The sequence below is a fragment of the Syngnathus floridae genome, chromosome 9, assembly GCF_059516105.1.
Source record: "Syngnathus floridae isolate MCC-2025c chromosome 9, RoL_Sflo_1.0, whole genome shotgun sequence".
Classification (NCBI taxonomy): Eukaryota; Metazoa; Chordata; class Actinopteri; order Syngnathiformes; family Syngnathidae; genus Syngnathus; species Syngnathus floridae.
The window spans coordinates 16,505,388-16,573,850 of record NC_142421.1 but is presented as its reverse complement, the minus strand read 5'-3'; the positions used below and the strand labels follow the sequence as shown (position 1 = coordinate 16,573,850).

At 47.5% G+C, this 68,463-nt stretch overlaps 3 protein-coding genes and 5 long non-coding RNA genes across 13 annotated transcripts; all 8 read right to left on the bottom strand.

Annotated features, from left to right (window-relative positions):
• Positions 1-11,549: 11,549 nt before the first annotated feature.
• On the bottom strand, positions 11,550-13,748 carry LOC148393693 (janus kinase and microtubule-interacting protein 3-like). 2 transcript variants are annotated; one of them, XM_088385250.1, is made up of 8 exons: positions 13,599-13,748; positions 13,414-13,512; positions 13,095-13,328; positions 12,909-12,974; positions 12,779-12,847; positions 12,625-12,702; positions 12,335-12,568; positions 11,550-12,255 (listed from the first exon to the last, which is right to left on the bottom strand). In XM_088385250.1, the coding sequence occupies exons 2-8, from the start codon at positions 13,501-13,503 to the stop codon at positions 12,139-12,141; spliced, it is 888 nt and encodes a 295-aa protein (XP_088241376.1). In that variant the 5' UTR covers positions 13,504-13,512; positions 13,599-13,748; the 3' UTR covers positions 11,550-12,138. The 2 variants fall into 2 exon arrangements, with proteins under 2 accessions (XP_088241376.1, XP_088241377.1); XM_088385251.1 differs by having other exon boundaries at positions 13,414-13,748.
• Positions 13,749-13,797: 49 nt separating this feature from the next.
• Positions 13,798-16,511, bottom strand: LOC148393692 (uncharacterized). 2 transcript variants are annotated; one of them, XR_015860383.1, is made up of 5 exons: positions 16,323-16,511; positions 16,085-16,198; positions 14,737-15,853; positions 14,582-14,652; positions 13,798-14,445 (listed from the first exon to the last, which is right to left on the bottom strand). It is a non-coding gene; the product is annotated as an uncharacterized LOC148393692 (long non-coding RNA). The 2 variants fall into 2 exon arrangements; XR_015860382.1 differs by having other exon boundaries at positions 14,737-16,198.
• A 15,062-nt stretch (positions 16,512-31,573) lies between these two features.
• LOC148393691 (janus kinase and microtubule-interacting protein 3-like) lies at positions 31,574-32,735 on the bottom strand. Its single transcript, XM_088385743.1, has 2 exons — positions 32,332-32,735; positions 31,574-32,252 (listed from the first exon to the last, which is right to left on the bottom strand). Exons 1-2 carry the CDS (start codon positions 32,542-32,544, stop codon positions 32,136-32,138), a joined length of 330 nt encoding a protein of 109 aa, XP_088241869.1. The 5' UTR covers positions 32,545-32,735; the 3' UTR covers positions 31,574-32,135.
• A 1,060-nt stretch (positions 32,736-33,795) lies between these two features.
• Positions 33,796-36,509, bottom strand: LOC148393690 (uncharacterized). Of its 2 annotated transcripts, XR_015860375.1 has the most exons (4): positions 36,321-36,509; positions 34,735-36,196; positions 34,580-34,650; positions 33,796-34,443 (listed from the first exon to the last, which is right to left on the bottom strand). It is a non-coding gene; the product is annotated as an uncharacterized LOC148393690 (long non-coding RNA). The 2 variants fall into 2 exon arrangements; XR_015860374.1 differs by having other exon boundaries at positions 34,580-36,196.
• Positions 36,510-40,377: 3,868 nt separating this feature from the next.
• LOC148393689 (uncharacterized) lies at positions 40,378-47,450 on the bottom strand. The gene is made up of 4 exons (XR_015860601.1): positions 47,339-47,450; positions 40,927-41,012; positions 40,569-40,736; positions 40,378-40,456 (listed from the first exon to the last, which is right to left on the bottom strand). It is a non-coding gene; the product is annotated as an uncharacterized LOC148393689 (long non-coding RNA).
• A 5,499-nt stretch (positions 47,451-52,949) lies between these two features.
• LOC148393688 (janus kinase and microtubule-interacting protein 3-like) lies at positions 52,950-55,121 on the bottom strand. Of its 2 annotated transcripts, XM_088385281.1 has the most exons (6): positions 54,972-55,121; positions 54,787-54,885; positions 54,468-54,701; positions 54,152-54,347; positions 53,708-54,075; positions 52,950-53,628 (listed from the first exon to the last, which is right to left on the bottom strand). In XM_088385281.1, exons 2-4 carry the CDS (start codon positions 54,874-54,876, stop codon positions 54,162-54,164), a joined length of 510 nt encoding a protein of 169 aa, XP_088241407.1. In that variant the 5' UTR covers positions 54,877-54,885; positions 54,972-55,121; the 3' UTR covers positions 52,950-53,628; positions 53,708-54,075; positions 54,152-54,161. The 2 variants fall into 2 exon arrangements, with proteins under 2 accessions (XP_088241407.1, XP_088241408.1); XM_088385282.1 differs by having other exon boundaries at positions 54,787-55,121.
• A 46-nt stretch (positions 55,122-55,167) lies between these two features.
• On the bottom strand, positions 55,168-57,881 carry LOC148393687 (uncharacterized). 2 transcript variants are annotated; one of them, XR_015860373.1, is made up of 4 exons: positions 57,693-57,881; positions 56,107-57,568; positions 55,952-56,022; positions 55,168-55,815 (listed from the first exon to the last, which is right to left on the bottom strand). It is a non-coding gene; the product is annotated as an uncharacterized LOC148393687 (long non-coding RNA). The 2 variants fall into 2 exon arrangements; XR_015860372.1 differs by having other exon boundaries at positions 55,952-57,568.
• Positions 57,882-61,751: 3,870 nt separating this feature from the next.
• Positions 61,752-68,004, bottom strand: LOC148393686 (uncharacterized). Its single transcript, XR_015860619.1, has 4 exons — positions 67,893-68,004; positions 62,301-62,386; positions 61,943-62,110; positions 61,752-61,830 (listed from the first exon to the last, which is right to left on the bottom strand). It is a non-coding gene; the product is annotated as an uncharacterized LOC148393686 (long non-coding RNA).
• Positions 68,005-68,463: the final 459 nt, after the last annotated feature.

The following is a 68,463-nucleotide window of genomic DNA, read 5'->3' as shown; positions in this document are numbered from 1 at the left end:
GCGGTATCGTGTTGTTCAGTGCAGTATCGTTGTGTTGTTCGTATTGTGTTTAACACTTAGCCTCTAACACTTAGCCTCTAACACTTAGCCTCTAGCATCTAGAAGGTAAATAAATAGGAAGGAAGGACTCACCGGTGACGTCTTCGCCCACGTCCAAGCGTTGTACTTTGTATTTTCATCCTTCTGACAGTGGAAAACATAGCCAACAAACACCGTGGAACCTAAACGAATGAAAGAAAACTATCATTTGGCCACAACCAACATTCACAGATACAACACAATGTGACGTGCGGGGTTGAGGTTAAAGGTTGAGTGAAGGGCCCTCGTTTTAAACTACTTTTTTGAAAAGGATTGGGAACAAGTAAGACGTATTTAATTTATTTAATGGGAAGTAGTAAGAGCTATTGAATTTAATCTATGTATTATATTCTATTGTATTGTATTCTGTTGTATTCTTTTGGATTGTATTCACACTAACCCCACTAAAACTTCAGCCCACAAAAACTCGCCTCTGGCGCCTAGCCTCTGGCACTTAGCCTCTAACACTTAGCCTTTAACACTTAGCCTTTAACACTTAGCCTTTAACACTTAGCCTAGAAGGTGAATAAATAGGGTTAAAGGTTGAGTGAAGGGACCTCGTTTTAAACTACTTTTTTGTAAAGGAGTGGGAACAAGTAAGACGTATTTAATTTATTTAATGGGAAGTAGTAAGACTTATTAAATTTATTTAATCTACTTTTCTTCCCAGGCAAAATTTGATGTGCTGCAATTCCAAATTTCCAAAGTGAATGAAGGAATGAAGTCCTTTAAATTATGATTTTGTATAAATACTAGGCATTAACACAAAATCGACGGCACAAAATGGGCAGACTTTACTTGTTTGAAAAGGACTGGTTACAAGACAGACTTTTTTAATTTATTTAATGGGAAGAAGACTTATTTAGTTTAATTGATCTATTTTTGTTCCCTGGCAAAATTCGATTTGCTGCAATTCCAAATTTCCAAAGTGAATGAAGGAAAGAAGTCGTTTAAATTATGATTTTGTTTAAATACTAGGCATAGACACAAAATCTACGGCACAAAATGGGCAGACTTTACTTGTTTGAAGAGGACTGGTTACAAGACAGACTTTTCTGATTTATTTAATGGGAAGAAGACTTATTTAGTTTATTTAATCTATTTTTGTTCCCTGGCAAAATTGGATTTGCTGAAATTGTATTTTGCCAAATCTTGCCTTGAGACCTGATAGGAAGTATTAAACGCTTAGTTAAATCAATACAAGTTGGTAATAAGAGCGAGTAATGTTGGTTGAACCGATGAATGAAGGTTGAAAGCAATTTAAATTATGACTTTGTATAAATACTAGATATTAACAGAACATCTACTGCGCGAAATGGGCAGAGTTTACTTGTTTGAGAAGGAGTGGCTTATTCAAAACTAAGATTTATTTAATCTGTTTGTTCCCAGGCAAAATTGGATGTGATGCAATTCCAAATTTCACCACATGATGGTGCCCAATTTTGACTTCATAGGACATATTAAACACTTAGCTTGTTATTATGTTCAAGGTAATCAGATTTGTTTATTATTCTAATGGCCTCTTCAAAACTATTCTGGATTACTACTTTGGATCTATTCTACATTACTTGGCAACAACATACTCTGTAACAGATTAGGCAGTATAATCATATCTGTTAACTTGAGAGTGCCCACACTCAATCTACTTATCGTGATGTGTTAAATCAATTACTGTTAGACATTATTTGTCTGATAATCTACCAAATCTTTGAATTGAAGAATTTGTGATTTAATTAATAGCTTGTTGTTATGTTAAGGGTAATCAGACTTGTATATAATTCTAATGGCCTTCTTTTGAAAACTATTCTGAATTACAACTTTGGATCTTATATTACTTTGCAACAATCTACTCCGTGACAGATTAGGCAGTATAATCACATATGTTAACTTCAGTGCCCACACTGTATTTATTTATGGTTATTTGTTAAATCAAGTACTGTTAGACATGAAATAGGAAGTGTTTAACATAAATGTTATGGCTACTCACCATTGTAGCTCGCTCCTGGTCAATGATACGAGCCTCTTCTTGCAGTGGAAAACTTGCAGCCAACAAACACCGTGGAACCTAAAGGAATGAAATTAAACATTAACATTTCGCCTCGACCAATTTTCACACGTACAACGCAACGCGGCTACACTTCTGCTATTACAAACGTAAATCTCCTTAAACACTTAGCTTGTTATTATGTTCAAGGTAATCAGATTTGTTTATTATTCTAATGGCCTCTTCAAAACTATTCTGGATTACTACTTTGGATCTATTCTACATTACTTGGCAACAACATACTCTGTAACAGATTAGGCAGTATAATCATATCTGTTAACTTGAGAGTGCCCACACTCAATCTACTTATCGTGATGTGTTAAATCAATTACTGTTAGACATTATTTGTCTGATAATCTACCAAATCTTTGAATTGAAGAATTTGTGATTTAATTAATAGCTTGTTGTTATGTTAAGGGTAATCAGACTTGTATATAATTCTAATGGCCTTCTTTTGAAAACTATTCTGAATTACAACTTTGGATCTTATATTACTTTGCAACAATCTACTCCGTGACAGATTAGGCAGTATAATCACATATGTTAACTTCAGTGCCCACACTGTATTTATTTATGGTTATTTGTTAAACCAAGTACTGTTAGACATGAAATAGGAAGTGTTTAACATAAATGTTATGGCTACTCACCATTGTAGCTCGCTCCTGGTCAATGATACGAGCCTCTTCTTGCAGTGGAAAACTTGCAGCCAACAAACACCGTGGAACCTAAAGGAATGAAATTAAACATTAACATTTCGCCTCGACCAATTTTCACACGTACAACGCAACGCGGCTACACTTCTGCTATTACAAACGTAAATCTCCTTAAACACAATGAGTGTTACTTACCGTGTACGCTCTAGACGGTCCAGTTGCAAGCAGAAAATAAAGATATTTCTGTTGATAATCGTCGCTGCTCAGTGGCTCACGGCCATCGCGCCAACAGATTTGAATTTTGGCGGAGGTTCGGGCAATTACGTCATATCCACGGCACATGACTGCGACGTAATACCCGCTTATCTGAAACGGCAGTTAAAAGTAGAGTTACATCAAGTTTTCTTGGAACCTAAACGAATGAAAGAAAACTATCATTTGGCCACAACCAACATTCACAGATACAACACAACGTGCGGGGTTGGGGTTAAAGATTGAGTGAAGGGCCCTCGTTTTAAACTACTGTTTTGAAAAGGAGTGGGAACAAGTAAGACGTATTTAATTTATTTAATGGGAAGTAGTAAGACTTCCATCCATCCATCCATCCATCTTCTTCCGCTTATCCGGGGTCGGGTCGCGGGGGGAGCAGCTTTAGGAGGGACTCCCAGACTTCCCTCTCCCCAGCCACTTCATCCAGCTCATCCCGGGGGATCCCAAGGCGTTCCCAGGCCAGCTGAGAGACATAGTCTCTCCAGCGCGTCCTGGGTCGTCCACGGGGTCTCCTACCGGTGGGACATGCCCGGAACACCTCCCCAGGGAGGCGTCCAGGAGGCATCCTGATAAGATGCCCGAGCCACCTCATCTGGCTCCTCTCAACGTGGAGGAGTAGCGACTCTACTCCGAGTCTCTCCCGGATGACCGAGCTTCTCACCCTATCTCTAAGGGAGAGCCCGGACATCCTGCGGAGAAAACTCATTTCGGCCGCTTGTATCCGAGATCTCGTTCTTTCGGTCACGACCCATAGCTCGTGACCATAGGTGAGGGTAGGAGCGTAAATCGACCGGTAAATTGAGAGCTTTGCCTTTTGGCTCAGCTCTCTCTTCACCACAACGGACCGGTACAGGGTCCGCATTACTGCCGACGCTGCACCGATCCGCCTGTCGATCTCACGCTCCATCCTCCCCTCACTCGTGAACAAGACTCCAAGATACTTGAACTCCTCCACTTGGGGCAGGATCTCATCCCCGATCCGGAGAGGGCATTCCACCCTTTTCCGATCGAGGACCATGGACTCGGATTTGGAGGTGCTGACCCTCATCCCGACCGCTTCACACTCGGCTGCGAATCGTTCCAGCGAGAGCTGGAGATCACGGCCTGAAGAAGCCAACAGCACCACGTCATCTGCAAAAAGCAGAGACGCGATGCTGAGGTCCCCAAACCGGACCCCCTCAACGCCTCGGCTGCGCCTAGAAATTCTGTCCATAAAAATTATGAACAGAATCGGTGACAAAGGGCAGCCTTGGCGGAGTCCAACCCTCACTGGGAACGAATCCGTCTTACTGCCGGAAATGCGGACCAGACTCTGGCATCGGTGATACAGGGACCGAACCGCCCTTATCAGTTGGCTCGGCACCCCGTACTCCCGAAGCACCCTCCACAGAACCTCCCGAGGGACACGGTCGAACGCCTTCTCCAAGTCCACAAAACACATGTGGACTGGTTGGGCGAACTCCCATGCACCCTCGAGGATCCTGTCGAGGGTGTAGAGCTGGTCCACTGTTCCACGGCCAGGACGAAAGCCACACTGCTCCTCCTGAATCCGAGGTTCGACCTCCCGACGGACCCTCCTCTCCAGCACCCCTGAATAGACCTTACCAGGGAGGCTGAGGAGTGTGATTCCCCTGTAATTGGAACACACCCTCCGGTCCCCCTTCTTAAAGAGGGGAACCACCACCCCAGTCTGCCAATCCAGAGGCACTGTCCCCGATGTCCACGCAACGTTGTAGAGGCGTGTCAGCCATGACAGCCCCACAACATCCAGAGCCTTTAAGAACTCCGGGCGGATCTCATCCACCCCCGGGGCCTTGCCACCGAGGAGTTTTTTGACTACCTCAGTGACTTCGGCCCCAGAGATTGGAGAATCCGCCTCAGAGTCTCCAGGCCCTGCTTCCTCAATGGAAGGCGTGTAGGTGGAATTGAGGAGGTCTTCGAAGTATTCTCCCCACCGACTCACGACGTCCCGAGTCGAGGTCAGCAGCACGCCATCCCCACTGTAAACAGTGTTGACGTTGCACTGCTTCCCCCTCCTGAGACGCCGGATGGTGGACCAGAATTTCCTCGAAGCCGTCCGAAAGTCATTCTCCATGGCCTCACCGAACTCCTCCCACGCCCGGGTTTTTGCCTCAGCAACCGCCGAAGCCGCGTTCCGCTTGGCCATCCGGTACCTGTCAGCTGCCTCCGGAGTCCCGCAGGCCAAAACGGCCCGATAGGACTCCTTCTTCAGCTTGACGGCATCCCTTACCGCCGGTGTCCACCAGCGGGTTCGGGGATTGCCGCCACGACAGGCACCAACGACCTTACGGCCACAGCTCCGGTCGGCCGCCTCAACAATGGAGGCGCGGAACATGGTCCACTCAGACTCAATGTCCCCCGCCTCCCCCGGGACGTGGGAAAAGCTCTGCCGGAGGTGGGAGTTGAAGCTCTTCCTGACAGGAGATTCTGCCAGACGTTCCCAGCAGACCCTCACAGAGCGTTTGGGTCTGCCAGGTCGGACCGGCATCTTCCCCCACCATCGGAGCCAACCCACCACCAGGTGGTGATCAGTTGACAGCTCCGCCCCTCTCTTCACCCAAGTGTCCAAAACATGCGGCCGCAAATCCGATGACACGACTACAAAGTCGATCATCGAACTGCGGCCTAGGGTGTTCTGGTGCCAAGTGCACACATGGACACCCTTATGTTTGAACATGGTGTTCATTATTGAAAATCCGTGTCGAGCACAGAAGTCCAACAATAGAACACCGCTCGGGTTCAGATCAGGGGGGCCGTTCCTCCCAATCACGCCCTTCCAGGTCTCACTGTCATTGCCCACGTGAGCATTGAAGTCACCCAGTAGAACGATGGAGTCCCCAGAAGGAGCGCTCTCCAGCACTTCTTCCAGGGACCCCAAGAAGGGTGGGTACTCTGAGCTGCTGTTTGGTGCATAGACACAAACAACAGTCAGGACCCGTCCCCCCACCCGAAGGCGGAGGGAGGCTACCCTCTCGTTCACCGGGGTGAACCCCAATGTGCAGGCGCCCAGCCGGGGGGCAATAAGTATACCCACACCTGCTCGACGCCTCTCACCGTGGGCAACTCCAGAGTGGAAGAGAGTCCAGCCCCTCTCGAGAGGGCTTGTACCGGAACCCAAACTGTGTGTGGAGGCTAGTCCGACTATATCTAGTCGGAATCTTTCTGCCTCGCACACCAGCTCGGGCTCCTTTCCAGCCAGAGAGGTGACATTCCATGTCCCAAGAGCCAGCTTCTGCAGCCGGGGATCAGACCGCCAAGGTCCCTGCCTTTGGCTGCCGCCCAGCTCACATTGCACCCGACCCCTTCGGCCCCTCCCACAGGTGGTGAGCCCATGGGAAGGGGGACCCACGTTTCCATTTCGGGCTATGCCCGGCCGGGCCCCATGGGCGAAGACCCGGCCACCAGACGCTCGCCTTCGAGCCCCGCCTCCAGGCCTGGCTCCAGAGGGGGGCCCCGGTGACCCGCGTCCGGGCGAGGGAAAACAAAGTAGTAAGACTTATTAAATTTATTTAATCTACTTTTCTTCCCAGGCAAAATTTGATGTGCTGCAATTCCAAATTTCCAAAGTGAATGAAGGAATGAAGTCCTTTAAATTATGATTTTGTATAAATACTAGGCATTAACACAAAATCGACGGCACAAAATGGGCAGACTTTACTTGTTTGAAAAGGACTGGTTACAAGACAGACTTTTTTAATTTATTTAATGGGAAGAAGACTTATTTAGTTTAATTGATCTATTTTTGTTCCCTGCCAAAATTCGATTTGCTGCAATTCCAAATTTCCAAAGTGAATGAAGGAAAGAAGTCGTTTAAATTATGATTTTGTTTAAATACTAGGCATAGACACAAAATCTACGGCACAAAATGGGCAGACTTTACTTGTTTGAAGAGGACTGGTTACAAGACAGACTTTTCTGATTTATTTAATGGGAAGAGGACTTATTTAGTTTATTTAATCTATTTTTGTTCCCTGGCAAAATTGGATTTGCTGAAATTGTATTTTGCCAAATCTCGATTTGAGACCTGATAGGAAGTATTAAACGCTTAGTTAAATCAATACAAGTTGGTAATAAGAGCGAGTAATGTTGGTTGAACCGATGAATGAAGGTTGAAAGCAATTTAAATTATGACTTTGTATAAATACTAGATATTAACAGAACATCTACTGCGCAAAATGGGCAGAGTTTACTTGTTTGAGAAGGAGTGGCTTATTCAAAACTAAGATTTATGTAATCTGTTTGTTCCCAGGCAAAATTGGATGTGATGCAATTCCAAATTTCACCACATGATGGTGCCCAATTTTGACTTCATAGGACATATTAAACACTTAGCTTGTTATTATGTTCAAGGTAATCAGATTTGTTTATCATTCTAATGGCCTCTTCAAAACTATTCTGGATTACTACTTTGGATCTATTCTACATTACTTGGCAACAACATACTCTGTAACAGATTAGGCAGTATAATCACATATGTTAACTTGAGAGTGCCCACACTCAATCTACTTATCGTGATGTGTTAAATCAATTACTGTTAGACATTATTTGTCTGATAATCTACCAAATCTTTGAATTGAAGAATTTGTGATTTAATTAATAGCTTGTTCAGGGTAATCAGACTTGTATATAATTCTAATGGCCTTCTTTTGAAAACTATTCTGAATTACAACTTTGGATCTTATATTACTTTGCAACAATCTACTCCGTGACAGATTAGGCAGTATAATCACATATGTTAACTTCAGTGCCCACACTGTATTTATTTATGGTTATTTGTTAAATCAAGTACTGTTAGACATGAAATAGGAAGTGTTTAACATAAATGTTATGGCTACTCACCATTGTAGCTCGCTCCTGGTCAATGATACGAGCCTCTTCTTGCAGTGGAAAACTTGCAGCCAACAAACACCGTGGAACCTAAAGGAATGAAATTAAACATTAACATTTCGCCTCGACCAATTTTCACACGTACAACGCAACGCGGCTACACTTCTGCTATTACAAACGTAAATCTCCTTAAACACAATGAGTGTTACTTACCGTGTACGCTCTAGACGGTCCAGTTGCAAGCAGAAAATAAAGATATTTCTGTTGATAATCGTCGCTGCTCAGTGGCTCACGGCCATCGCGCCAACAGATTTGAATTTTGGCGGAGGTTCGGGCAATTACGTCATATCCACGGCACATGACTGCGACGTAATACCCGCTTATCTGAAACGGCAGTTAAAAGTAGAGTTACATCAAGTTTTCTTGGAACCTAAACGAATGAAAGAAAACTATCATTTGGCCACAACCAACATTCACAGATACAACACAACGTGCGGGGTTGGGGTTAAAGATTGAGTGAAGGGCCCTCGTTTTAAACTACTGTTTTGAAAAGGAGTGGGAACAAGTAAGACGTATTTAATTTATTTAATGGGAAGTAGTAAGACTTATTAAATTTATTTAATCTACTTTTCTTCCCAGGCAAAATTTGATGTGCTGCAATTCCAAATTTCCAAAGTGAATGAAGGAATGAAGTCCTTTAAATTATGATTTTGTATAAATACTAGGCATTAACACAAAATCGACGGCACAAAATGGGCAGACTTTACTTGTTTGAAAAGGACTGGTTACAAGACAGACTTTTTTAATTTATTTAATGGGAAGAAGACTTATTTAGTTTAATTGATCTATTTTTGTTCCCTGCCAAAATTCGATTTGCTGCAATTCCAAATTTCCAAAGTGAATGAAGGAAAGAAGTCGTTTAAATTATGATTTTGTTTAAATACTAGGCATAGACACAAAATCTACGGCACAAAATGGGCAGACTTTACTTGTTTGAAGAGGACTGGTTACAAGACAGACTTTTCTGATTTATTTAATGGGAAGAGGACTTATTTAGTTTATTTAATCTATTTTTGTTCCCTGGCAAAATTGGATTTGCTGAAATTGTATTTTGCCAAATCTCGATTTGAGACCTGATAGGAAGTATTAAACGCTTAGTTAAATCAATACAAGTTGGTAATAAGAGCGAGTAATGTTGGTTGAACCGATGAATGAAGGTTGAAAGCAATTTAAATTATGACTTTGTATAAATACTAGATATTAACAGAACATCTACTGCGCAAAATGGGCAGAGTTTACTTGTTTGAGAAGGAGTGGCTTATTCAAAACTAAGATTTATGTAATCTGTTTGTTCCCAGGCAAAATTGGATGTGATGCAATTCCAAATTTCACCACATGATGGTGCCCAATTTTGACTTCATAGGACATATTAAACACTTAGCTTGTTATTATGTTCAAGGTAATCAGATTTGTTTATCATTCTAATGGCCTCTTCAAAACTATTCTGGATTACTACTTTGGATCTATTCTACATTACTTGGCAACAACATACTCTGTAACAGATTAGGCAGTATAATCACATATGTTAACTTGAGAGTGCCCACACTCAATCTACTTATCGTGATGTGTTAAATCAATTACTGTTAGACATTATTTGTCTGATAATCTACCAAATCTTTGAATTGAAGAATTTGTGATTTAATTAATAGCTTGTTCAGGGTAATCAGACTTGTATATAATTCTAATGGCCTTCTTTTGAAAACTATTCTGAATTACAACTTTGGATCTTATATTACTTTGCAACAATCTACTCGGTGACAGATTAGGCAGTATAATCACATATGTTAACTTCAGTGCCCACACTGTATTTATTTATGGTTATTTGTTAAATCAAGTACTGTTAGACATGAAATAGGAAGTGTTTAACATAAATGTTATGGCTACTCACCATTGTAGCTCGCTCCTGGTCAATGATATGAGCCTCTTCTTGCAGTGGAAAACTTGCAGCCAACAAACACCGTGGAACCTAAAGGAATGAAATTAAACATTAACATTTCGCCCGGACCAACATTCACACGTACAACGCAACGCGGCTACACTTCTGCTATTACAAACGTAAATCTCCTTAAACACAACGAGTGTTACTTACCGTGTACGCTCTAGGCAAAATTGGATGTGATGCAATTCCAAATCTATCTGAAACGGCAGTTAAAAGTAGAGTTACATCAAGTTTTCTTTTTTAATCAACACAATCATTTACAACCGTTGACCAGAAAGAATCGTCGAAATTCGACGTCCCCCACAAACGCCACGCTCACTCGCTTTTCAGGGCAACAAAAGTACTTCTTTTTAAAAACGATGAGTTGTACTTACCGTGTACGCTCTGGACGGTCCAGTTGCAAGCAGAAAATAAAAATATTTCTCTTGTTAGTCGTATGTTACCATCCGCTGTGTCTTTGTCAACATCGCCGCCATTTTCCTACTTCCTGCTGCGAGCCACGCCCACGGATTTAAATTTGGGCGGAAGCTCTTTCCATTGGCGTCGTTTTCGCGTATAGCAAATCCGATTGGTTGGGAAGGGGGCACGGTTATGCAGCCGAGGAGTCCTGTGATCGGTGGGATGTAAAGTAGGCGTCGACGTCACGTCCGCGTCACGTGACCACGACGTGGCAGACGTCAAATAGCAACCGCTGTTTTGTTTAGTAGACTTACAGTTGTTATGCATTGACATAATGGCGCACACACCAAATAGATTTAAATAAATTAAATAATTCTTCTGCCCACTCTCTTTTAAACAAGTTAACTCTCCCCGCGGATTTGAATTCCGGCGAAAGTTACGCCCATCGACGTCACGTATGTCACGTGACCACGACGTGGCAGATGTCATATAGCAACCGCTGTTTTGTTTAGTAGATTTACAGTTGTTATGCATTGGCATAATGGTGTGCACTCAAAATAGATTCAAATAAATTAAATATTTCTTCTGCCTACTCCCTTTTAAACAAGTTAACTCTGCCCACGTCCATTGACGTCTTGTCTGCGTCACGTGACCACGACGTAGCGACGTCATATAGTAACCGCTGTTTTGACCAGTAGACTTAGTTATTATGCGTTGACATAATGGCGCACTGGTTAGCATGGCCACCTCTTAAGCATGATGATGCGGGTTCGACGCCTGATCAATGTTAGCATGGAGTGAGCTGAAGTGCATGGCGCTGAAGATTTGAATCTTTGAAATGCGCTGAGGTCTGACATATCAGGCAGAATGGTTTGCCATCACGTTCAACAAAAAATAGAAACTTTCCCACTCTGATTAAAACGTCCTGTGTTCATCTACGTATTTTCGTTTTGCTGTGCATCTTTTCCCTGCCATTTCGAGAGCCCAATTGACACTCATAGTTTAAAGAAATGTGTTTGCCCATCCTACTTTGTGGAATTTCACCACATGCGCTTTTGACCAAAATACCAAATTGAACTCAAGTGAAGCCAACACGCACAACCCCCCCCCCCCCCACACACACACACACACAAATGTTGATATGAACATAAAAGAGCCGCATGCGGTTCGGGAGTTGCGGCTTGGCCAAACCTGTACTATACAACTTTATTTGTATAAAATTTTCACAACAGCTGTCACACAAACAAAGCGGGAAAAACCGAAGACGTGCGTGTTCCGCCCACGCTGGATTTATTTGCACCTTTGAAAAGACACCGTATTGCCGCAGATGTGGCAAAGAGTACTTTTGGGCATCTGAGACGGAAGGATGTCCAAAGCATCACGTCACCTGCTCTGGTAGGCATGGTGGTGGGACGTTGAGGTCAACCGCTTTGGGGTTGGCTGACTCTTTGATCGCAGGATGCCACACACTTGAAGACAGAAGCAGAAAAGCAGAGCTAAATGCAAAATGTACTCACCGGTGACTCCAATTTTTTTCCCCCCTGAAGAAACAGCTGGACGGGTGGCCCCGGCTGGCCAGTGGGACTCTTGTTATTCTGACCCTTTTTAGTGCGCGTTTGGGGCAACAACCGTTTTTTGTGGCGCTCTCTTCTGGTTCAAAAGTGCCCTGCATGTGAATTTGCTTTTCCTGCCTTCTGATTGGATGAGCGCCGGTGTGACGCGGTGCCTCTGTCACCGTGGCGGGGGGTATACGTTGGCATCGGAGCGTCTGCCAACGTCTGAGACCGGCTGGCAGTGTATCGGAGGTGTCGAGTGCGGTGCCGCTGGAGCTCACTCACCAGCTGGTGTTAGGGCCACAGAATGAAGGCCAAGGAGAAGAATAGAAAGAGAAACAGAAACTTCTCCTCCAATTGTTTGATTTGTCTCTTCTGAGCTTCGATGAATTCTTTCAGCTCTTTGTTCCTCTAGGACGGACAAATGGAAAGTGGCATTCAAAAGCCAGTAAGCGTGCAAGTAAGTGCCGGGCTGGCTTTGGGCCCTTACCTGTTGCGCGCTGTGCAGCAGATCCATTCTCTCTTGGAGGATGCAAGCGTCGCGCTCCCTCAACTCGCACATCAGGGCTCGCTTCCATTGGTCCACGGCGCTCCTAAGCTCTTCTCTCTGATCCGCCGTCAGCACGTCATTCACGCCAGCGTGGCTGGCTTTTTCGCCGTCCGTGGCGGGGCAGTCCCGCTGCGGTAGCGCCTCGTACAACATGGCCTCCAGCTCCAGGATCCTCTGGGCCGCAATCCTCGTCCATCAGTGGTCCGGCGGGAGATTTGAGGGCGGCTTACCTTATGAGCCTGGTCCATGGAACACTTCCTGAAATCCAACTCTTCATCCAGGTAGCCCTTCTGCTTGCAGAACATATCCTAGCACAGCTCAAGGTCAGAATTGTTGGGGCACATTGCCGGAGTTCCCCTTGGCTGATGTCGCGTGTCTGTCTACCTTCTCACTTTCAATGTCCAACATCTTCTGTTGAAGTGCTGACTTGGTCACTTTGATGTATTCTAACCACTGAGGAAAGGCTGCTGTCACATAAGCAGAATGCGAGAGCGTGCGTGGACGTGCGCGTTACCTTCTCGGCTAGGGTGAGAAGGGTCCTGGCGTGAATCACGACCACCTGCTCCTCGTTGGTGAGATTCTGCAAGAGCCCAAAGGCACAGCGTCAACAAGCTTCTTTCAGCGCAAAGCCTTCCAAAAGTCACATTTGAGCCGCCGAGTCTCGTGGAGTGCGAACATAAGGAGTTCGACATACACTTACGGCGTTATAGCCCAGGATGTCCAGCTTCTTCATCAGATCACTGATGACGATGTCCGGGGGAAAGGCGCAAGGAGCAATGTAAGGTGTTCTGGGACCTCGGGTTAAGGTTAGGGTTGCGAGGGACGCCTTACGTACGCTCACGCCCTCGGCCTCGCAGTAGATCTGCAAAGGGCTGAGGCCGTCTGGGAAACGGACTTGCAGAAACTTCAAGACGGGGGAGCGCCACTCCCTCTCCTGAAAGGCAGAGGCATGCATCCGTCCGTCCGTCCGTCCGTCCGTCACATCTCTGGCCTCAACACGCTTGTGCGAGTCTTCCCACCTCCAGCTCCAGGATGCGGAACTCAAGCAGTTCGTTTTGGTCTCGGATATCCTGGATGTGCTCTTTCAGACGCGCTTCTTCCGCCTCCATCCGCCTGACCTGAAAAGACAGTCAGACCTCATCTGCGGGGCTTCCCGACAGGTGTGACGCCAAGCGACTCCGCCCAGCGCCTTTCTTTCCGTCACCTTTTCGGCCAACTGCTGATTGCTCTGACGCAGCAGCTGCTTCTCCTCCACCCACTTGACATTCTAGAAGAGACAAACGCGTGGACAGCTTTGGAATGTTGTGTCATTTTCATCCACAAATTCTTTGGTTGACTGGAAAATGACATTTGCTTTTCTCCGCATTTTCCCAGCCACGTTCGGGGGGGGGGGGGGGGGGGGGGGTTGGTCCAGTAATGCCAGACGGATGAGTGACTGAAGAATGTAGCTATTTTGTCTGAGAAAAAGGTGTGCTCATTGATGAGCTTACCTGTCCTTGTTGCTTCAGCGCTGACTCCAGATCTGCTACTCTGCTTTGATAGTGACCCATTTCTACCATCAGCTTTTCTCTGGTCTGAAAGGAGGAGGAGGGAGGCTCCTCCTCCTCCTTTCAGACCAGAGAACACCCGAGGCTGGGTGAGAACGGGGAGGCTGGGACCCGGCCGGGGGTTGCGGGAAGGGGCGCCACCTTGATCTCCTTCTCGGCGTCGTAGTCCCCTTTCGCTGGTCTGGGCTAGCAGAGCGTAGGCTCGTTGCAGCGCTTGATATTCTTGCGTCAGCTGGCGGTAGCGAAGCTCCGCCTCTTCATGCACACACCAATGCAACACAGCACTAGTACCAGAATCAGTCAGACCGGCGACAAAGCACCCGCGACGCAAAGACGAGTCCGATTCCAGGCTGAAGAGGAATGTTTGGTGCCAATACGCTGGCAGAAATGGCGGGCTACCTCTTCGGGTTCCGTGTCGGGGGTTCTGTCGGTGTGAAAAGACAAGGACGATCCGTCCGAGTCCACCAACACGTCTTCGTCGTAGCCGTAAAATGTTTCGATGACCTGCGGGCGCGGAAGCAAACATCTCTCTGAACAAACTGAAGCGACACCTCACGATGAATCGACGAGAGGAACGATAGCGAGAAAAAGGCCATTTCATCTTGCGCAACACCAAGCAGCCGCAAACAAACAGACTCACCTTGCAGGACCTCACGCTTTGTTCCTCCTCAGAGATTCTCGACGTCGGTATCGTAGCAGCAAATCTCTCTCCTGTCGACACAAATAATCCGCCTTTGAGATTCTTTGGATGCATAGGGAACGAACGGCTCCGGCGCAGAAACAAACGCGACTCACAATGACATTTCTGACATGAGCTCCTGTCTCCAGAGCCTGAAAAACACGTCACCAGCGATGATTGGAGGGACGCTCGTCTTTTCCAAAAGTGACAACTACAGGGTGTGTCAGGGTTTTCCAGATTATCTTTATCGTATCATTGTGTTGCTTTGACTTTGACTGCGACCTGTAATAAATAATATTATTTATCCCTTATTTATCCCTATCGCTTATCCCTTCCTACACAAAGTCGTAAAACACCCCTTGCTATGTTTTGACTAGAGGTCAAGGGCTTCCTCTATTCAATCCACTCTTACACCCACCCTGTTTCTCTTAATTAAAATGCTCGTGCAGGAGCCGAGAGTCAGACTTCATTCGTACAACGGATGGACTCTCCACCTGCAGGTGTCCAAAAGAACTTACTTGTCTCCCGTGTGGTTCTTGCAAAATAAGTTGGAGCGAGCGCAACTCTAACAGGGTGCATTTTGCCACTAGCTGCCTACGGACAATGACGTCGCGCTCGCGGCTCATGGTTGACGGGCTGAGCAGCCGGGCAAGTCCGTCGTTTTCAGCGCACAGCGAGTGGCAAAGGCGCTGACAAAACGGGAGCTTTGAGCTGCTGAAAACGGCAAAACAAGTCTAAAGCGTGTTCAAACGCGTGCGCACAATGCTCCTGCTTGAAAGGTCGGAATTTAAGGGGCCAATTTTTTGGATGGCGGCCGCCGGCCAAGCTTTGGACGGAAAAGGTTTCCTGGCGACAGCGAGCGAGCGCGGCGCTGCCGTACGTGCACCGAGTCGCCTGCCTGAAGACCTTGGACAAGTCGTCGATGATGTGCCGCTGCTCCACAACTTGAAGGAACGCCATTTCACCGTCCTGCTGGCCGCAACCGCGGTCCAGGTCATTGAGCGAACTAGGCCTTCTCTGTGGAACACAAATGCAGTGGACTCTGTTGGCACGCCGCCGTTGTCCGCGTCGACTTACCAAGCTTGCCATCTCCTCGTTCTCCTGGGTGACAAAGCGCACTTTGTTTTCAAGGCGACACAGCACCAGCGAGAGTTCTTCATTCTTCCTGCTCAGGCGTTTGTTTTTGTACAGGAGTGGCAGAAACTGGCTTTCTGTTTCTCTCAGTCGCTTTAGCTGCAAGCATGAAGTGCGGGATGTGAAAGACGCACAACACGCGGGCCAGAACGTATCCATTCCTTTTGCATCGGTTTGAACGGAATCGTGGCTTTGGCTCCCAATAAAAGACATCTACCAGGCAACCGACTCGCCGCGCCGCTCAACTAATAAGCAAGCGCAATGGGTGCCTCGCTGGATGGCGCGCATCAAACGTAGCGCAAACCTTCAAGCGTGCCGTCAATAAATTACCAGTTCATTGCGCTCTTCAGAAAGCAGGGCGTTTCGATCCTCCAGTTTCCTGATGACTGCGCTGAGCTCAGCGATTTTCAGATGAAACCGTCGCGTGTCCCGATCCTCCTGAGACTGAAAACGCCCCGCAACACACACACACAAGCACTCGTTCAAAGTTCAAAACTGTTTTTGTGCTACCTTCCTCCAGCAACGAACTAAGTCATGCGTACTGCAAGTGTGTGATGAGGTGGCTTACGCAATGAAGAGGATTGCTAGTAGCGGCGTTGACCCCACTTCCAGGGTAGTTTAGGCCCGCCCTTTGGGAATCCCTCAGGGCAGCGATCTGCTGCTCGGCAGCCTGAGTCTGCAGCTGAAGGCGGTGGACGTGGCCGGCCCCAGGGCTTCATCCAAAACACTAACCGCTCTGTCTTTCAGCTTGATCTCATCCGTCTGGATGTACAAACGGGGAGCGCTCAGGCAGGCGGGCAAACTCATTTGCCAGAATTGTGACAAAAACAAAGAGAGCAACCGGCCAATTTTTTTCTTGAATCGACTAGAACACCTTTGCTGTGACAAAAGCGAAGCGAGCAACCGGACATTTTCTTCTTGTGAAATAGAATAGAATAGAATGCCTTAGGTGTCATTGCACTGCAGGTATACAACGAAATTGGGAACATAGCCACGCACCGCGCATCTGATCAGTCCTACCAGTCGGCGGATCTCCCTCTCGCAGTCTCTCTTGGTTCGGCTCAGCTCCTCCCGATGCTGGTGATGAGCCGATCGGAGCTCGGCCGCTCGGGACTGCCAGGCCTGCTGGGCCGCTGCCAGGGCTTCTTCCGCGCTCCTGGTGGAGGCGACACCGCTCGGTCTCCCGACACCGCCGCGTCTCCTCCACCTCCGCCAGCAAAGCGCCCCCCCTCCTCACCTGAGCAGACATTGCGCCACACCGGGCCGTTGAGACCGCAACGGAGCGCCGCGACGCTTACTGGGGACAAGCTACACAATACGGTAGCGGCCGCATCGAAGCCCGACGTGGCGTGCGGATAGTCAGACACGGATAGAGCGGATCACCTTGTCCATGGAGCCGTCCCTCAGGCTGAGGACCAAGGCATTCAGTCGCTGGATCTCTCCATCTTTGATTTTGATCACTCTCATCAGCTCCATTTCATGCTGCCGCAGTAATGTCTCCCTGGTAATGGCTAACTCTTTCTGCTTCTCCTCATGGAGTTTGCTTTTGAGTTCCGTCATGGCGGCGGTGGCACGGTGGTGCTCCGCCCGCAGGTCCTGACTTCTCTCTCTCTCCAGACAGCTGACCTGACATGACTTAGACTTAGACAAACTTTATTGTCATCTTGTCTGCACATGGTGCATACAAAACGAAATTCCGTTGCATACGTCTTACAACAAAGTAGTGATATTGCAGTTGAATAGAAGTAACATATCCTATGAAAATATATATATATACATATATACTATATATATATATATATATATATTAAAAATAAGTATAAAGTGCAGCAGTGATAATTATGCAATAGTGCAAGTAGGCAAAACAGTATTCAAGAGTGTGCAGAGGAATGCTAAACCATGTATTAAACTTCTATTTAAAGGGTTTATACAAGTTCAGTAAAGTTGGTAGTGCGAGATAGTGCAAGATAGAGGTCCGTAGTGTCATAAAGTACAGTTCTGTGAATGTGTGATGCAGAGTTCAGTTTAGAGCTCAACAGTTCTAGTGTTCAACAGTCTGATGACAGCAGGGAAAAAGCTGTTGCAGAACCTGGTGGACCTGCAGCGGATGCTGCAAACCTCTTCCCAGAGGGCAGCAGGGAGAACAGTCCATGGTGGGGGTGTGATGGGTCATTGATGATGTTACGGGCACGGGACATGCAGCGCTGAGATGAAATGTCCTGAATGGAGGGAAGAGGAGCCCCTATGATCCTCTCTGCTGTCCTCACCACTCTCCTCACGTTCTTCCAATCGGAGGCGGTGCAGCCTCCACACCACACAGAGAGACAGCTTGTCAGAATGCTCTCTATGGTGCTCCTGTAGAACGTCCTCATGATGGGTGGGGGCAGGTGGGCTCTCCTCATCCTCCGCAGGAAGTACAAGCGCTTCTGTGCCCTCTTGACCAGTGCCGTAGTGTTCATAGTCCAGGTGAGGTCTTCTGTGATGTGGACCCCCAGGAATTTGGTGGTGCTGACCACCTCCACAGCTGAGCTGTTGATGATCAGTGGAGCGTGGTGAGGCTGTTTTTTCCTGAAGTCGACGATGATCTCCTTCATCTTCTCCTCATTCAGGATCAGGCTGTTTTCTCTGCACCAGCCCACCAGCTGCTCCACCTCCTCTCTGTAGTCCAGGTCGTTGTTGTCTCTGATGAGCCCCACCACCGTTGTGTCGTCTGCTGACTTCACGATGTGATTGGTGGTGAACCTGAGGACGCAGTCGTGTGTCATCAGGGTGCACAGCAGGGGGCTCAGGACGCAGCCCTGAAGGGAGCCTGTGCTGAGGGTGATGACATCAGAGGTGTTCTGTCCGACCCGGACTGACTGAGGTCTGTTGGTGAGGAAGTCTAGCAGCCAGTTGCGAAGGGGGGTGTTGAAGCCCAGGTGTTCCAATTTTCCTACCAGATGCTGTGGGATGATGGTGTTAAACGCTGAGCTGAAGTCCAGGAACAGCCTCCGCACATGGGTGTTCTTCTCCTCCAGGTGAGCCAGGCTCAGGTGAAGAACGGAGGAGATGGCGTCCTGAGTGGAGCGGTTTTGCCGGTCGGCAAACTGGAACGGGTCAAATAATAGGGGGAGTCTGGAAACGATGTGACCTTTAAGCAGCCTTTCGAAGCACTTCATCATAACCGGAGTCAGTGCAACAGGCCGGTAATCATTAAATGAGGTGATTTGAGGTTTCTTCGGCACCGGAATGATGGAGGCAGTCTTAAAGCACGCCGGCACTGTGGCTTGGCCCAGCGAGGTGTTAAAAATGTCTGTGATGACCCCAGCCAGATGACTTGCACATTCCCTGAACACACGCCCAGGAATGTTGTCGGGGCCAGGGGCCTTACAGGGGTTGACTCTCCTCAGGGTCTTCAACACATCGGCGGAGTCAAGGCAGAGTACCTCCTCTTCCTGATGGGGGACAGTTTTAACTGCTGGAGTGCCGTTTAGTGCCTCGAACCTCCCAAAGAAGTTATTTAGACCATTTAGAAAGTCAGCATCAACTACACCCACCGGGGGGGGGGAGGGTGAGTTGTAGTCTGTAATCGCCCGTATGCCTTGCCACATACTCCTGATGTTTTTGACGTCGTGGAAACGATCCTGAAATTTTCGACTGCGGTCTCGCTTCGCTATCCTGATGGCACGGTTCAAGTTGGCTCTCGCTGTCCTCAGTGTCTCCTTGTCGCCAGACTTGAAGGCAGAGTTCCGCGCTCGTAGCGTTTGACGTACCTCCTCAGTCATCCAGGGTCGTTGGTTGCCCCGGGTGATGATATTCTTAGTGGTGCTGACGTCCTCGGTGCATTTGTTGATGTAGGCTGACACAGTCATGGCACACGCATGTCTAATCTACATCGGGAAAACTGGGAGGGAGGGAGGCAGGCAGGGAGGCAGGCAGGGAGGCAGGCAGGGAGGCAGGCAGTGTCTGTCTGTTGAGGTTTTCACCTTGTTCTTCTCCTGCTGAAGTTCTAACTGGACGTCCATCAGTTTGGTTCTCAGCTCGTCATTGGCGGCCTGAAGGGCGTCCGTTCGCTCCGCCTTGGCCCGCCCTGCCGGAGCTCGTTTGGACATCTCTTACTCGAGTCTCGCCCGGTCGTCAGTCAGAGATCACAACATTTGTACCTGGAGAGCACAAACGCAGCGCTGTTTTCCACTGGCTTCGAACTCAACTTCAATCGGTACCGTAACTTACAACATCATAAACATAGAACTAGCTTGACTTATTCATTGAATAAATGCATTTGGTTCTTCAAAACTGCATCACGCAACATAGCGTGACCGAGACGGCCGTTATCCACCTGCGTGAAGTTATTTGGTGAAATGAATGAGATGTTTAAGACACCATCGTTCTGTCTCTATGTAGATGAAGGTAAATAATCGATTGCTGAAGGTCCAAAGGTGTTGTGATAAACAAATAAACATATTAGTGATTAGTGACATATTTGTGATAAACATATTAGGCAGGATAATCACATATGTTAACGTGACTGCCCACACTGTATTTATTTATGGTTATTTGTTAAATCGAGTACTGTTAGACATGAAATAGGAAGTGTTTAACATAAATGGAAGACGAAAGGGGTACTCACCATTGTAGCTCCTGCTGGTCAATGATACGAGCCTCTTCTTGCAGTGGAAAACATACAGCCAACAAACACCGTGGAACCTAAAGGAATGAAATTAAACATTAACATTTAGCCTCAACCAACATTCACAGATACAACGCAACGCAAACTACACAAACGTAAATCTTTTTAAACACAATGAGTTGTACTTACCGTGTACGCTCTAGACGGTCCACTTGCAAGCGGAAAATAAAGATATTTCTGTTGATAATCGTCGCGTTTGTATCCGGTGTCTCGCTCAAGGCCATTGCGCCCACAGATTTGAATTTTGGCGAGAGTTCAGCCTATTGACGTCATTTCCGCGGTGTAATACCCGCATATCTGAAACGGCAAAGTTAAGAGTAGAGTTAAATAAAGTTTTTAGTCAACGCAATAATTTACAACCGTTGACCAGTCGAAATAATCGTCGAAATTTGGCGTCTGTGGCTGGAAGCAGACGCCGAGTTCGACATTCCTCCCAAACGCCACACTCCCTCACTTTTCAGGGCTAAAAAAAAACAGTTGTAATTACCTTGTACGCTCTAGACGGTCAAGTTGCAAGCTGAAAACAAAAATATTTGCCTTGTTAGTCATCGTGTTACTAACCGCTGTGTCTTGTTTGCCAGAACTGCCGCTTTCCTACTTCCTGTTGCAAGCCACGCCCACGGATTATAATTTTGCCGTGAGTTCCGCCTATTGACGTCATGTCCGCGTCACATGACTGCGACGTAATATTATCTAAAACTGTTTGTGCGGTATTGTGTTGTTCTGTGCGGTATTGTGTTATTCTGTGCGGCGTCGTGTTGTTCTGTGCGGCGTCGTGTTGTTCAGTGCGACGTCGTGTTGTTCAGTGCGGCATGGTGTTGTTCAGTGCGGCATGGTGTTGTTCAGTGCGGCATGGTGTTGTTCAGTGCGGCATAATGTTGTTCAGTGCGGCATAGTGTTGTTCAGTGCGGCATGGTGTTATTCAGTGCGGCATGGTGTTGTTCAGTGCGGCATGGTGTTGTTCAGTGCGGCATAATGTTGTTCAGTGCGCCATAATGTTGTTCAGTGCGGCATGGTGTTGTTCAGTGCGGGATGGTGTTGTTCAGTGCAGGATGGTGTTGTTCAGTGCGGCATGGTGTTGTTCAATGCGGCATGGTGTTGTTCAGTGCGGGATGGTGTTGTTCAGTGCGGCATGGTGTTGTTCAGTGCGGCATAATGTTGTTCAGTGCGGCATGGTGTTGTTCAGTGCGGCATGGTGTTGTTCAGTGCGGCATGGTGTTGTTCAGTGCGGCATGGTGTTGTTCAGTGCGGAATGGTGTTGTTCAGTGCGGCATGGTGTTGTTCAGTGCGGCATGGTGTTGTTCAGTGCGGCATGGTGTTGTTCAGTGCGGGGTGGTGTTGTTCAGTGCGGGATGGTGTTGTTCAGTGCGGCATGGTGTTGTTCAATGCGGCATGGTGTTGTTCAGTGCGGGATGGTGTTGTTCAATGCGGGATCGTGTTGTTCAGTGCGGCATAATGTTGTTCAGTGCGGGATCGTGTTGTTCAGTGCGGCATAATGTTGTTCAGTGCAGCATGGTGTTGTTCAGTGCAGGATGGTGTTGTTCGATGCGGGATCGTGTTGTTCAGTGCGGCATGGTGTTGTTCAGTGCGGCATGGTGTTGTTCAGTGCGGCATAATGTTGTTCAGTGCGGCATGGTGTTGTTCAGTGCGGCATGGTGTTGTTCAGTGCGGCATGGTGTTGTTCAGTGCGGCATGGTGTTGTTCAGTGCGGCATAATGTTGTCCAGTGCGCCATAATGTTGTTCAGTGTGGCATGGTGTTGTTTAGTGCGGGATGGTGTTGTTCAGTGCAGGATGGTGTTGTTCAGTGCGGCATGGTGTTGTTCAATGCGGCATGGTGTTGTTCAGTGCGGGATGGTGTTGTTCAGTGCGGCATGGTGTTGTTCAGTGCGGCATAATGTTGTTCAGTGCGGCATGGTGTTGTTCAGTGCGGCATGGTGTTGTTCAGTGCGGCATGGTGTTGTTCAGTGCGGCATGGTGTTGTTCAGTGCGGAATGGTGTTGTTCAGTGCGGCATGGTGTTGTTCAGTGCGGGATGGTGTTGTTCAATGCGGGATCATGTTGTTCAGTGCGGGGTGGTGTTGTTCAGTGCAGGATGGTGTTGTTCAGTGCAGGATGGTGTTGTTCAGTGCGGCATGGTGTTGTTCAATGCAGGATCGTGTTGTTCAGTGCAGCATAATGTTGTTCAGTGCAGCATGGTGTTGTTCAGTGCGGCATGGTGTTGTTCAATGCGGCATGGTGTTGTTCAGTGCGGGATGGTGTTGTTCAGTGCGGCATGGTGTTTTTCAGTGCGGCATAATGTTGTTCAGTGCGGCATGGTGTTGTTCAGTGCGGCATGGTGTTGTTCAGTGCAGGATGGTGTTGTTCAGTGCGGCATGGTGTTGTTCAATGCAGGATCGTGTTGTTCAGTGCAGCATAATGTTGTTCAGTGCAGCATGGTGTTGTTCAGTGCGGCATAATGTTGTCCAGTGCGCCATAATGTTGTTCAGTGCGGCATGGTGTTGTTTAGTGCGGGATGGTGTTGTTCAGTGCAGGATGGTGTTGTTCAGTGCGGCATGGTGTTGTTCAATGCGGCATGGTGTTGTTCAGTGCGGGATGGTGTTGTTAAGTGCGGCATGGTGTTGTTCAGTGCGGCATAATGTTGTTCAGTGCGGCATGGTGTTGTTCAGTGCGGCATGGTGTTGTTCAGTGCGGCATGGTGTTGTTCAGTGCGGCATGGTGTTGTTCAGTGCGGCATGGTGTTGTTCAGTGCGGCATGGTGTTGTTCAGTGCGGCATGGTGTTGTTCAGTGCGGAATGGTGTTGTTCAGTGCGGCATGGTGTTGTTCAGTGCGGGATGGTGTTGTTCAATGCGGGATCATGTTGTTCAGTGCGGGGTGGTGTTGTTCAGTGCAGGATGGTGTTGTTCAGTGCAGGATGGTGTTGTTCAGTGCGGCATGGTGTTGTTCAATGCAGGATCGTGTTGTTCAGTGCAGCATAATGTTGTTCAGTGCAGCATGGTGTTGTTCAGTGCGGCATGGTGTTGTTCAATGCGGCATGGTGTTGTTCAGTGCGGGATGGTGTTGTTCAGTGCGGCATGGTGTTTTTCAGTGCGGCATAATGTTGTTCAGTGCGGCATGGTGTTGTTCAGTGCGGCATGGTGTTGTTCAGTGCAGGATGGTGTTGTTCAGTGCGGCATGGTGTTGTTCAATGCAGGATCGTGTTTTTCAGTGCAGCATAATGTTGTTCAGTGCAGCATGGTGTTGTTCAGTGCGGCATAATGTTGTCCAGTGCGCCATAATGTTGTTCAGTGCGGCATGGTGTTGTTTAGTGCGGGATGGTGTTGTTCAGTGCAGGATGGTGTTGTTCAGTGCGGCATGGTGTTGTTCAATGCGGCATGGTGTTGTTCAGTGCGGGATGGTGTTGTTCAGTGCGGCATGGTGTTGTTCAGTGCGGCATAATGTTGTTCAGTGCGGCATGGTGTTGTTCAGTGCGGCATGGTGTTGTTCAGTGCGGCATGGTGTTGTTCAGTGCGGCATGGTGTTGTTCAGTGCAGAATGGTGTTGTTCAGTGCAGCATGGTGTTGTTCAGTGCGGGATGGTGTTGTTCAATGCGGGATCATGTTGTTCAGTGCGGGGTGGTGTTGTTCAGTGCAGGATGGTGTTGTTCAGTGCAGGATGGTGTTGTTCAGTGCGGCATGGTGTTGTTCAATGCAGGATCGTGTTGTTCAGTGCAGCATAATGTTGTTCAGTGCAGCATGGTGTTGTTCAGTGCGGCATGGTGTTGTTCAATGCGGCATGGTGTTGTTCAGTGCGGGATGGTGTTGTTCAGTGCGGCATGGTGTTTTTCAGTGCGGCATAATGTTGTTCAGTGCGGCATGGTGTTGTTCAGTGCGGCATGGTGTTGTTCAGTGCAGGATGGTGTTGTTCAGTGCGGCATGGTGTTGTCCAATGCAGGATCGTGTTGTTCAGTGCAGCATAATGTTGTTCAGTGCAGCATGGTGTTGTTCAGTGCGGCATGGTGTTGTTCAATGCGGCATGGTGTTGTTCACTGCGGGATGGTGTTGTTCAATGCGGGATCGTGTTGTTCAGTGCGGCATAATGTTGTTCAGTGCAGCATGGTGTTGTTCAGTGCGGCATGGTGTTGTTCAGTGCGACATAATGTTGTTTAGTGCGGCATAATGTTGTTCAGTGCGGCATAATGTTGTTCAGTGCGGCATGGTGTTGTTCAGTGCGGCATGGTGTTGTTCAGTGCGGCATGGTGTTGTTCAGTGCAGGATGGTGTTGTTCAGTGCGGCATGGTGTTGTTTAATGCGGCATGGTGTTGTTCAGTGCGGGATGGTGTTGTTCAGTGCAGGATGGTGTTGTTCAGTGCGGCATGGTGTTGTTCAGTGCGGCATAATGTTGTTCAGTGGGGCATAATGTTGTTCAGTGCGGCATAATGTTGTTCAGTGCGGCATAATGTTGTTCAGTGCGGGATGGTGTTGTTCATTGCGGCATGGTGTTGTTCAGTGCGGCATGGTGTTGTTCAGTGCGGCATGGTGTTGTTCAGTGCGGGATGGTGTTGTTCAGTGCAGGATGGTGTTGTTCAGTGCGGCATGGTGTTGTTCAGTGCGGCATGGTGTTGTTCATTTCGGCATAATGTTGTTCAGTGCGGCATAATGTTGTTTAGTGCGGCATGGTGTTGTTCAGTGCGGGATGGTGTTGTTCAGTGCGTTATAATGTTGTTCAGTGCGGCATGGTGTTGTTCAGTGCGGCATGGTGTTGTTCAGTGCGGCATGGTGTTGTTCAGTGCGGCATAATGTTGTTCAGTGCGGCATGGTGTTGTTCAGTGCGGGATGGTGTTGTTCAGTGCGGGATGGTGTTGTTCAGTGCGGCATGGTGTTCAATGCGGAATGGTGTTGTTCAGTGCAGGATGGTGTTGTTCAGTGCGGCATGGTGTTGTTCAGTGCGGCATAATGTTGTTCAGTGCGGCATGGTGTTGTTCAGTGCGGCATGGTGTTGTTCAGTGCGGCATGGTGTTGTTCAGTGCGGCATAATGTTGTTCAGTGCGGCATGGTGTTGTTCAGTGCGGCATGGTGTTGTTCAGTGCGGCATAATGTTCAGTGCGGCATAATGTTGTTCAGTGCGGCATGGTGTTGTTCAGTGCGGGATGGTGTTGTTCAGTGCAGGATGGTGTTGTTCAGTGCGGCATGGTGTTCAGTGCGGGATGGTGTCTTTCAGTGCGGCATGGTGTCGTTCAGTGCGGCATGGTGTCTTTCAGTGCGGCATGGTGTCGTTCAGTGAGGCATGGTGTTGTTCAGTGCGGCATGGTGTTGTTTAGTGCGGCATGGTGTTGTTCAGTGCGGGATGGTGTTGTTCAGTGTGGCATGGTGTTCAGTGCGGCATGGTGTTGTTCAGTGCGGTATCGTGTTGTTCAGTGCGGTATCGTGTTTCTCAGTGCGGTATCGTGTTGTTCAGTGCAGTATCGTTGTGTTGTTCGTATTGTGTTTAACACTTAGCCTCTAACACTTAGCCTCTAACACTTAGCCTCTAGCATCTAGAAGGTAAATAAATAGGAAGGAAGGACTCACCGGTGACGTCTTCGCCCACGTCCAAGCGTTGTACTTTGTATTTTCATCCTTCTGACAGTGGAAAACATAGCCAACAAACACCGTGGAACCTAAACGAATGAAAGAAAACTATCATTTGGCCACAACCAACATTCACAGATACAACACAATGTGACGTGCGGGGTTGAGGTTAAAGGTTGAGTGAAGGGCCCTCGTTTTAAACTACTTTTTTGAAAAGGATTGGGAACAAGTAAGACGTATTTAATTTATTTAATGGGAAGTAGTAAGAGCTATTGAATTTAATCTATGTATTATATTCTATTGTATTGTATTCTGTTGTATTCTTTTGGATTGTATTCACACTAACCCCACTAAAACTTCAGCCCACAAAAACTCGCCTCTGGCGCCTAGCCTCTGGCACTTAGCCTCTAACACTTAGCCTTTAACACTTAGCCTTTAACACTTAGCCTTTAACACTTAGCCTAGAAGGTGAATAAATAGGGTTAAAGGTTGAGTGAAGGGACCTCGTTTTAAACTACTTTTTTGTAAAGGAGTGGGAACAAGTAAGACGTATTTAATTTATTTAATGGGAAGTAGTAAGACTTATTAAATTTATTTAATCTACTTTTCTTCCCAGGCAAAATTTGATGTGCTGCAATTCCAAATTTCCAAAGTGAATGAAGGAATGAAGTCCTTTAAATTATGATTTTGTATAAATACTAGGCATTAACACAAAATCGACGGCACAAAATGGGCAGACTTTACTTGTTTGAAAAGGACTGGTTACAAGACAGACTTTTTTAATTTATTTAATGGGAAGAAGACTTATTTAGTTTAATTGATCTATTTTTGTTCCCTGCCAAAATTCGATTTGCTGCAATTCCAAATTTCCAAAGTGAATGAAGGAAAGAAGTCGTTTAAATTATGATTTTGTTTAAATACTAGGCATAGACACAAAATCTACGGCACAAAATGGGCAGACTTTACTTGTTTGAAGAGGACTGGTTACAAGACAGACTTTTCTGATTTATTTAATGGGAAGAAGACTTATTTAGTTTATTTAATCTATTTTTGTTCCCTGGCAAAATTGGATTTGCTGAAATTGTATTTTGCCAAATCTTGCCTTGAGACCTGATAGGAAGTATTAAACGCTTAGTTAAATCAATACAAGTTGGTAATAAGAGCGAGTAATGTTGGTTGAACCGATGAATGAAGGTTGAAAGCAATTTAAATTATGACTTTGTATAAATACTAGATATTAACAGAACATCTACTGCGCGAAATGGGCAGAGTTTACTTGTTTGAGAAGGAGTGGCTTATTCAAAACTAAGATTTATTTAATCTGTTTGTTCCCAGGCAAAATTGGATGTGATGCAATTCCAAATTTCACCACATGATGGTGCCCAATTTTGACTTCATAGGACATATTAAACACTTAGCTTGTTATTATGTTCAAGGTAATCAGATTTGTTTATTATTCTAATGGCCTCTTCAAAACTATTCTGGATTACTACTTTGGATCTATTCTACATTACTTGGCAACAACATACTCTGTAACAGATTAGGCAGTATAATCATATCTGTTAACTTGAGAGTGCCCACACTCAATCTACTTATCGTGATGTGTTAAATCAATTACTGTTAGACATTATTTGTCTGATAATCTACCAAATCTTTGAATTGAAGAATTTGTGATTTAATTAATAGCTTGTTCAGGGTAATCAGACTTGTATATAATTCTAATGGCCTTCTTTTGAAAACTATTCTGAATTACAACTTTGGATCTTATATTACTTTGCAACAATCTACTCCGTGACAGATTAGGCAGTATAATCACATATGTTAACTTCAGTGCCCACACTGTATTTATTTATGGTTATTTGTTAAATCAAGTACTGTTAGACATGAAATAGGAAGTGTTTAACATAAATGTTATGGCTACTCACCATTGTAGCTCGCTCCTGATCAATGATACGAGCCTCTTCTTGCAGTGGAAAACTTGCAGCCAACAAACACCGTGGAACCTAAAGGAATGAAATTAAACATTAACATTTCGCCTCGACCAATTTTCACACGTACAACGCAACGCGGCTACACTTCTGCTATTACAAACGTAAATCTCCTTAAACACAATGAGTGTTACTTACCGTGTACGCTCTAGACGGTCCAGTTGCAAGCAGAAAATAAAGATATTTCTGTTGATAATCGTCGCTGCTCAGTGGCTCACGGCCATCGCGCCAACAGATTTGAATTTTGGCGGAGGTTCGGGCAATTACGTCATATCCGCGGCATTTGACTGCGACGTAATACCCGCTTATCTGAAACGGCAGTTAAAAGTAGAGTTACATCAAGTTTTCTTGGAACCTAAACGAATGAAAGAAAACTATCATTTGGCCACAACCAACATTCACAGATACAACACAACGTGCGGGGTTGAGGTTAAAGATTGAGTGAAGGGCCCTCGTTTTAAACTACTGTTTTGAAAAGGAGTGGGAACAAGTAAGACGTATTTAATTTATTTAATGGGAAGTAGTAAGACTTATTAAATTTATTTAATCTACTTTTCTTCCCAGGCAAAATTTGATGTGCTGCAATTCCAAATTTCCAAAGTGAATGAAGGAATGAAGTCCTTTAAATTATGATTTTGTATAAATACTAGGCATTAACACAAAATCGACGGCACAAAATGGGCAGACTTTACTTGTTTGAAAAGGACTGGTTACAAGACAGACTCTTTTAATTTATTTAATGGGAAGAAGACTTATATAGTTTAATTGATCTATTTTTGTTCCCTGCCAAAATTCGATTTGCTGCAATTCCAAATTTCCAAAGTGAATGAAGGAAAGAAGTCGTTTAAATTATGATTTTGTTTAAATACTAGGCATAGACACAAAATCTACGGCACAAAATGGGCAGACTTTACTTGTTTGAAGAGGACTGGTTACAAGACAGACTTTTCTGATTTATTTAATGGGAAGAGGACTTATTTAGTTTATTTAATCTATTTTTGTTCCCTGGCAAAATTGGATTTGCTGAAATTGTATTTTGCCAAATCTCGATTTGAGACCTGATAGGAAGTATTAAACGCTTAGTTAAATCAATACAAGTTGGTAATAAGAGCGAGTAATGTTGGTTGAACCGATGAATGAAGGTTGAAAGCAATTTAAATTATGACTTTGTATAAATACTAGATATTAACAGAACATCTACTGCGCAAAATGGGCAGAGTTTACTTGTTTGAGAAGGAGTGGCTTATTCAAAACTAAGATTTATGTAATCTGTTTGTTCCCAGGCAAAATTGGATGTGATGCAATTCCAAATTTCACCACATGATGGTGCCCAATTTTGACTTCATAGGACATATTAAACACTTAGCTTGTTATTATGTTCAAGGTAATCAGATTTGTTTATCATTCTAATGGCCTCTTCAAAACTATTCTGGATTACTACTTTGGATCTATTCTACATTACTTGGCAACAACATACTCTGTAACAGATTAGGCAGTATAATCACATATGTTAACTTGAGAGTGCCCACACTCAATCTACTTATCGTGATGTGTTAAATCAATTACTGTTAGACATTATTTGTCTGATAATCTACCAAATCTTTGAATTGAAGAATTTGTGATTTAATTAATAGCTTGTTCAGGGTAATCAGACTTGTATATAATTCTAATGGCCTTCTTTTGAAAACTATTCTGAATTACAACTTTGGATCTTATATTACTTTGCAACAATCTACTCGGTGACAGATTAGGCAGTATAATCACATATGTTAACTTCAGTGCCCACACTGTATTTATTTATGGTTATTTGTTAAATCAAGTACTGTTAGACATGAAATAGGAAGTGTTTAACATAAATGTTATGGCTACTCACCATTGTAGCTCGCTCCTGGTCAATGATATGAGCCTCTTCTTGCAGTGGAAAACTTGCAGCCAACAAACACCGTGGAACCTAAAGGAATGAAATTAAACATTAACATTTCGCCCGGACCAACATTCACACGTACAACGCAACGCGGCTACACTTCTGCTATTACAAACGTAAATCTCCTTAAACACAACGAGTGTTACTTACCGTGTACGCTCTAGGCAAAATTGGATGTGATGCAATTCCAAATCTATCTGAAACGGCAGTTAAAAGTAGAGTTACATCAAGTTTTCTTTTTTAATCAACACAATCATTTACAACCGTTGACCAGAAAGAATCGTCGAAATTCGACGTCCCCCACAAACGCCACGCTCACTCGCTTTTCAGGGCAACAAAAGTACTTCTTTTTAAAAACGATGAGTTGTACTTACCGTGTACGCTCTGGACGGTCCAGTTGCAAGCAGAAAATAAAAATATTTCTCTTGTTAGTCGTTTGTTACCATCCGCTGTGTCTTTGTCAACATCGCCGCCATTTTCCTACTTCCTGCTGCGAGCCGCGCCCACGGATTTAAATTTGGGCGGAAGCTCTTTCCATTGGCGTCGTTTTCGCATATAGCAAATCCGATTGGTTGGGAAGGGGGCACGGTTATGCAGCCGAGGGGTCCTGTGATCGGTGGGATGTAAAGTAGGCGTCGACGTCACGTCCGCGTCACGTGACCACGACGTGGCAGACGTCATATAGCAACCGCTGTTTTGTTTAGTAGACTTACAGTTGTTATGCATTGACATAATGGCGCACACACCAAATAGATTTAAATAAATTAAATAATTCTTCTGCCCACTCTCTTTTAAACAAGTTAACTCTCCCCGCGGATTTGAATTCCGGCGAAAGTTACGCCCATCGACGTCACGTATGTCACGTGACCACGACGTGGCAGATGTCATATAGCAACCGCTGTTTTGTTTAGTAGATTTACAGTTGTTATGCATTGGCATAATGGTGTGCACTCAAAATAGATTTAAATAAATTAAATATTTCTTCTGCCTACTCCCTTTTAAACAAGTTAACTCTGCCCACGTCCATTGACGTCTTGTCTGCGTCACGTGACCACGACGTAGCGACGTCATATAGTAACCGCTGTTTTGACCAGTAGACTTAGTTATTATGCGTTGACATAATGGCGCACTGGTTAGCATGGCCACCTCTTAAGCATGATGATGCGGGTTCGACGCCTGATCAATGTTAGCATGGAGTGAGCTGAAGTGCATGGCGCTGAAGATTTGAATCTTTGAAATGCGCTGAGGTCTGACATATCAGGCAGAATGGTTTGCCATCACGTTCAACAAAAAATAGAAACTTTCCCACTCTGATTAAAACGTCCTGTGTTCATCTACGTATTTTCGTTTTGCTGTGCATCTTTTCCCTGCCATTTCGAGAGCCCAATTGACACTCATAGTTTAAAGAAATGTGTTTGCCCATCCTACTTTGTGGAATTTCACCACATGCGCTTTTGACCAAAATACCAAATTGAACTCAAGTGAAGCCAACACGCACAACCCCCCCCCCCCCCCCCCCACACACACACACACACACACATGTTGATATGAACATAAAAGAGCCGCATGCGGTTCGGGAGTTGCGGCTTGGCCAAACCTGTACTATACAACTTTATTTGTATAAAATTTTCACAACAGCTGTCACACAAACAAAGCGGGAAAAACCGAAGACGTGCGTGTTCCGCCCACGCTGGATTTATTTGCACCTTTGAAAAGACACCGTATTGCCGCAGATGTGGCAAAGAGTACTTTTGGGCATCTGAGACGGAAGGATGTCCAAAGCATCACGTCACCTGCTCTGGTAGGCATGGTGGTGGGACGTTGAGGTCAACCGCTTTGGGGTTGGCTGACTCTTTGATCGCAGGATGCCACACACTTGAAGACAGAAGCAGAAAAGCAGAGCTAAATGCAAAATGTACTCACCGGTGACTCCAATTTTTTTCCCCCCTGAAGAAACAGCTGGACGGGTGGCCCCGGCTGGCCAGTGGGACTCTTGTTATTCTGACCCTTTTTAGTGCGCGTTTGGGGCAACAACCGTTTTTTGTGGCGCTCTCTTCTGGTTCAAAAGTGCCCTGCATGTGAATTTGCTTTTCCTGCCTTCTGATTGGATGAGCGCCGGTGTGACGCGGTGCCTCTGTCACCGTGGCGGGGGGTATACGTTGGCATCGGAGCGTCTGCCAACGTCTGAGACCGGCTGGCAGTGTATCGGAGGTGTCGAGTGCGGTGCCGCTGGAGCTCACTCACCAGCTGGTGTTAGGGCCACAGAATGAAGGCCAAGGAGAAGAATAGAAAGAGAAACAGAAACTTCTCCTCCAATTGTTTGATTTGTCTCTTCTGAGCTTCGATGAATTCTTTCAGCTCTTTGTTCCTCTAGGACGGACAAATGGAAAGTGGCATTCAAAAGCCAGTAAGCGTGCAAGTAAGTGCCGGGCTGGCTTTGGGCCCTTACCTGTTGCGCGCTGTGCAGCAGATCCATTCTCTCTTGGAGGATGCAAGCGTCGCGCTCCCTCAACTCGCACATCAGGGCTCGCTTCCATTGGTCCACGGCGCTCCTAAGCTCTTCTCTCTGATCCGCCGTCAGCACGTCATTCACGCCAGCGTGGCTGGCTTTTTCGCCGTCCGTGGCGGGGCAGTCCCGCTGCGGTAGCGCCTCGTACAACATGGCCTCCAGCTCCAGGATCCTCTGGGCCGCAATCCTCGTCCATCAGTGGTCCGGCGGGAGATTTGAGGGCGGCTTACCTTATGAGCCTGGTCCATGGAACACTTCCTGAAGTCCAACTCTTCATCCAGGTAGCCCTTCTGCTTGCAGAACATATCCTAGCACAGCTCAAGGTCAGAATTGTTGGGGCACATTGCCGGAGTTCCCCTTGGCTGATGTCGCGTGTCTGTCTACCTTCTCACTTTCAATGTCCAACATCTTCTGTTGAAGTGTTGACTTGGTCACTTTGATGTATTCTAACCACTGAGGAAAGGCTGCTGTCACATAAGCAGAATGCGAGAGCGTGCGTGGACGTGCGTGTTACCTTCTCGGCTAGGGTGAGAAGGGTCCTGGCGTGAATCACGACCACCTGCTCCTCGCTGGTGAGATTCTGCAAGAGCCCAAAGGCACAGCGTCAACAAGCTTCTTTCAGCGCAAAGCCTTCCAAAAGTCACATTTGAGCCGCCGAGTCTCGTGGAGTGCGAACATAAGGAGTTCGACATACACTTACGGCGTTATAGCCCAGGATGTCCAGCTTCTTCATCAGATCACTGATGACGATGTCCGGGGGAAAGGCGCAAGGAGCAATGTAAGGTGTTCTGGGACCTCGGGTTAAGGTTAGGGTTGCGAGGGACGCCTTACGTACGCTCACGCCCTCGGCCTCGCAGTAGATCTGCAAAGGGCTGAGGCCGTCTGGGAAACGGACTTGCAGAAACTTCAAGACGGGGGAGCGCCACTCCCTCTCCTGAAAGGCAGAGGCATGCATCCGTCCGTCCGTCCGTCCGTCCGTCCGTCACATCTCTGGCCTCAACACGCTTGTGCGAGTCTTCCCACCTCCAGCTCCAGGATGCGGAACTCAAGCAGTTCGTTTTGGTCTCGGATATCCTGGATGTGCTCTTTCAGACGCGCTTCTTCCGCCTCCATCCGCCTGACCTGAAAAGACAGTCAGACCTCATCTGCGGGGCTTCCCGACAGGTGTGACGCCAAGCGACTCCGCCCAGCGCCTTTCTTTCCGTCACCTTTTCGGCCAACTGCTGATTGCTCTGACGCAGCAGCTGCTTCTCCTCCACCCACTTGACATTCTAGAAGAGACAAACGCGTGGACAGCTTTGGAATGTTGTGTCATTTTCATCCACAAATTCTTTGGTTGACTGGAAAATGACATTTGCTTTTCTCCGCATTTTCCCAGCCACGTTCGGGGGGGGGGGGGGGGGGGGTTGGTCCAGTAATGCCAGACGGATGAGTGACTGAAGAATGTAGCTATTTTGTCTGAGAAAAAGGTGTGCTCATTGATGAGCTTACCTGTCCTTGTTGCTTCAGCGCTGACTCCAGATCTGCTACTCTGCTTTGATAGTGACCCATTTCTACCATCAGCTTTTCTCTGGTCTGAAAGGAGGAGGAGGGAGGCTCCTCCTCCTCCTTTCAGACCAGAGAACACCCGAGGCTGGGTGAGAACGGGGAGGCTGCGACCCGGCCGGGGGTTGCGGGAAGGGGCGCCACCTTGATCTCCTTCTCGGCGTCGTAGTCCCCTTTCGCTGGTCTGGGCTAGCAGAGCGTAGGCTCGTTGCAGCGCTTGATATTCTTGCGTCAGCTGGCGGTAGCGAAGCTCCGCCTCTTCATGCACACACCAATGCAACACAGCACTAGTACCAGAATCAGTCAGACCGGCGACAAAGCACCCGCGACGCAAAGACGAGTCCGATTCCAGGCTGAAGAGGAATGTTTGGTGCCAATACGCTGGCAGAAATGGCGGGCTACCTCTTCGGGTTCCGTGTCGGGGGTTCTGTCGGTGTGAAAAGACAAGGACGATCCGTCCGAGTCCACCAACACGTCTTCGTCGTAGCCGTAAAATGTTTCGATGACCTGCGGGCGCGGAAGCAAACATCTCTCTGAACAAACTGAAGCGACACCTCACGATGAATCGACGAGAGGAACGATAGCGAGAAAAAGGCCATTTCATCTTGCGCAACACCAAGCAGCCGCAAACAAACAGACTCACCTTGCAGGACCTCACGCTTTGTTCCTCCTCAGAGATTCTCGACGTCGGTATCGTAGCAGCAAATCTCTCTCCTGTCGACACAAATAATCCGCCTTTGAGATTCTTTGGATGCAAAGGGAACGAACGGCTCCGGCGCAGAAACAAACGCGACTCACAATGACATTTCTGACATGAGCTCCTGTCTCCAGAGCCTGAAAAACACGTCACCGGCGATGATTGGAGGGACGCTCGTCTTTTCCAAAAGTGACAACTACAGGGTGTGTCAGGGTTTTCCAGATTATCTTTATCGTATCATTGTTTTGCTTTGACTTTGACTGCGACCTGTAATAAATAATATTATTTATCCCTTATTTATCCCTATCGCTTATCCCTTCCTACACAAAGTCGTAAAACACCCCTTGCTATGTTTTGACTAGAGGTCAAGGGCTTCCTCTATTCAATCCACTCTTACACCCACCCTGTTTCTCTTAATTAAAATGCTCGTGCAGGAGCCGAGAGTCAGACTTCATTCGTACAACGGATGGACTCTCCACCTGCAGGTGTCCAAAAGAACTTACTTGTCTCCCGTGTGGTTCTTGCAAAATAAGTTGGAGCGAGCGCAACTCTAACAGGGTGCATTTTGCCACTAGCTGCCTACGGACAATGACGTCGCGCTCGCGGCTCATGGTTGACGGGCTGAGCAGCCGGGCAAGTCCGTCGTTTTCAGCGCACAGCGAGTGGCAAAGGCGCTGACAAAACGGGAGCTTTGAGCTGCTGAAAACGGCAAAACAAGTCTAAAGCGTGTTCAAACGCGTGCGCACAATGCTCCTGCTTGAAAGGTCGGAATTTAAGGGGCCAATTTTTTGGATGGCGGCCGCCGGCCAAGCTTTGGACGGAAAAGGTTTCCTGGCGACAGCGAGCGAGCGCGGCGCTGCCGTACGTGCACCGAGTCGCCTGCCTGAAGACCTTGGACAAGTCGTCGATGATGTGCCGCTGCTCCACAACTTGAAGGAACTCCATTTCACCGTCCTGCTGGCCGCAACCGCGGTCCAGGTCATTGAGCGAACTAGGCCTTCTCTGTGGAACACAAATGCAGTGGACTCTGTTGGCACGCCGCCGTTGTCCGCGTCGACTTACCAAGCTTGCCATCTCCTCGTTCTCCTGGGTGACAAAGCGCACTTTGTTTTCAAGGCGACACAGCACCAGCGAGAGTTCTTCATTCTTCCTGCTCAGGCGTTTGTTTTTGTACAGGAGTGGCAGAAACTGGCTTTCTGTTTCTCTCAGTCGCTTTAGCTGCAAGCATGAAGTGCGGGATGTGAAAGACGCACAACACGCGGGCCAGAACGTATCCATTCCTTTTGCATCGGTTTGAACGGAATCGTGGCTTTGGCTCCCAATAAAAGACATCTACCAGGCAACCGACTCGCCGCGCCGCTCAACTAATAAGCAAGCGCAATGGGTGCCTCGCTGGATGGCGCGCATCAAACGTAGCGCAAACCTTCAAGCGTGCCGTCAATAAATTACCAGTTCATTGCGCTCTTCAGAAAGCAGGGCGTTTCGATCCTCCAGTTTCCTGATGACTGCGCTGAGCTCAGCGATTTTCAGATGAAACCGTCGCGTGTCCCGATCCTCCTGAGACTGAAAACGCCCCGCAACACACACACACAAGCACTCGTTCAAAGTTCAAAACTGTTTTTGTGCTACCTTCCTCCAGCAACGAACTAAGTCATGCGTACTGCAAGTGTGTGATGAGGTGGCTTACGCAATGAAGAGGATTGCTAGTAGCGGCGTTGACCCCACTTCCAGGGTAGTTTAGGCCCGCCCTTTGGGAATCCCTCAGGGCAGCGATCTGCTGCTCGGCAGCCTGAGTCTGCAGCTGAAGGCGGTGGACGTGGCCGGCCCCAGGGCTTCATCCAAAACACTAACCGCTCTGTCTTTCAGCTTGATCTCATCCGTCTGGATGTACAAACGGGGAGCGCTCAGGCAGGCGGGCAAACTCATTTGCCAGAATTGTGACAAAAACAAAGAGAGCAACCGGCCAATTTTTTTCTTGAATCGACTAGAACACCTTTGCTGTGACAAAAGCGAAGCGAGCAACCGGACATTTTCTTCTTGTGAAATAGAATAGAATAGAATGCCTTAGGTGTCATTGCACTGCAGGTATACAACGAAATTGGGAACATAGCCACGCACCGCGCATCTGATCAGTCCTACCAGTCGGCGGATCTCCCTCTCGCAGTCTCTCTTGGTTCGGCTCAGCTCCTCCCGATGCTGGTGATGAGCCGATCGGAGCTCGGCCGCTCGGGACTGCCAGGCCTGCTGGGCCGCTGCCAGGGCTTCTTCCGCGCTCCTGGTGGAGGCGACACCGCTCGGTCTCCCGACACCGCCGCGTCTCCTCCACCTCCGCCAGCAAAGCGCCCCCCCTCCTCACCTGAGCAGACATTGCGCCACACCGGGCCGTTGAGACCGCAACGGAGCGCCGCGACGCTTACTGGGGACAAGCTACACAATACGGTAGCGGCCGCATCGAAGCCCGACGTGGCGTGCGGATAGTCAGACACGGATAGAGCGGATCACCTTGTCCATGGAGCCGTCCCTCAGGCTGAGGACCAAGGCATTCAGTCGCTGGATCTCTCCATCTTTGATTTTGATCACTCTCATCAGCTCCATTTCATGCTGCCGCAGTAATGTCTCCCTGGTAATGGCTAACTCTTTCTGCTTCTCCTCATGGAGTTTGCTTTTGAGTTCCGTCATGGCGGCGGTGGCACGGTGGTGCTCCGCCCGCAGGTCCTGACTTCTCTCTCTCTCCAGACAGCTGACCTGACATGACTTAGACTTAGACTTAGACAAACTTTATTGTCATCTTGTCTGCACATGGTGCATACAAAACGAAATTCCGTTGCATACGTCTTACAACAAAGTAGTGATATTGCAGTTGAATAGAAGTAACATACCCTATGAAAATATATATATATACATATATACTATATATATATATATATATATATATATATATATATTAAAAATAAGTATAAAGTGCAGCAGTGATAATTATGCAATAGTGCAAGTAGGCAAAACAGTATTCAAGAGTGTGCAGAGGAATGCTAAACCATGTATTAAACTTCTATTTAAAGGGTTTATACAAGTTCAGTAAAGTTGGTAGTGCGAGATAGTGCAAGATAGAGGTCCGTAGTGTCATAAAGTACAGTTCTGTGAATGTGTGATGCAGAGTTCAGTTTAGAGCTCAACAGTTCTAGTGTTCAACAGTCTGATGACAGCAGGGAAAAAGCTGTTGCAGAACCTGGTGGACCTGCAGCGGATGCTGCAAACCTCTTCCCAGAGGGCAGCAGGGAGAACAGTCCATGGTGGGGGTGTGATGGGTCATTGATGATGTTACGGGCACGGGACATGCAGCGCTGAGATGAAATGTCCTGAATGGAGGGAAGAGGAGCCCCTATGATCCTCTCTGCTGTCCTCACCACTCTCCTCACGTTCTTCCAATCGGAGGCGGTGCAGCCTCCACACCACACAGAGAGACAGCTTGTCAGAATGCTCTCTATGGTGCTCCTGTAGAACGTCCTCATGATGGGTGGGGGCAGGTGGGCTCTCCTCATCCTCCGCAGGAAGTACAAGCGCTTCTGTGCCCTCTTGACCAGTGCCGTAGTGTTCATAGTCCAGGTGAGGTCTTCTGTGATGTGGACCCCCAGGAATTTGGTGGTGCTGACCACCTCCACAGCTGAGCTGTTGATGATCAGTGGAGCGTGGTGAGGCTGTTTTTTCCTGAAGTCGACGATGATCTCCTTCATCTTCTCCTCATTCAGGATCAGGCTGTTTTCTCTGCACCAGCCCACCAGCTGCTCCACCTCCTCTCTGTAGTCCAGGTCGTTGTTGTCTCTGATGAGCCCCACCACCGTTGTGTCGTCTGCTGACTTCACGATGTGATTGGTGGTGAACCTGAGGACGCAGTCGTGTGTCATCAGGGTGCACAGCAGGGGGCTCAGGACGCAGCCCTGAAGGGAGCCTGTGCTGAGGGTGATGACATCAGAGGTGTTCTGTCCGACCCGGACTGACTGAGGTCTGTTGGTGAGGAAGTCTAGCAGCCAGTTGCGAAGGGGGGTGTTGAAGCCCAGGTGTTCCAATTTTCCTACCAGATGCTGTGGGATGATGGTGTTAAACGCTGAGCTGAAGTCCAGGAACAGCCTCCGCACATGGGTGTTCTTCTCCTCCAGGTGAGCCAGGCTCAGGTGAAGAACGGAGGAGATGGCGTCCTGAGTGGAGCGGTTTTGCCGGTCGGCAAACTGGAACGGGTCAAATAATAGGGGGAGTCTGGAAACGATGTGACCTTTAAGCAGCCTTTCGAAGCACTTCATCATAACCGGAGTCAGTGCAACAGGCCGGTAATCATTAAATGAGGTGATTTGAGGTTTCTTCGGCACCGGAATGATGGAGGCAGTCTTAAAGCACGCCGGCACTGTGGCTTGGCCCAGCGAGGTGTTAAAAATGTCTGTGATGACCCCAGCCAGATGACTTGCACATTCCCTGAACACACGCCCAGGAATGTTGTCGGGGCCAGGGGCCTTACAGGGGTTGACTCTCCTCAGGGTCTTCAACACATCGGCGGAGTCAAGGCAGAGTACCTCCTCTTCCTGATGGGGGACAGTTTTAACTGCTGGAGTGCCGTTTAGTGCCTCGAACCTCCCAAAGAAGTTATTTAGACCATTTAGAAAGTCAGCATCAACTACACCCACCGGGGGGGGGGAGGGTGAGTTGTAGTCTGTAATCGCCCGTATGCCTTGCCACATACTCCTGATGTTTTTGACGTCGTGGAAACGATCCTGAAATTTTCGACTGCGGTCTCGCTTCGCTATCCTGATGGCACGGTTCAAGTTGGCTCTCGCTGTCCTCAGTGTCTCCTTGTCGCCAGACTTGAAGGCAGAGTTCCGCGCTCGTAGCGTTTGACGTACCTCCTCAGTCATCCAGGGTCGTTGGTTGCCCCGGGTGATGATATTCTTAGTGGTGCTGACGTCCTCGGTGCATTTGTTGATGTAGGCTGACACAGTCATGGCACACGCATGTCTAATCTACATCGGGAAAACTGGGAGGGAGGGAGGCAGGCAGGGAGGCAGGCAGGGAGGCAGGCAGGGAGGCAGGCAGTGTCTGTCTGTTGAGGTTTTCACCTTGTTCTTCTCCTGCTGAAGTTCTAACTGGACGTCCATCAGTTTGGTTCTCAGCTCGTCATTGGCGGCCTGAAGGGCGTCCGTTCGCTCCGCCTTGGCCCGCCCTGCCGGAGCTCGTTTGGACATCTCTTACTCGAGTCTCGCCCGGTCGTCAGTCAGAGATCACAACATTTGTACCTGGAGAGCACAAACGCAGCGCTGTTTTCCACTGGCTTCGAACTCAACTTCAATCGGTACCGTAACTTACAACATCATAAACATAGAACTAGCTTGACTTATTCATTGAATAAATGCATTTGGTTCTTCAAAACTGCATCACGCAACATAGCGTGACCGAGACGGCCGTTATCCACCTGCGTGAAGTTATTTGGTGAAATGAATGAGATGTTTAAGACACCATCGTTCTGTCTCTATGTAGATGAAGGTAAATAATCGATTGCTGAAGGTCCAAAGGTGTTGTGATAAACAAATAAACATATTAGTGATTAGTGACATATTTGTGATAAACATATTAGGCAGGATAATCACATATGTTAACGTGACTGCCCACACTGTATTTATTTATGGTTATTTGTTAAATCGAGTACTGTTAGACATGAAATAGGAAGTGTTTAACATAAATGGAAGACGAAAGGGGTACTCACCATTGTAGCTCCTGCTGGTCAATGATACGAGCCTCTTCTTGCAGTGGAAAACATACAGCCAACAAACACCGTGGAACCTAAAGGAATGAAATTAAACATTAACATTTAGCCTCAACCAACATTCACAGATACAACGCAACGCAAACTACACAAACGTAAATCTTTTTAAACACAATGAGTTGTACTTACCGTGTACGCTCTAGACGGTCCACTTGCAAGCGGAAAATAAAGATATTTCTGTTGATAATCGTCGTGTTTGTATCCGGTGTCTCGCTCAAGGCCATTGCGCCCACAGATTTGAATTTTGGCGAGAGTTCAGCCTATTGACGTCATTTCCGCGGTGTAATACCCGCATATCTGAAACGGCAAAGTTAAGAGTAGAGTTAAATAAAGTTTTTAGTCAACGCAATAATTTACAACCGTTGACCAGTCGAAATAATCGTCGAAATTTGGCGTCTGTGGCTGGAAGCAGACGCCGAGTTCGACATTCCTGCCAAACGCCACACTCCCTTGCTTTTCAGGGCTAAAAAAAAACAGTTGTAATTACCTTGTACGCTCTAGACCAGGGGTGTCAAACTCATTTTTTTGGCGGGCCGCATTGTAGTCATAGCTTCTTTCGGAGGGCCATTATGACTGTCAACCCAAATAAATGTATGAGCACCTCATATTATACACAGTAAAATCTACAAAACAAACTGACAAAGGACTCGTTTTCAAATCAGACGAATAAAAACTGGTCAAATATTTTTAAAAAATATATATTAAAAGTGAAGACAATTTGCAATTCTATTAATGACACACAAATGTCATGCACAATTTGTCTTCGCGGGCCACATAAAATGATGTGGCGGGCCGTATCTGGCCCCCGGGCCTTGAGTTTGACACCTGTGCTCTAGACGGTCAAGTTGCAAGCTGAAAACAAAAATATTTGCCTTGTTAGTCATCGTGTTACTAACAGCTGTGTCTTGTTTGCCAGAACTGCCGCTTTCCTACTTCCTGTTGCAAGCCACGCCCACGGATTATAATTTTGCCGTGAGTTCCGCCTATTGACGTCATGTCCGCGTCACATGACTGCGACGTAATATTATCTAAAACTGTTTGTGCGGTATTGTGTTGTTCTGTGCGGTATTGTGTTATTCTGTGCGGCGTCGTGTTGTTCTGTGCGGCGTCGTGTTGTTCAGTGCGACGTCGTGTTGTTCAGTGCGGCATGGTGTTGTTCAGTGCGGCATGGTGTTGTTCAGTGCGGCATGGTGTTGTTCAGTGCGGCATAATGTTGTTCAGTGCGGCATAATGTTGTTCAGTGCGGCATGGTGTTGTTCAGTGCGGCATGGTGTTGTTCAGTGCGGCATGGTGTTGTTCAGTGCGGCATAATGTTGTTCAGTGCGCCATAATGTTGTTCAGTGCGGCATGGTGTTGTTCAGTGCGGGATGGTGTTGTTCAGTGCAGGATGGTGTTGTTCAGTGCGGCATGGTGTTGTTCAATGCGGCATGGTGTTGTTCAGTGCGGGATGGTGTTGTTCAGTGCGGCATGGTGTTGTTCAGTGCGGCATAATGTTGTTCAGTGCGGCATGGTGTTGTTCAGTGCGGCATGGTGTTGTTCAGTGCGGCATGGTGTTGTTCAGTGCGGCATGGTGTTGTTCAGTGCGGAATGGTGTTGTTCAGTGCGGCATGGTGTTGTTCAGTCCGGGATGGTGTTGTTCAATGCGGGATCGTGTTGTTCAGTGCGGGGTGGTGTTGTCCAGTGCGGGATGGTGTTGTTCAGTGCGGCATGGTGTTGTTCAATGCGGGATGGTGTTGTTCATTGCGGCATGGTGTTGTTCAGTGCGGCATGGTGTTGTTCAGTGCGGCATGGTGTTGTTCAGTGCGGCATGGTGTTGTTCAGTGCGGCATGGTGTTGTTCAGTGCGACATAATGTTGTTTAGTGCGGCATAATGTTGTTCAGTAAGGCATAATGTTGTTCAGTGCGGCATGGTGTTGTTCAGTGCGGCATGGTGTTGTTCAGTGCGGCATGGTGTTGTTCAGTGCAGGATGGTGTTGTTCAGTGCGGCATGGTGTTGTTCAATGCGGGATGGTGTTGTTCAGTGCGGGATGGTGTTGTTCAGTGCGGCATGGTGTTGTTCAGTGTGGAATGGTGTTGTTCAGTGCGGAATGGTGTTGTTCAGTGCGGCATGGTGTTGTTCAGTGCGGCATGGTGTTGTTCAGTGCAGGATGGTGTTGTTCGATGCGGCATGGTGTTGTTCAGTGCGGCATGGTGTTGTTCAGTGCGGCATAATGTTGTTCAGTGCGGCATGGTGTTGTTCAGTGCGGCATGGTGTTGTTCAGTGCGGCATGGTGTTGTTCAGTGCGGCATGGTGTTGTTCAGTGCGGCATAATGTTGTCCAGTGCGGCATAATGTTGTCCAGTGCGCCATAATGTTGTTCAGTGTGGCATGGTGTTGTTTAGTGCGGGATGGTGTTGTTCAGTGCAGGATGGTGTTGTTCAGTGCGGCATGGTGTTGTTCAATGCGGCATGGTGTTGTTCAGTGCGGGATGGTGTTCAGTGCGGCATGGTGTTGTTCAGTGCGGCATAATGTTGTTCAGTGCGGCATGGTGTTGTTCAGTGCGGCATGGTGTTGTTCAGTGCGGCATGGTGTTGTTCAGTGCGGCATGGTGTTGTTCAGTGCGGAATAGTGTTGTTCAGTGCGGCATGGTGTTGTTCAGTGCGGGATGGTGTTGTTCAATGCGGGATCATGTTGTTCAGTGCGGGGTGGTGTTGTTCAGTGCAGGATGGTGTTGTTCAGTGCAGGATGGTGTTGTTCAGTGCGGCATGGTGTTGTTCAATGCAGGATCGTGTTGTTCAGTGCAGCATAATGTTGTTCAGTGCAGCATGGTGTTGTTCAGTGCGGCATGGTGTTGTTCAATGCGGCATGGTGTTGTTCAGTGCGGGATGGTGTTGTTCAGTGCGGCATGGTGTTTTTCAGTGCGGCATAATGTTGTTCAGTGCGGCATGGTGTTGTTCAGTGCGGCATGGTGTTGTTCAGTGCAGGATGGTGTTGTTCAGTGCGGCATGGTGTTGTTCAATGCAGGATCGTGTTGTTCAGTGCAGCATAATGTTGTTCAGTGCAGCATGGTGTTGTTCAGTGCGGCATAATGTTGTCCAGTGCGCCATAATGTTGTTCAGTGCGGCATGGTGTTGTTCAGTGCGGGATGGTGTTGTTCAGTGCAGGATGGTGTTGTTCAGTGCGGCATGGTGTTGTTCAATGCGGCATGGTGTTGTTCAGTGCGGGATGGTGTTGTTAAGTGCGGCATGGTGTTGTTCAGTGCGGCATAATGTTGTTCAGTGCGGCATGGTGTTGTTCAGTGCGGCATGGTGTTGTTCAGTGCGGCATGGTGTTGTTCAGTGCGGCATGGTGTTGTTCAGTGCGGCATGGTGTTGTTCAGTGCGGCATGGTGTTGTTCAGTGCGGCATGGTGTTGTTCAGTGCGGAATGGTGTTGTTCAGTGCGGCATGGTGTTGTTCAGTGCGGGATGGTGTTGTTCAATGCGGGATGGTGTTGTTCAGTGCGGCATGGTGTTGTTCAATGCAGGATCGTGTTGTTCAGTGCAGCATAATGTTGTTCAGTGCAGCATGGTGTTGTTCAGTGCGGCATGGTGTTGTTCAATGCGGCATGGTGTTGTTCAGTGCGGGATGGTGTTGTTCAGTGCGGCATGGTGTTTTTCAGTGCGGCATAATGTTGTTCAGTGCGGCATGGTGTTGTTCAGTGCGGCATGGTGTTGTTCAGTGCAGGATGGTGTTGTTCAGTGCGGCATGGTGTTGTTCAATGCAGGATCGTGTTGTTCAGTGCAGCATAATGTTGTTCAGTGCAGCATGGTGTTGTTCAGTGCGGCATAATGTTGTCCAGTGCGCCATAATGTTGTTCAGTGCGGCATGGTGTTGTTTAGTGCGGGATGGTGTTGTTCAGTGCAGGATGGTGTTGTTCAGTGCGGCATGGTGTTGTTCAATGCGGCATGGTGTTGTTCAGTGCGGGATGGTGTTGTTAAGTGCGGCATGGTGTTGTTCAGTGCGGCATAATGTTGTTCAGTGCGGCATGGTGTTGTTCAGTGCGGCATGGTGTTGTTCAGTGCGGCATGGTGTTGTTCAGTGCGGCATGGTGTTGTTCAGTGCGGCATGGTGTTGTTCAGTGCGGCATGGTGTTGTTCAGTGCGGCATGGTGTTGTTCAGTGCGGAATGGTGTTGTTCAGTGCGGCATGGTGTTGTTCAGTGCGGGATGGTGTTGTTCAATGCGGGATCATGTTGTTCAGTGCGGGGTGGTGTTGTTCAGTGCAGGATGGTGTTGTTCAGTGCAGGATGGTGTTGTTCAGTGCGGCATGGTGTTGTTCAATGCAGGATCGTGTTGTTCAGTGCAGCATAATGTTGTTCAGTGCAGCATGGTGTTGTTCAGTGCGGCATGGTGTTGTTCAATGCGGCATGGTGTTGTTCAGTGCGGGATGGTGTTGTTCAGTGCGGCATGGTGTTTTTCAGTGCGGCATAATGTTGTTCAGTGCGGCATGGTGTTGTTCAGTGCGGCATGGTGTTGTTCAGTGCAGGATGGTGTTGTTCAGTGCGGCATGGTGTTGTTCAATGCAGGATCGTGTTTTTCAGTGCAGCATAATGTTGTTCAGTGCAGCATGGTGTTGTTCAGTGCGGCATAATGTTGTCCAGTGCGCCATAATGTTGTTCAGTGCGGCATGGTGTTGTTTAGTGCGGGATGGTGTTGTTCAGTGCAGGATGGTGTTGTTCAGTGCGGCATGGTGTTGTTCAATGCGGCATGGTGTTGTTCAGTGCGGGATGGTGTTGTTCAGTGCGGCATGGTGTTGTTCAGTGCGGCATAATGTTGTTCAGTGCGGCATGGTGTTGTTCAGTGCGGCATGGTGTTGTTCAGTGCGGCATGGTGTTGTTCAGTGCGGCATGGTGTTGTTCAGTGCAGAATGGTGTTGTTCAGTGCGGCATGGTGTTGTTCAGTGCGGGATGGTGTTGTTCAATGCGGGATCATGTTGTTCAGTGCGGGGTGGTGTTGTTCAGTGCAGGATGGTGTTGTTCAGTGCAGGATGGTGTTGTTCAGTGCGGCATGGTGTTGTTCAATGCAGGATCGTGTTGTTCAGTGCAGCATAATGTTGTTCAGTGCAGCATGGTGTTGTTCAGTGCGGCATGGTGTTGTTCAATGCGGCATGGTGTTGTTCAGTGCGGGATGGTGTTGTTCAGTGCGGCATGGTGTTTTTCAGTGCGGCATAATGTTGTTCAGTGCGGCATGGTGTTGTTCAGTGCGGCATGGTGTTGTTCAGTGCAGGATGGTGTTGTTCAGTGCGGCATGGTGTTGTCCAATGCAGGATCGTGTTGTTCAGTGCAGCATAATGTTGTTCAGTGCAGCATGGTGTTGTTCAGTGCGGCATGGTGTTGTTCAATGCGGCATGGTGTTGTTCACTGCGGGATGGTGTTGTTCAATGCGGGATCGTGTTGTTCAGTGCGGCATAATGTTGTTCAGTGCAGCATGGTGTTGTTCAGTGCGGCATGGTGTTGTTCAGTGCGACATAATGTTGTTTAGTGCGGCATAATGTTGTTCAGTGCGGCATAATGTTGTTCAGTGCGGCATGGTGTTGTTCAGTGCGGCATGGTGTTGTTCAGTGCGGCATGGTGTTGTTCAGTGCAGGATGGTGTTGTTCAGTGCGGCATGGTGTTGTTTAATGCGGCATGGTGTTGTTCAGTGCGGGATGGTGTTGTTCAGTGCAGGATGGTGTTGTTCAGTGCGGCATGGTGTTGTTCAGTGCGGCATAATGTTGTTCAGTGCGGCATAATGTTGTTCAGTGCGGCATAATGTTGTTCAGTGCGGCATAATGTTGTTCAGTGCGGGATGGTGTTGTTCATTGCGGCATGGTGTTGTTCAGTGCGGCATGGTGTTGTTCAGTGCGGCATGGTGTTGTTCAGTGCGGGATGGTGTTGTTCAGTGCAGGATGGTGTTGTTCAGTGCGGCATGGTGTTGTTCAGTGCGGCATGGTGTTGTTCATTTCGGCATAATGTTGTTCAGTGCGGCATAATGTTGTTTAGTGCGGCATGGTGTTGTTCAGTGCGGGATGGTGTTGTTCAGTGCGTTATAATGTTGTTCAGTGCGGCATGGTGTTGTTCAGTGCGGCATGGTGTTGTTCAGTGCGGCATGGTGTTGTTCAGTGCGGCATAATGTTGTTCAGTGCGGCATGGTGTTGTTCAGTGCGGGATGGTGTTGTTCAGTGCGGGATGGTGTTGTTCAGTGCGGCATGGTGTTCAATGCGGAATGGTGTTGTTCAGTGCAGGATGGTGTTGTTCAGTGCGGCATGGTGTTGTTCAGTGCGGCATAATGTTGTTCAGTGCGGCATGGTGTTGTTCAGTGCGGCATGGTGTTGTTCAGTGCGGCATGGTGTTGTTCAGTGCGGCATAATGTTGTTCAGTGCGGCATGGTGTTGTTCAGTGCGGCATGGTGTTGTTCAGTGCGGCATAATGTTCAGTGCGGCATAATGTTGTTCAGTGCGGCATGGTGTTGTTCAGTGCGGGATGGTGTTGTTCAGTGCAGGATGGTGTTGTTCAGTGCGGCATGGTGTTCAGTGCGGGATGGTGTCTTTCAGTGCGGCATGGTGTCGTTCAGTGCGGCATGGTGTCTTTCAGTGCGGCATGGTGTCGTTCAGTGAGGCATGGTGTTGTTCAGTGCGGCATGGTGTTGTTTAGTGCGGCATGGTGTTGTTCAGTGCGGGATGGTGTTGTTCAGTGTGGCATGGTGTTCAGTGCGGCATGGTGTTGTTCAGTGCGGTATCGTGTTGTTCAGTGCGGTATCGTGTTTCTCAGTGCGGTATCGTGTTGTTCAGTGCAGTATCGTTGTGTTGTTCGTATTGTGTTTAACACTTAGCCTCTAACACTTAGCCTCTAACACTTAGCCTCTAGCATCTAGAAGGTAAATAAATAGGAAGGAAGGACTCACCGGTGACGTCTTCGCCCACGTCCAAGCGTTGTACTTTGTATTTTCATCCTTCTGACAGTGGAAAACATAGCCAACAAACACCGTGGAACCTAAACGAATGAAAGAAAACTATCATTTGGCCACAACCAACATTCACAGATACAACACAATGTGACGTGCGGGGTTGAGGTTAAAGGTTGAGTGAAGGGCCCTCGTTTTAAACTACTTTTTTGAAAAGGATTGGGAACAAGTAAGACGTATTTAATTTATTTAATGGGAAGTAGTAAGAGCTATTGAATTTAATCTATGTATTATATTCTATTGTATTGTATTCTGTTGTATTCTTTTGGATTGTATTCACACTAACCCCACTAAAACTTCAGCCCACAAAAACTCGCCTCTGGCGCCTAGCCTCTGGCACTTAGCCTCTAACACTTAGCCTTTAACACTTAGCCTTTAACACTTAGCCTTTAACACTTAGCCTAGAAGGTGAATAAATAGGGTTAAAGGTTGAGTGAAGGGACCTCGTTTTAAACTACTTTTTTGTAAAGGAGTGGGAACAAGTAAGACGTATTTAATTTATTTAATGGGAAGTAGTAAGACTTATTAAATTTATTTAATCTACTTTTCTTCCCAGGCAAAATTTGATGTGCTGCAATTCCAAATTTCCAAAGTGAATGAAGGAATGAAGTCCTTTAAATTATGATTTTGTATAAATACTAGGCATTAACACAAAATCGACGGCACAAAATGGGCAGACTTTACTTGTTTGAAAAGGACTGGTTACAAGACAGACTTTTTTAATTTATTTAATGGGAAGAAGACTTATTTAGTTTAATTGATCTATTTTTGTTCCCTGCCAAAATTCGATTTGCTGCAATTCCAAATTTCCAAAGTGAATGAAGGAAAGAAGTCGTTTAAATTATGATTTTGTTTAAATACTAGGCATAGACACAAAATCTACGGCACAAAATGGGCAGACTTTACTTGTTTGAAGAGGACTGGTTACAAGACAGACTTTTCTGATTTATTTAATGGGAAGAAGACTTATTTAGTTTATTTAATCTATTTTTGTTCCCTGGCAAAATTGGATTTGCTGAAATTGTATTTTGCCAAATCTTGCCTTGAGACCTGATAGGAAGTATTAAACGCTTAGTTAAATCAATACAAGTTGGTAATAAGAGCGAGTAATGTTGGTTGAACCGATGAATGAAGGTTGAAAGCAATTTAAATTATGACTTTGTATAAATACTAGATATTAACAGAACATCTACTGCGCGAAATGGGCAGAGTTTACTTGTTTGAGAAGGAGTGGCTTATTCAAAACTAAGATTTATTTAATCTGTTTGTTCCCAGGCAAAATTGGATGTGATGCAATTCCAAATTTCACCACATGATGGTGCCCAATTTTGACTTCATAGGACATATTAAACACTTAGCTTGTTATTATGTTCAAGGTAATCAGATTTGTTTATTATTCTAATGGCCTCTTCAAAACTATTCTGGATTACTACTTTGGATCTATTCTACATTACTTGGCAACAACATACTCTGTAACAGATTAGGCAGTATAATCATATCTGTTAACTTGAGAGTGCCCACACTCAATCTACTTATCGTGATGTGTTAAATCAATTACTGTTAGACATTATTTGTCTGATAATCTACCAAATCTTTGAATTGAAGAATTTGTGATTTAATTAATAGCTTGTTGTTATGTTAAGGGTAATCAGACTTGTATATAATTCTAATGGCCTTCTTTTGAAAACTATTCTGAATTACAACTTTGGATCTTATATTACTTTGCAACAATCTACTCCGTGACAGATTAGGCAGTATAATCACATATGTTAACTTCAGTGCCCACACTGTATTTATTTATGGTTATTTGTTAAATCAAGTACTGTTAGACATGAAATAGGAAGTGTTTAACATAAATGTTATGGCTACTCACCATTGTAGCTCGCTCCTGGTCAATGATACGAGCCTCTTCTTGCAGTGGAAAACTTGCAGCCAACAAACACCGTGGAACCTAAAGGAATGAAATTAAACAGTAACATTTCGCCTCGACCAATTTTCACACGTACAACGCAACGCGGCTACACTTCTGCTATTACAAACGTAAATCTCCTTAAACACAATGAGTGTTACTTACCGTGTACGCTCTAGACGGTCCAGTTGCAAGCAGAAAATAAAGATATTTCTGTTGATAATCGTCGCTGCTCAGTGGCTCACGGCCATCGCGCCAACAGATTTGAATTTTGGCGGAGGTTCGGGCAATTACGTCATATCCACGGCACATGACTGCGACGTAATACCCGCTTATCTGAAACGGCAGTTAAAAGTAGAGTTACATCAAGTTTTCTTGGAACCTAAACGAATGAAAGAAAACTATCATTTGGCCACAACCAACATTCACAGATACAACACAACGTGCGGGGTTGAGGTTAAAGATTGAGTGAAGGGCCCTCGTTTTAAACTACTGTTTTGAAAAGGAGTGGGAACAAGTAAGACGTATTTAATTTATTTAATGGGAAGTAGTAAGACTTATTAAATTTATTTAATCTACTTTTCTTCCCAGGCAAAATTTGATGTGCTGCAATTCCAAATTTCCAAAGTGAATGAAGGAATGAAGTCCTTTAAATTATGATTTTGTATAAATACTAGGCATTAACACAAAATCGACGGCACAAAATGGGCAGACTTTACTTGTTTGAAAAGGACTGGTTACAAGACAGACTTTTTTAATTTATTTAATGGGAAGAAGACTTATTTAGTTTAATTGATCTATTTTTGTTCCCTGCCAAAATTCGATTTGCTGCAATTCCAAATTTCCAAAGTGAATGAAGGAAAGAAGTCGTTTAAATTATGATTTTGTTTAAATACTAGGCATAGACACAAAATCTACGGCACAAAATGGGCAGACTTTACTTGTTTGAAGAGGACTGGTTACAAGACAGACTTTTCTGATTTATTTAATGGGAAGAGGACTTATTTAGTTTATTTAATCTATTTTTGTTCCCTGGCAAAATTGGATTTGCTGAAATTGTATTTTGCCAAATCTCGATTTGAGACCTGATAGGAAGTATTAAACGCTTAGTTAAATCAATACAAGTTGGTAATAAGAGCGAGTAATGTTGGTTGAACCGATGAATGAAGGTTGAAAGCAATTTAAATTATGACTTTGTATAAATACTAGATATTAACAGAACATCTACTGCGCAAAATGGGCAGAGTTTACTTGTTTGAGAAGGAGTGGCTTATTCAAAACTAAGATTTATGTAATCTGTTTGTTCCCAGGCAAAATTGGATGTGATGCAATTCCAAATTTCACCACATGATGGTGCCCAATTTTGACTTCATAGGACATATTAAACACTTAGCTTGTTATTATGTTCAAGGTAATCAGATTTGTTTATCATTCTAATGGCCTCTTCAAAACTATTCTGGATTACTACTTTGGATCTATTCTACATTACTTGGCAACAACATACTCTGTAACAGATTAGGCAGTATAATCACATATGTTAACTTGAGAGTGCCCACACTCAATCTACTTATCGTGATGTGTTAAATCAATTACTGTTAGACATTATTTGTCTGATAATCTACCAAATCTTTGAATTGAAGAATTTGTGATTTAATTAATAGCTTGTTCAGGGTAATCAGACTTGTATATAATTCTAATGGCCTTCTTTTGAAAACTATTCTGAATTACAACTTTGGATCTTATATTACTTTGCAACAATCTACTCGGTGACAGATTAGGCAGTATAATCACATATGTTAACTTCAGTGCCCACACTGTATTTATTTATGGTTATTTGTTAAATCAAGTACTGTTAGACATGAAATAGGAAGTGTTTAACATAAATGTTATGGCTACTCACCATTGTAGCTCGCTCCTGGTCAATGATATGAGCCTCTTCTTGCAGTGGAAAACTTGCAGCCAACAAACACCGTGGAACCTAAAGGAATGAAATTAAACATTAACATTTCGCCCGGACCAACATTCACACGTACAACGCAACGCGGCTACACTTCTGCTATTACAAACGTAAATCTCCTTCAACACAACGAGTGTTACTTACCGTGTACGCTCTAGGCAAAATTGGATGTGATGCAATTCCAAATCTATCTGAAACGGCAGTTAAAAGTAGAGTTACATCAAGTTTTCTTTTTTAATCAACACAATCATTTACAACCGTTGACCAGAAAGAATCGTCGAAATTCGACGTCCCCCACAAACGCCACGCTCACTCGCTTTTCAGGGCAACAAAAGTACTTCTTTTTAAAAACGATGAGTTGTACTTACCGTGTACGCTCTGGACGGTCCAGTTGCAAGCAGAAAATAAAAATATTTCTCTTGTTAGTCGTTTGTTACCATCCGCTGTGTCTTTGTCAACATCGCCGCCATTTTCCTACTTCCTGCTGCGAGCCGCGCCCACGGATTTAAATTTGGGCGGAAGCTCTTTCCATTGGCGTCGTTTTCGCATATAGCAAATCCGATTGGTTGGGAAGGGGGCACGGTTATGCAGCCGAGGGGTCCTGTGATCGGTGGGATGTAAAGTAGGCGTCGACGTCACGTCCGCGTCACGTGACCACGACGTGGCAGACGTCATATAGCAACCGCTGTTTTGTTTAGTAGACTTACAGTTGTTATGCATTGACATAATGGCGCACACACCAAATAGATTTAAATAAATTAAATAATTCTTCTGCCCACTCTCTTTTAAACAAGTTAACTCTCCCCGCGGATTTGAATTCCGGCGAAAGTTACGCCCATCGACGTCACGTATGTCACGTGACCACGACGTGGCAGATGTCATATAGCAACCGCTGTTTTGTTTAGTAGATTTACAGTTGTTATGCATTGGCATAATGGTGTGCACTCAAAATAGATTTAAATAAATTAAATATTTCTTCTGCCTACTCCCTTTTAAACAAGTTAACTCTGCCCACGTCCATTGACGTCTTGTCTGCGTCACGTGACCACGACGTAGCGACGTCATATAGTAACCGCTGTTTTGACCAGTAGACTTAGTTATTATGCGTTGACATAATGGCGCACTGGTTAGCATGGCCACCTCTTAAGCATGATGATGCGGGTTCGACGCCTGATCAATGTTAGCATGGAGTGAGCTGAAGTGCATGGCGCTGAAGATTTGAATCTTTGAAATGCGCTGAGGTCTGACATATCAGGCAGAATGGTTTGCCATCACGTTCAACAAAAAATAGAAACTTTCCCACTCTGATTAAAACGTCCTGTGTTCATCTACGTATTTTCGTTTTGCTGTGCATCTTTTCCCTGCCATTTCGAGAGCCCAATTGACACTCATAGTTTAAAGAAATGTGTTTGCCCATCCTACTTTGTGGAATTTCACCACATGCGCTTTTGACCAAAATACCAAATTGAACTCAAGTGAAGCCAACACGCACAACCCCCCCCCCCCCCCCCCCCCCCACACACACACACACAAATGTTGATATGAACATAAAAGAGCCGCATGCGGTTCGGGAGTTGCGGCTTGGCCAAACCTGTACTATACAACTTTATTTGTATAAAATTTTCACAACAGCTGTCACACAAACAAAGCGGGAAAAACCGAAGACGTGCGTGTTCCGCCCACGCTGGATTTATTTGCACCTTTGAAAAGACACCGTATTGCCGCAGATGTGGCAAAGAGTACTTTTGGGCATCTGAGACGGAAGGATGTCCAAAGCATCACGTCACCTGCTCTGGTAGGCATGGTGGTGGGACGTTGAGGTCAACCGCTTTGGGGTTGGCTGACTCTTTGATCGCAGGATGCCACACACTTGAAGACAGAAGCAGAAAAGCAGAGCTAAATGCAAAATGTACTCACCGGTGACTCCAATTTTTTTCCCCCCTGAAGAAACAGCTGGACGGGTGGCCCCGGCTGGCCAGTGGGACTCTTGTTATTCTGACCCTTTTTAGTGCGCGTTTGGGGCAACAACCGTTTTTTGTGGCGCTCTCTTCTGGTTCAAAAGTGCCCTGCATGTGAATTTGCTTTTCCTGCCTTCTGATTGGATGAGCGCCGGTGTGACGCGGTGCCTCTGTCACCGTGGCGGGGGGTATACGTTGGCATCGGAGCGTCTGCCAACGTCTGAGACCGGCTGGCAGTGTATCGGAGGTGTCGAGTGCGGTGCCGCTGGAGCTCACTCACCAGCTGGTGTTAGGGCCACAGAATGAAGGCCAAGGAGAAGAATAGAAAGAGAAACAGAAACTTCTCCTCCAATTGTTTGATTTGTCTCTTCTGAGCTTCGATGAATTCTTTCAGCTCTTTGTTCCTCTAGGACGGACAAATGGAAAGTGGCATTCAAAAGCCAGTAAGCGTGCAAGTAAGTGCCGGGCTGGCTTTGGGCCCTTACCTGTTGCGCGCTGTGCAGCAGATCCATTCTCTCTTGGAGGATGCAAGCGTCGCGCTCCCTCAACTCGCACATCAGGGCTCGCTTCCATTGGTCCACGGCGCTCCTAAGCTCTTCTCTCTGATCCGCCGTCAGCACGTCATTCACGCCAGCGTGGCTGGCTTTTTCGCCGTCCGTGGCGGGGCAGTCCCGCTGCGGTAGCGCCTCGTACAACATGGCCTCCAGCTCCAGGATCCTCTGGGCCGCAATCCTCGTCCATCAGTGGTCCGGCGGGAGATTTGAGGGCGGCTTACCTTATGAGCCTGGTCCATGGAACACTTCCTGAAGTCCAACTCTTCATCCAGGTAGCCCTTCTGCTTGCAGAACATATCCTAGCACAGCTCAAGGTCAGAATTGTTGGGGCACATTGCCGGAGTTCCCCTTGGCTGATGTCGCGTGTCTGTCTACCTTCTCACTTTCAATGTCCAACATCTTCTGTTGAAGTGCTGACTTGGTCACTTTGATGTATTCTAACCACTGAGGAAAGGCTGCTGTCACATAAGCAGAATGCGAGAGCGTGCGTGGACGTGCGCGTTACCTTCTCGGCTAGGGTGAGAAGGGTCCTGGCGTGAATCACGACCACCTGCTCCTCGTTGGTGAGATTCTGCAAGAGCCCAAAGGCACAGCGTCAACAAGCTTCTTTCAGCGCAAAGCCTTCCAAAAGTCACATTTGAGCCGCCGAGTCTCGTGGAGTGCGAACATAAGGAGTTCGACATACACTTACGGCGTTATAGCCCAGGATGTCCAGCTTCTTCATCAGATCACTGATGACGATGTCCGGGGGAAAGGCGCAAGGAGCAATGTAAGGTGTTCTGGGACCTCGGGTTAAGGTTAGGGTTGCGAGGGACGCCTTACGTACGCTCACGCCCTCGGCCTCGCAGTAGATCTGCAAAGGGCTGAGGCCGTCTGGGAAACGGACTTGCAGAAACTTCAAGACGGGGGAGCGCCACTCCCTCTCCTGAAAGGCAGAGGCATGCATCCGTCCGTCCGTCCGTCCGTCCGTCACATCTCTGGCCTCAACACGCTTGTGCGAGTCTTCCCACCTCCAGCTCCAGGATGCGGAACTCAAGCAGTTCGTTTTGGTCTCGGATATCCTGGATGTGCTCTTTCAGACGCGCTTCTTCCGCCTCCATCCGCCTGACCTGAAAAGACAGTCAGACCTCATCTGCGGGGCTTCCCGACAGGTGTGACGCCAAGCGACTCCGCCCAGCGCCTTTCTTTCCGTCACCTTTTCGGCCAACTGCTGATTGCTCTGACGCAGCAGCTGCTTCTCCTCCACCCACTTGACATTCTAGAAGAGACAAACGCGTGGACAGCTTTGGAATGTTGTGTCATTTTCATCCACAAATTCTTTGGTTGACTGGAAAATGACATTTGCTTTTCTCCGCATTTTCCCAGCCACGTTCGGGGGGGGGGGGGGGGGGGGTTGGTCCAGTAATGCCAGACGGATGAGTGACTGAAGAATGTAGCTATTTTGTCTGAGAAAAAGGTGTGCTCATTGATGAGCTTACCTGTCCTTGTTGCTTCAGCGCTGACTCCAGATCTGCTACTCTGCTTTGATAGTGACCCATTTCTACCATCAGCTTTTCTCTGGTCTGAAAGGAGGAGGAGGGAGGCTCCTCCTCCTCCTTTCAGACCAGAGAACACCCGAGGCTGGGTGAGAACGGGGAGGCTGCGACCCGGCCGGGGGTTGCGGGAAGGGGCGCCACCTTGATCTCCTTCTCGGCGTCGTAGTCCCCTTTCGCTGGTCTGGGCTAGCAGAGCGTAGGCTCGTTGCAGCGCTTGATATTCTTGCGTCAGCTGGCGGTAGCGAAGCTCCGCCTCTTCATGCACACACCAATGCAACACAGCACTAGTACCAGAATCAGTCAGACCGGCGACAAAGCACCCGCGACGCAAAGACGAGTCCGATTCCAGGCTGAAGAGGAATGTTTGGTGCCAATACGCTGGCAGAAATGGCGGGCTACCTCTTCGGGTTCCGTGTCGGGGGTTCTGTCGGTGTGAAAAGACAAGGACGATCCGTCCGAGTCCACCAACACGTCTTCGTCGTAGCCGTAAAATGTTTCGATGACCTGCGGGCGCGGAAGCAAACATCTCTCTGAACAAACTGAAGCGACACCTCACGATGAATCGACGAGAGGAACGATAGCGAGAAAAAGGCCATTTCATCTTGCGCAACACCAAGCAGCCGCAAACAAACAGACTCACCTTGCAGGACCTCACGCTTTGTTCCTCCTCAGAGATTCTCGACGTCGGTATCGTAGCAGCAAATCTCTCTCCTGTCGACACAAATAATCCGCCTTTGAGATTCTTTGGATGCAAAGGGAACGAACGGCTCCGGCGCAGAAACAAACGCGACTCACAATGACATTTCTGACATGAGCTCCTGTCTCCAGAGCCTGAAAAACACGTCACCGGCGATGATTGGAGGGACGCTCGTCTTTTCCAAAAGTGACAACTACAGGGTGTGTCAGGGTTTTCCAGATTATCTTTATCGTATCATTGTTTTGCTTTGACTTTGACTGCGACCTGTAATAAATAATATTATTTATCCCTTATTTATCCCTATCGCTTATCCCTTCCTACACAAAGTCGTAAAACACCCCTTGCTATGTTTTGACTAGAGGTCAAGGGCTTCCTCTATTCAATCCACTCTTACACCCACCCTGTTTCTCTTAATTAAAATGCTCGTGCAGGAGCCGAGAGTCAGACTTCATTCGTACAACGGATGGACTCTCCACCTGCAGGTGTCCAAAAGAACTTACTTGTCTCCCGTGTGGTTCTTGCAAAATAAGTTGGAGCGAGCGCAACTCTAACAGGGTGCATTTTGCCACTAGCTGCCTACGGACAATGACGTCGCGCTCGCGGCTCATGGTTGACGGGCTGAGCAGCCGGGCAAGTCCGTCGTTTTCAGCGCACAGCGAGTGGCAAAGGCGCTGACAAAACGGGAGCTTTGAGCTGCTGAAAACGGCAAAACAAGTCTAAAGCGTGTTCAAACGCGTGCGCACAATGCTCCTGCTTGAAAGGTCGGAATTTAAGGGGCCAATTTTTTGGATGGCGGCCGCCGGCCAAGCTTTGGACGGAAAAGGTTTCCTGGCGACAGCGAGCGAGCGCGGCGCTGCCGTACGTGCACCGAGTCGCCTGCCTGAAGACCTTGGACAAGTCGTCGATGATGTGCCGCTGCTCCACAACTTGAAGGAACTCCATTTCACCGTCCTGCTGGCCGCAACCGCGGTCCAGGTCATTGAGCGAACTAGGCCTTCTCTGTGGAACACAAATGCAGTGGACTCTGTTGGCACGCCGCCGTTGTCCGCGTCGACTTACCAAGCTTGCCATCTCCTCGTTCTCCTGGGTGACAAAGCGCACTTTGTTTTCAAGGCGACACAGCACCAGCGAGAGTTCTTCATTCTTCCTGCTCAGGCGTTTGTTTTTGTACAGGAGTGGCAGAAACTGGCTTTCTGTTTCTCTCAGTCGCTTTAGCTGCAAGCATGAAGTGCGGGATGTGAAAGACGCACAACACGCGGGCCAGAACGTATCCATTCCTTTTGCATCGGTTTGAACGGAATCGTGGCTTTGGCTCCCAATAAAAGACATCTACCAGGCAACCGACTCGCCGCGCCGCTCAACTAATAAGCAAGCGCAATGGGTGCCTCGCTGGATGGCGCGCATCAAACGTAGCGCAAACCTTCAAGCGTGCCGTCAATAAATTACCAGTTCATTGCGCTCTTCAGAAAGCAGGGCGTTTCGATCCTCCAGTTTCCTGATGACTGCGCTGAGCTCAGCGATTTTCAGATGAAACCGTCGCGTGTCCCGATCCTCCTGAGACTGAAAACGCCCCGCAACACACACACACAAGCACTCGTTCAAAGTTCAAAACTGTTTTTGTGCTACCTTCCTCCAGCAACGAACTAAGTCATGCGTACTGCAAGTGTGTGATGAGGTGGCTTACGCAATGAAGAGGATTGCTAGTAGCGGCGTTGACCCCACTTCCAGGGTAGTTTAGGCCCGCCCTTTGGGAATCCCTCAGGGCAGCGATCTGCTGCTCGGCAGCCTGAGTCTGCAGCTGAAGGCGGTGGACGTGGCCGGCCCCAGGGCTTCATCCAAAACACTAACCGCTCTGTCTTTCAGCTTGATCTCATCCGTCTGGATGTACAAACGGGGAGCGCTCAGGCAGGCGGGCAAACTCATTTGCCAGAATTGTGACAAAAACAAAGAGAGCAACCGGCCAATTTTTTTCTTGAATCGACTAGAACACCTTTGCTGTGACAAAAGCGAAGCGAGCAACCGGACATTTTCTTCTTGTGAAATAGAATAGAATAGAATGCCTTAGGTGTCATTGCACTGCAGGTATACAACGAAATTGGGAACATAGCCACGCACCGCGCATCTGATCAGTCCTACCAGTCGGCGGATCTCCCTCTCGCAGTCTCTCTTGGTTCGGCTCAGCTCCTCCCGATGCTGGTGATGAGCCGATCGGAGCTCGGCCGCTCGGGACTGCCAGGCCTGCTGGGCCGCTGCCAGGGCTTCTTCCGCGCTCCTGGTGGAGGCGACACCGCTCGGTCTCCCGACACCGCCGCGTCTCCTCCACCTCCGCCAGCAAAGCGCCCCCCCTCCTCACCTGAGCAGACATTGCGCCACACCGGGCCGTTGAGACCGCAACGGAGCGCCGCGACGCTTACTGGGGACAAGCTACACAATACGGTAGCGGCCGCATCGAAGCCCGACGTGGCGTGCGGATAGTCAGACACGGATAGAGCGGATCACCTTGTCCATGGAGCCGTCCCTCAGGCTGAGGACCAAGGCATTCAGTCGCTGGATCTCTCCATCTTTGATTTTGATCACTCTCATCAGCTCCATTTCATGCTGCCGCAGTAATGTCTCCCTGGTAATGGCTAACTCTTTCTGCTTCTCCTCATGGAGTTTGCTTTTGAGTTCCGTCATGGCGGCGGTGGCACGGTGGTGCTCCGCCCGCAGGTCCTGACTTCTCTCTCTCTCCAGACAGCTGACCTGACATGACTTAGACTTAGACTTAGACAAACTTTATTGTCATCTTGTCTGCACATGGTGCATACAAAACGAAATTCCGTTGCATACGTCTTACAACAAAGTAGTGATATTGCAGTTGAATAGAAGTAACATACCCTATGAAAATATATATATATACATATATACTATATATATATATATATATATATATATATATATATATTAAAAATAAGTATAAAGTGCAGCAGTGATAATTATGCAATAGTGCAAGTAGGCAAAACAGTATTCAAGAGTGTGCAGAGGAATGCTAAACCATGTATTAAACTTCTATTTAAAGGGTTTATACAAGTTCAGTAAAGTTGGTAGTGCGAGATAGTGCAAGATAGAGGTCCGTAGTGTCATAAAGTACAGTTCTGTGAATGTGTGATGCAGAGTTCAGTTTAGAGCTCAACAGTTCTAGTGTTCAACAGTCTGATGACAGCAGGGAAAAAGCTGTTGCAGAACCTGGTGGACCTGCAGCGGATGCTGCAAACCTCTTCCCAGAGGGCAGCAGGGAGAACAGTCCATGGTGGGGGTGTGATGGGTCATTGATGATGTTACGGGCACGGGACATGCAGCGCTGAGATGAAATGTCCTGAATGGAGGGAAGAGGAGCCCCTATGATCCTCTCTGCTGTCCTCACCACTCTCCTCACGTTCTTCCAATCGGAGGCGGTGCAGCCTCCACACCACACAGAGAGACAGCTTGTCAGAATGCTCTCTATGGTGCTCCTGTAGAACGTCCTCATGATGGGTGGGGGCAGGTGGGCTCTCCTCATCCTCCGCAGGAAGTACAAGCGCTTCTGTGCCCTCTTGACCAGTGCCGTAGTGTTCATAGTCCAGGTGAGGTCTTCTGTGATGTGGACCCCCAGGAATTTGGTGGTGCTGACCACCTCCACAGCTGAGCTGTTGATGATCAGTGGAGCGTGGTGAGGCTGTTTTTTCCTGAAGTCGACGATGATCTCCTTCATCTTCTCCTCATTCAGGATCAGGCTGTTTTCTCTGCACCAGCCCACCAGCTGCTCCACCTCCTCTCTGTAGTCCAGGTCGTTGTTGTCTCTGATGAGCCCCACCACCGTTGTGTCGTCTGCTGACTTCACGATGTGATTGGTGGTGAACCTGAGGACGCAGTCGTGTGTCATCAGGGTGCACAGCAGGGGGCTCAGGACGCAGCCCTGAAGGGAGCCTGTGCTGAGGGTGATGACATCAGAGGTGTTCTGTCCGACCCGGACTGACTGAGGTCTGTTGGTGAGGAAGTCTAGCAGCCAGTTGCGAAGGGGGGTGTTGAAGCCCAGGTGTTCCAATTTTCCTACCAGATGCTGTGGGATGATGGTGTTAAACGCTGAGCTGAAGTCCAGGAACAGCCTCCGCACATGGGTGTTCTTCTCCTCCAGGTGAGCCAGGCTCAGGTGAAGAACGGAGGAGATGGCGTCCTGAGTGGAGCGGTTTTGCCGGTCGGCAAACTGGAACGGGTCAAATAATAGGGGGAGTCTGGAAACGATGTGACCTTTAAGCAGCCTTTCGAAGCACTTCATCATAACCGGAGTCAGTGCAACAGGCCGGTAATCATTAAATGAGGTGATTTGAGGTTTCTTCGGCACCGGAATGATGGAGGCAGTCTTAAAGCACGCCGGCACTGTGGCTTGGCCCAGCGAGGTGTTAAAAATGTCTGTGATGACCCCAGCCAGATGACTTGCACATTCCCTGAACACACGCCCAGGAATGTTGTCGGGGCCAGGGGCCTTACAGGGGTTGACTCTCCTCAGGGTCTTCAACACATCGGCGGAGTCAAGGCAGAGTACCTCCTCTTCCTGATGGGGGACAGTTTTAACTGCTGGAGTGCCGTTTAGTGCCTCGAACCTCCCAAAGAAGTTATTTAGACCATTTAGAAAGTCAGCATCAACTACACCCACCGGGGGGGGGGAGGGTGAGTTGTAGTCTGTAATCGCCCGTATGCCTTGCCACATACTCCTGATGTTTTTGACGTCGTGGAAACGATCCTGAAATTTTCGACTGCGGTCTCGCTTCGCTATCCTGATGGCACGGTTCAAGTTGGCTCTCGCTGTCCTCAGTGTCTCCTTGTCGCCAGACTTGAAGGCAGAGTTCCGCGCTCGTAGCGTTTGACGTACCTCCTCAGTCATCCAGGGTCGTTGGTTGCCCCGGGTGATGATATTCTTAGTGGTGCTGACGTCCTCGGTGCATTTGTTGATGTAGGCTGACACAGTCATGGCACACGCATGTCTAATCTACATCGGGAAAACTGGGAGGGAGGGAGGCAGGCAGGGAGGCAGGCAGGGAGGCAGGCAGGGAGGCAGGCAGTGTCTGTCTGTTGAGGTTTTCACCTTGTTCTTCTCCTGCTGAAGTTCTAACTGGACGTCCATCAGTTTGGTTCTCAGCTCGTCATTGGCGGCCTGAAGGGCGTCCGTTCGCTCCGCCTTGGCCCGCCCTGCCGGAGCTCGTTTGGACATCTCTTACTCGAGTCTCGCCCGGTCGTCAGTCAGAGATCACAACATTTGTACCTGGAGAGCACAAACGCAGCGCTGTTTTCCACTGGCTTCGAACTCAACTTCAATCGGTACCGTAACTTACAACATCATAAACATAGAACTAGCTTGACTTATTCATTGAATAAATGCATTTGGTTCTTCAAAACTGCATCACGCAACATAGCGTGACCGAGACGGCCGTTATCCACCTGCGTGAAGTTATTTGGTGAAATGAATGAGATGTTTAAGACACCATCGTTCTGTCTCTATGTAGATGAAGGTAAATAATCGATTGCTGAAGGTCCAAAGGTGTTGTGATAAACAAATAAACATATTAGTGATTAGTGACATATTTGTGATAAACATATTAGGCAGGATAATCACATATGTTAACGTGACTGCCCACACTGTATTTATTTATGGTTATTTGTTAAATCGAGTACTGTTAGACATGAAATAGGAAGTGTTTAACATAAATGGAAGACGAAAGGGGTACTCACCATTGTAGCTCCTGCTGGTCAATGATACGAGCCTCTTCTTGCAGTGGAAAACATACAGCCAACAAACACCGTGGAACCTAAAGGAATGAAATTAAACATTAACATTTAGCCTCAACCAACATTCACAGATACAACGCAACGCAAACTACACAAACGTAAATCTTTTTAAACACAATGAGTTGTACTTACCGTGTACGCTCTAGACGGTCCACTTGCAAGCGGAAAATAAAGATATTTCTGTTGATAATCGTCGTGTTTGTATCCGGTGTCTCGCTCAAGGCCATTGCGCCCACAGATTTGAATTTTGGCGAGAGTTCAGCCTATTGACGTCATTTCCGCGGTGTAATACCCGCATATCTGAAACGGCAAAGTTAAGAGTAGAGTTAAATAAAGTTTTTAGTCAACGCAATAATTTACAACCGTTGACCAGTCGAAATAATCGTCGAAATTTGGCGTCTGTGGCTGGAAGCAGACGCCGAGTTCGACATTCCTGCCAAACGCCACACTCCCTTGCTTTTCAGGGCTAAAAAAAAACAGTTGTAATTACCTTGTACGCTCTAGACCAGGGGTGTCAAACTCATTTTTTTGGCGGGCCGCATTGTAGTCATAGCTTCTTTCGGAGGGCCATTATGACTGTCAACCCAAATAAATGTATGAGCACCTCATATTATACACAGTAAAATCTACAAAACAAACTGACAAAGGACTCGTTTTCAAATCAGACGAATAAAAACTGGTCAAATATTTTTAAAAAATATATATTAAAAGTGAAGACAATTTGCAATTCTATTAATGACACACAAATGTCATGCACAATTTGTCTTCGCGGGCCACATAAAATGATGTGGCGGGCCGTATCTGGCCCCCGGGCCTTGAGTTTGACACCTGTGCTCTAGACGGTCAAGTTGCAAGCTGAAAACAAAAATATTTGCCTTGTTAGTCATCGTGTTACTAACAGCTGTGTCTTGTTTGCCAGAACTGCCGCTTTCCTACTTCCTGTTGCAAGCCACGCCCACGGATTATAATTTTGCCGTGAGTTCCGCCTATTGACGTCATGTCCGCGTCACATGACTGCGACGTAATATTATCTAAAACTGTTTGTGCGGTATTGTGTTGTTCTGTGCGGTATTGTGTTATTCTGTGCGGCGTCGTGTTGTTCTGTGCGGCGTCGTGTTGTTCAGTGCGACGTCGTGTTGTTCAGTGCGGCATGGTGTTGTTCAGTGCGGCATGGTGTTGTTCAGTGCGGCATGGTGTTGTTCAGTGCGGCATAATGTTGTTCAGTGCGGCATAATGTTGTTCAGTGCGGCATGGTGTTGTTCAGTGCGGCATGGTGTTGTTCAGTGCGGCATGGTGTTGTTCAGTGCGGCATAATGTTGTTCAGTGCGCCATAATGTTGTTCAGTGCGGCATGGTGTTGTTCAGTGCGGCATGGTGTTGTTCAGTGCGGCATGGTGTTGTTCAGTGCGGCATAATGTTGTTCAGTGCGGCATAATGTTGTTCAGTGCGGCATGGTGTTGTTCAGTGCGGCATGGTGTTGTTCAGTGCGGCATAATGTTGTCCAGTGCGGCATAATGTTGTCCAGTGCGCCATAATGTTGTTCAGTGTGGCATGGTGTTGTTTAGTGCGGGATGGTGTTGTTCAGTGCAGGATGGTGTTGTTCAGTGCGGCATGGTGTTGTTCAATGCGGCATGGTGTTGTTCAGTGCGGGATGGTGTTCAGTGCGGCATGGTGTTGTTCAGTGCGGCATAATGTTGTTCAGTGCGGCATGGTGTTGTTCAGTGCGGCATGGTGTTGTTCAGTGCGGCATGGTGTTGTTCAGTGCGGCATGGTGTTGTTCAGTGCGGAATAGTGTTGTTCAGTGCGGCATGGTGTTGTTCAGTGCGGGATGGTGTTGTTCAATGCGGGATCATGTTGTTCAGTGCGGGGTGGTGTTGTTCAGTGCAGGATGGTGTTGTTCAGTGCAGGATGGTGTTGTTCAGTGCGGCATGGTGTTGTTCAATGCAGGATCGTGTTGTTCAGTGCAGCATAATGTTGTTCAGTGCAGCATGGTGTTGTTCAGTGCGGCATGGTGTTGTTCAATGCGGCATGGTGTTGTTCAGTGCGGGATGGTGTTGTTCAGTGCGGCATGGTGTTTTTCAGTGCGGCATAATGTTGTTCAGTGCGGCATGGTGTTGTTCAGTGCGGCATGGTGTTGTTCAGTGCAGGATGGTGTTGTTCAGTGCGGCATGGTGTTGTTCAATGCAGGATCGTGTTGTTCAGTGCAGCATAATGTTGTTCAGTGCAGCATGGTGTTGTTCAGTGCGGCATAATGTTGTCCAGTGCGCCATAATGTTGTTCAGTGCGGCATGGTGTTGTTCAGTGCGGGATGGTGTTGTTCAGTGCAGGATGGTGTTGTTCAGTGCGGCATGGTGTTGTTCAATGCGGCATGGTGTTGTTCAGTGCGGGATGGTGTTGTTAAGTGCGGCATGGTGTTGTTCAGTGCGGCATAATGTTGTTCAGTGCGGCATGGTGTTGTTCAGTGCGGCATGGTGTTGTTCAGTGCGGCATGGTGTTGTTCAGTGCGGCATGGTGTTGTTCAGTGCGGCATGGTGTTGTTCAGTGCGGCATGGTGTTGTTCAGTGCGGCATGGTGTTGTTCAGTGCGGAATGGTGTTGTTCAGTGCGGCATGGTGTTGTTCAGTGCGGGATGGTGTTGTTCAATGCGGGATGGTGTTGTTCAGTGCGGCATGGTGTTGTTCAATGCAGGATCGTGTTGTTCAGTGCAGCATAATGTTGTTCAGTGCAGCATGGTGTTGTTCAGTGCGGCATGGTGTTGTTCAATGCGGCATGGTGTTGTTCAGTGCGGGATGGTGTTGTTCAGTGCGGCATGGTGTTTTTCAGTGCGGCATAATGTTGTTCAGTGCGGCATGGTGTTGTTCAGTGCGGCATGGTGTTGTTCAGTGCAGGATGGTGTTGTTCAGTGCGGCATGGTGTTGTTCAATGCAGGATCGTGTTGTTCAGTGCAGCATAATGTTGTTCAGTGCAGCATGGTGTTGTTCAGTGCGGCATAATGTTGTCCAGTGCGCCATAATGTTGTTCAGTGCGGCATGGTGTTGTTTAGTGCGGGATGGTGTTGTTCAGTGCAGGATGGTGTTGTTCAGTGTGGCATGGTGTTGTTCAATGCGGCATGGTGTTGTTCAGTGCGGGATGGTGTTGTTAAGTGCGGCATGGTGTTGTTCAGTGCGGCATAATGTTGTTCAGTGCGGCATGGTGTTGTTCAGTGCGGCATGGTGTTGTTCAGTGCGGCATGGTGTTGTTCAGTGCGGCATGGTGTTGTTCAGTGCGGCATGGTGTTGTTCAGTGCGGCATGGTGTTGTTCAGTGCGGCATGGTGTTGTTCAGTGCGGAATGGTGTTGTTCAGTGCGGCATGGTGTTGTTCAGTGCGGGATGGTGTTGTTCAATGCGGGATCATGTTGTTCAGTGCGGGGTGGTGTTGTTCAGTGCAGGATGGTGTTGTTCAGTGCAGGATGGTGTTGTTCAGTGCGGCATGGTGTTGTTCAATGCAGGATCGTGTTGTTCAGTGCAGCATAATGTTGTTCAGTGCAGCATGGTGTTGTTCAGTGCGGCATGGTGTTGTTCAATGCGGCATGGTGTTGTTCAGTGCGGGATGGTGTTGTTCAGTGCGGCATGGTGTTTTTCAGTGCGGCATAATGTTGTTCAGTGCGGCATGGTGTTGTTCAGTGCGGCATGGTGTTGTTCAGTGCAGGATGGTGTTGTTCAGTGCGGCATGGTGTTGTTCAATGCAGGATCGTGTTTTTCAGTGCAGCATAATGTTGTTCAGTGCAGCATGGTGTTGTTCAGTGCGGCATAATGTTGTCCAGTGCGCCATAATGTTGTTCAGTGCGGCATGGTGTTGTTTAGTGCGGGATGGTGTTGTTCAGTGCAGGATGGTGTTGTTCAGTGCGGCATGGTGTTGTTCAATGCGGCATGGTGTTGTTCAGTGCGGGATGGTGTTGTTCAGTGCGGCATGGTGTTGTTCAGTGCGGCATAATGTTGTTCAGTGCGGCATGGTGTTGTTCAGTGCGGCATGGTGTTGTTCAGTGCGGCATGGTGTTGTTCAGTGCGGCATGGTGTTGTTCAGTGCAGAATGGTGTTGTTCAGTGCGGCATGGTGTTGTTCAGTGCGGGATGGTGTTGTTCAATGCGGGATCATGTTGTTCAGTGCGGGGTGGTGTTGTTCAGTGCAGGATGGTGTTGTTCAGTGCAGGATGGTGTTGTTCAGTGCGGCATGGTGTTGTTCAATGCAGGATCGTGTTGTTCAGTGCAGCATAATGTTGTTCAGTGCAGCATGGTGTTGTTCAGTGCGGCATGGTGTTGTTCAATGCGGCATGGTGTTGTTCAGTGCGGGATGGTGTTGTTCAGTGCGGCATGGTGTTTTTCAGTGCGGCATAATGTTGTTCAGTGCGGCATGGTGTTGTTCAGTGCGGCATGGTGTTGTTCAGTGCAGGATGGTGTTGTTCAGTGCGGCATGGTGTTGTCCAATGCAGGATCGTGTTGTTCAGTGCAGCATAATGTTGTTCAGTGCAGCATGGTGTTGTTCAGTGCGGCATGGTGTTGTTCAATGCGGCATGGTGTTGTTCACTGCGGGATGGTGTTGTTCAATGCGGGATCGTGTTGTTCAGTGCGGCATAATGTTGTTCAGTGCAGCATGGTGTTGTTCAGTGCGGCATGGTGTTGTTCAGTGCGACATAATGTTGTTTAGTGCGGCATAATGTTGTTCAGTGCGGCATAATGTTGTTCAGTGCGGCATGGTGTTGTTCAGTGCGGCATGGTGTTGTTCAGTGCGGCATGGTGTTGTTCAGTGCAGGATGGTGTTGTTCAGTGCGGCATGGTGTTGTTTAATGCGGCATGGTGTTGTTCAGTGCGGGATGGTGTTGTTCAGTGCAGGATGGTGTTGTTCAGTGCGGCATGGTGTTGTTCAGTGCGGCATAATGTTGTTCAGTGCGGCATAATGTTGTTCAGTGCGGCATAATGTTGTTCAGTGCGGCATAATGTTGTTCAGTGCGGGATGGTGTTGTTCATTGCGGCATGGTGTTGTTCAGTGCGGCATGGTGTTGTTCAGTGCGGCATGGTGTTGTTCAGTGCGGGATGGTGTTGTTCAGTGCAGGATGGTGTTGTTCAGTGCGGCATGGTGTTGTTCAGTGCGGCATGGTGTTGTTCATTTCGGCATAATGTTGTTCAGTGCGGCATAATGTTGTTTAGTGCGGCATGGTGTTGTTCAGTGCGGGATGGTGTTGTTCAGTGCGTTATAATGTTGTTCAGTGCGGCATGGTGTTGTTCAGTGCGGCATGGTGTTGTTCAGTGCGGCATGGTGTTGTTCAGTGCGGCATAATGTTGTTCAGTGCGGCATGGTGTTGTTCAGTGCGGGATGGTGTTGTTCAGTGCGGGATGGTGTTGTTCAGTGCGGCATGGTGTTCAATGCGGAATGGTGTTGTTCAGTGCAGGATGGTGTTGTTCAGTGCGGCATGGTGTTGTTCAGTGCGGCATAATGTTGTTCAGTGCGGCATGGTGTTGTTCAGTGCGGCATGGTGTTGTTCAGTGCGGCATGGTGTTGTTCAGTGCGGCATAATGTTGTTCAGTGCGGCATGGTGTTGTTCAGTGCGGCATGGTGTTGTTCAGTGCGGCATAATGTTCAGTGCGGCATAATGTTGTTCAGTGCGGCATGGTGTTGTTCAGTGCGGGATGGTGTTGTTCAGTGCAGGATGGTGTTGTTCAGTGCGGCATGGTGTTCAGTGCGGGATGGTGTCTTTCAGTGCGGCATGGTGTCGTTCAGTGCGGCATGGTGTCTTTCAGTGCGGCATGGTGTCGTTCAGTGAGGCATGGTGTTGTTCAGTGCGGCATGGTGTTGTTTAGTGCGGCATGGTGTTGTTCAGTGCGGGATGGTGTTGTTCAGTGTGGCATGGTGTTCAGTGCGGCATGGTGTTGTTCAGTGCGGTATCGTGTTGTTCAGTGCGGTATCGTGTTTCTCAGTGCGGTATCGTGTTGTTCAGTGCAGTATCGTTGTGTTGTTCGTATTGTGTTTAACACTTAGCCTCTAACACTTAGCCTCTAACACTTAGCCTCTAGCATCTAGAAGGTAAATAAATAGGAAGGAAGGACTCACCGGTGACGTCTTCGCCCACGTCCAAGCGTTGTACTTTGTATTTTCATCCTTCTGACAGTGGAAAACATAGCCAACAAACACCGTGGAACCTAAACGAATGAAAGAAAACTATCATTTGGCCACAACCAACATTCACAGATACAACACAATGTGACGTGCGGGGTTGAGGTTAAAGGTTGAGTGAAGGGCCCTCGTTTTAAACTACTTTTTTGAAAAGGATTGGGAACAAGTAAGACGTATTTAATTTATTTAATGGGAAGTAGTAAGAGCTATTGAATTTAATCTATGTATTATATTCTATTGTATTGTATTCTGTTGTATTCTTTTGGATTGTATTCACACTAACCCCACTAAAACTTCAGCCCACAAAAACTCGCCTCTGGCGCCTAGCCTCTGGCACTTAGCCTCTAACACTTAGCCTTTAACACTTAGCCTTTAACACTTAGCCTTTAACACTTAGCCTAGAAGGTGAATAAATAGGGTTAAAGGTTGAGTGAAGGGACCTCGTTTTAAACTACTTTTTTGTAAAGGAGTGGGAACAAGTAAGACGTATTTAATTTATTTAATGGGA

What these genes read in the sequence shown, in the direction of transcription:
- LOC148393693 (XM_088385251.1), bottom strand. Translation starts at nt 13,503, where the DNA reads ATGGAGGCGGAAGAAGCGCGTCTGAAAGAGCACATCCAGGATATCCGA. An exon ending in TCCGCATCCTGGAGCTGGAG is followed by an intron (nt 13,329 to 13,413) that starts GTGGGAAGACTC and finishes TCTGCCTTTCAG; the next exon opens with GAGAGGGAGTGGCGCTCCCC. An exon ending in TTCTCACCCTAGCCGAGAAG is followed by an intron (nt 12,848 to 12,908) that starts GTAACGCGCACG and finishes GCCTTTCCTCAG; the next exon opens with TGGTTAGAATACATCAAAGT.
- LOC148393691 (XM_088385743.1), bottom strand. Translation starts at nt 32,544, where the DNA reads ATGTTGTACGAGGCGCTACCGCAGCGGGACTGCCCCGCCACGGACGGC. An exon ending in TGCTGCACAGCGCGCAACAG is followed by an intron (nt 32,253 to 32,331) that starts GTAAGGGCCCAA and finishes TGTCCGTCCTAG; the next exon opens with AGGAACAAAGAGCTGAAAGA.
- LOC148393688 (XM_088385282.1), bottom strand. Translation starts at nt 54,876, where the DNA reads ATGGAGGCGGAAGAAGCGCGTCTGAAAGAGCACATCCAGGATATCCGA. An exon ending in TCCGCATCCTGGAGCTGGAG is followed by an intron (nt 54,702 to 54,786) that starts GTGGGAAGACTC and finishes TCTGCCTTTCAG; the next exon opens with GAGAGGGAGTGGCGCTCCCC. An exon ending in ACATCCTGGGCTATAACGCC is followed by an intron (nt 54,348 to 54,467) that starts GTAAGTGTATGT and finishes GGGCTCTTGCAG; the next exon opens with AATCTCACCAACGAGGAGCA.